The 70311-nt window shown below is 33.4% G+C and overlaps 8 protein-coding genes and 1 long non-coding RNA gene across 15 annotated transcripts; 6 read left to right on the top strand and 3 right to left on the bottom strand.

The window, feature by feature from the left end:
- Positions 1-320: 320 nt before the first annotated feature.
- LOC112422503 (uncharacterized) lies at positions 321-3702 on the bottom strand. 2 transcript variants are annotated; one of them, XR_003012832.2, is made up of 3 exons: positions 2643-3702; positions 949-1054; positions 321-862 (listed from the first exon to the last, which is right to left on the bottom strand). It is a non-coding gene; the product is annotated as an uncharacterized lncRNA (long non-coding RNA). The 2 variants fall into 2 exon arrangements; XR_003012831.2 differs by having other exon boundaries at positions 949-3702.
- Positions 3703-5093: 1391 nt separating this feature from the next.
- On the top strand, positions 5094-7624 carry LOC11427496 (ubiquitin-like-specific protease 1). The gene is made up of 8 exons (XM_024785458.2): positions 5094-5220; positions 5327-5526; positions 5884-6165; positions 6278-6492; positions 6590-6703; positions 6791-6866; positions 6966-7061; positions 7176-7624. The coding sequence occupies exons 1-8, from the start codon at positions 5094-5096 to the stop codon at positions 7314-7316; spliced, it is 1251 nt and encodes a 416-aa protein (XP_024641226.2). The 3' UTR covers positions 7317-7624.
- A 3378-nt stretch (positions 7625-11002) lies between these two features.
- On the top strand, positions 11003-43508 carry LOC11440001 (disease resistance protein RUN1). Of its 2 annotated transcripts, none has more exons than XM_039835211.1 (12): positions 11003-11701; positions 11932-13033; positions 13139-13405; positions 13519-14795; positions 15135-15215; positions 16073-16555; positions 16752-16847; positions 39071-39251; positions 39630-39915; positions 40709-41345; positions 42441-42697; positions 42781-43508. In XM_039835211.1, the coding sequence occupies exons 1-7, from the start codon at positions 11202-11204 to the stop codon at positions 16753-16755; spliced, it is 3714 nt and encodes a 1237-aa protein (XP_039691145.1). In that variant the 5' UTR covers positions 11003-11201; the 3' UTR covers positions 16756-16847; positions 39071-39251; positions 39630-39915; positions 40709-41345; positions 42441-42697; positions 42781-43508. The 2 variants fall into 2 exon arrangements, with proteins under 2 accessions (XP_039691145.1, XP_039691144.1); XM_039835210.1 differs by lacking the exon at positions 39071-39251 and adding an exon at positions 17213-17393 and having other exon boundaries at positions 11136-11701; positions 42781-43089.
- Positions 24573-30264, top strand: LOC11437473 (disease resistance protein RUN1). 3 transcript variants are annotated; one of them, XM_003620534.4, is made up of 5 exons: positions 24573-25249; positions 25680-26781; positions 26886-27149; positions 27259-28486; positions 29069-30264. In XM_003620534.4, exons 1-5 carry the CDS (start codon positions 24750-24752, stop codon positions 29287-29289), a joined length of 3315 nt encoding a protein of 1104 aa, XP_003620582.3. In that variant the 5' UTR covers positions 24573-24749; the 3' UTR covers positions 29290-30264. The 3 variants fall into 3 exon arrangements, with proteins under 3 accessions (XP_003620582.3, XP_024641224.2, XP_024641225.2); XM_024785456.2 differs by having other exon boundaries at positions 29088-29255; XM_024785457.2 differs by having other exon boundaries at positions 29091-29230.
- LOC112422867 (elongation factor Ts) lies at positions 29318-30299 on the top strand. Its single transcript, XM_024786596.1, has 2 exons — positions 29318-29475; positions 30119-30299. Exons 1-2 carry the CDS (start codon positions 29318-29320, stop codon positions 30297-30299), a joined length of 339 nt encoding a protein of 112 aa, XP_024642364.1.
- LOC25497393 (disease resistance protein RUN1) lies at positions 33714-36622 on the top strand. The gene is made up of 4 exons (XM_024785455.2): positions 33714-34350; positions 34781-35882; positions 36009-36269; positions 36386-36622. Exons 1-4 carry the CDS (start codon positions 33851-33853, stop codon positions 36620-36622), a joined length of 2100 nt encoding a protein of 699 aa, XP_024641223.2. The 5' UTR covers positions 33714-33850.
- LOC25497391 (hydroquinone glucosyltransferase) lies at positions 41453-43152 on the bottom strand. Its single transcript, XM_013597678.3, has one exon. It carries the CDS (start codon positions 43019-43021, stop codon positions 41624-41626), a length of 1398 nt encoding a protein of 465 aa, XP_013453132.1. The 5' UTR covers positions 43022-43152; the 3' UTR covers positions 41453-41623.
- Positions 43509-49647: 6139 nt separating the features above from the next.
- On the top strand, positions 49648-59347 carry LOC25481058 (disease resistance protein RUN1). 3 transcript variants are annotated; one of them, XM_039835208.1, is made up of 11 exons: positions 49651-50256; positions 50601-51702; positions 52176-52463; positions 52553-53982; positions 54197-54686; positions 54883-54974; positions 55328-55508; positions 55888-56173; positions 56967-57603; positions 58699-58955; positions 59039-59347. In XM_039835208.1, the coding sequence occupies exons 1-5, from the start codon at positions 49757-49759 to the stop codon at positions 54648-54650; spliced, it is 3774 nt and encodes a 1257-aa protein (XP_039691142.1). In that variant the 5' UTR covers positions 49651-49756; the 3' UTR covers positions 54651-54686; positions 54883-54974; positions 55328-55508; positions 55888-56173; positions 56967-57603; positions 58699-58955; positions 59039-59347. The 3 variants fall into 3 exon arrangements, with proteins under 3 accessions (XP_039691143.1, XP_039691142.1, XP_039691141.1); XM_039835207.1 differs by having other exon boundaries at positions 54883-55508; XM_039835209.1 differs by lacking the exons at positions 54197-54686; positions 54883-54974 and having other exon boundaries at positions 49648-50256.
- Positions 57711-59315, bottom strand: LOC25481056 (hydroquinone glucosyltransferase). Its single transcript, XM_039835212.1, has one exon. It carries the CDS (start codon positions 59277-59279, stop codon positions 57882-57884), a length of 1398 nt encoding a protein of 465 aa, XP_039691146.1. The 5' UTR covers positions 59280-59315; the 3' UTR covers positions 57711-57881.
- Positions 59348-70311: the final 10964 nt, after the last annotated feature.

The following is a 70311-nucleotide window of genomic DNA, read 5'->3' as shown; positions in this document are numbered from 1 at the left end:
AACAGAAAATAAACTAAAAAAAGAGTAACTAATTTTAAAATCAAAACTAATAAAAGATGGGAATTAAATACTGAAATAAAAATAAAATAAAGAGAGAAAAGGGTCCTACTCGGAATAAAAAATGAGGTACTTCAAAGTAACTCTTTGTCGAAATTTCGTCTGAAACGACGAAAATTCCCGACTTTAAAAATACGAATAAAATGGGTAAGGATAGAGAAAAGTGGTCAAAAGTTGGGGTATGACAGGAACCAATAAAGGAACCAATGATGTCCAAATTACGATTACATTCGCATGACACAAAATGAACCAAAGAAACAACATTTCCAAGTTAAGATAGTTTTGGATTAGAGTTAAGGGTAAGTCCAAAGTATTATACATTCAAGTACCAGACAGGCTAGAGTATAGGAGTTCATGAAGAACAAAATGAGTAGCAGTCAAGTAGGAAAATAAAAGTATCTGTAAATTGACAATGATGAAACTCATTACTATATTCGTAAACTCTTTCTTCAAACAAAGAAAAACAAAAAGAAAAATTAAAACCCTTAAAACTCTACCCATCATCTCTTCACTTCATATCATATTTTTTTTCTTTCTAATATTCCCTTTTTCTTCTTGCTTGAAAATTAGTCTTAATTACTTCCTAGCTCTCCAAGTTGTTGTTGAAAACAAAGACCTGTCCTGACAGCAAGTTACTACACAACCATTTTCTTCTCTCCAACACAATCTCAAACTCTCCAACAGAGTTACACTTGATTTTAGCGTTAAGTCCTGATAATTTACTTTGTTAGGATCTAAATTTTGAACGGGTACAAGACTGGATGTTGTCAGCACAGAATCTAAAGACCCTGCTATTTCCTGAAACCTGAGGCAATTGAAGATATGAGATCCATATAACTAATAATTCAGATATTCTTAGAAAGTTATGACCATCTTAAAGATAAGAATCACCTCCAATCAAAATACTCTCTAAGTTTCCAATTTCATTGGTTCATGAACTCGGTATAGATTGCTTTAGATCAAAATTTAGCAACAGCAGATCTGGACGTACAGTAGCCTTGCATGGAATTAAATGATATATATTAGTGAATATATACTCTTAGACATGTGGAGATCGGTGTGTTTGATGGCAAGGTTGACGGCGGTGAGAGATGAGTGTTGCGATGTGATTTAGAGAGAATGTCACTACACCACTACAACAATTATATCGTGAAATAGGAAATATATAACAAAATGCATATGACGTGGCAACAAATAAATCTCAAAGGGTTATTGGATTACAAAATTGCCCTCCAGAAGGGCAAAATTGGAAAACCACCTGCCATATTTTTTATTGTTAGTTAGTAGATAGTAAGAATGATGCGCGACTTGTTACTCACTGCCTGCAAAAATAATGACAATGCAATTGATCCTATAACAAAAATAAAGACATAAAACATGCAGTACCACGCTTTCAACTTGAATCTTGCGAATTTTGTTGACTTACATCATCATTTTTCTTTGAAACAAAAGAATGAAATAATATGAAAAAACCTAAACAAATATTAATCATTTTGCATATTTGGCTTATTAACATATAAAACAAATTCTGAAGTGAAGTAATAGAGACAATTTTTATAGTATCAAAATCAAAATACAGTAAAAAAGAAATTAAATTCTTTAAACCTACAAATTTCACTAAGATTCCATGAAGGTTTGATGAAGTTTGGCATGGTTAAGGCGGTGGGGGTGAGGGTTGAATTTTTAGTGTAGGAGGAGAAATGGAGAAAAAATTGGGCTTGGCCCATTAAAAAAATCTTGGGTGGAATTTTTTTTGGTGAGGTGGCATTCACCTAAGTCTAAAAATTAGTAAATTACTAAATTGCCCATAATGAGGGCAAAAATGTAAAAACATGAATCATTTCTTTTAATAGATAGTAAGTAAAAGTATATAAATTATTTTCTCATTTATACCACTCAATATAAAAACTATCTCATCAATATAAATTATTTTCTCATTTGTACCACTCAATATAAACTATCTCATCATTTATCTCTTTTCATTATTTGTACATAAACCACATTATCTCTTCGTTGTGGCGAACGGAAATATACCACATTATTTCTTCGTTGTGGCGAACGGATATACCACATTATCTCTTCGCCAAATATACCACATTATCTCTTCGTTGTGGCGAACGGTAACTATTTCATTTTGTTACTATCCGTATCTCATAGGCTACATTATCTCTTCGTTGTAGCAAACTGATTTTTTTAGATTTTTTTTTTTTACTATGAGCATGTTACCCATTTCAATTTTTCTACGAGTTTCTTGTTGCATTTCAACTTTTCTTTCAAATCATTTCTATAAGTATATATACATCAATTGTGTGGCTAATTTCCCTCCGACATTTATACTAACATCAACATACTTATTAACATAAAATAGATTTTAGAATAAACAAGCAAGGGTGCCTAATGAAGAAATAATCATCCTAACTATCTTATATTTATTCTACTTCAAATGTACCATTCATATGGCATAACAGACATGTTTGTACAAAAGGCAAGTAATCATAAAATGGTCTAATTATTCATGTTATCTTAATAATGTAGCATAATCATAATCGATCTCCAAAGGTGGGTTCTAAGCTAAAGGAACTCACCTTGGCATTAGTCCCGAAATTGCAAGCAGCTTATCCACAATTTGCAGCTTTTACTAGCTCCAAAACTCCATAATCCATTTTCCAAAATAGCTTATGTCTTGGCTTATAGGTCTTGCTCTTTCCAAAACAACTCAACTCATTTGTGACGTACTCTTACTTCATCAACCAGCATACACGAAAATTTCAATTTCAGTCCTTGCACCAGAAGTACGTCGTTTGGCTATTTAAGCACTTCCAAACAGCTTAATTAGCAGCTTATGGCTTCTATCAAATTAATTTCGACCCAGCCTTCAACAAAGATGTTCCAACATATATACTCAGCCCCATGAACCACTTATACAGCAGGTTAATCAACAACTTAGTTATTTAAGGCAAAATTCCCAAAACAGCTTACTGACAGCTTATGACCTCTAGACAATTCAATTTCAACTCAAATTTTCCAGAATCAAAGAAAATATGTATACACAGCTCCTACACCAGTCTTACAGAAATTCTAACATATTTAACTCAATAATCAAATATTGAAGCTTTTGGAACAACTTATGACTTTTAGGTTCTAGCTTTTCATTTCAAACAGCAACAACAACAATACTAACTAATTCTACTAACAGCCCTTACCTCAATCTTAGACACTTCTCCCTGCTTCCCACTTGAATTTCTACTTCAAAACTTGAAACTTGAACCACTACTATCACCATCCAAACATGTATAAATTCTTGAAGCTTGAACTTGGCTTAAAACATCAATAATTATGAGATTGGTGGTGAGGCTAGATTAGGAAAAGAGATGGAAAAAGATTAAATTCAAGCTTGCATAAGGAAATTGAGGGTATAAGGACCATGATATTGAATTGTTTGAAGCTTAAGGTGGGTTTAATGAAGTTTGAGAGAAAGAGGATGGGAGGGCATGTAAGAGGAAGAGAGAATGAAGGGAGGTATTCAGATTTTTTTGAGGGAGAAGAATGTAGAAACTTGTAGAAAATTTTCATAAAATTTGTCTTTATACCCCATTTGGTAGATATGTCTTTTTTGCCCTTGGTCTTAATTAATTTTATTTTTTTTCCCTCATGGAGGGGTTATTACAGAAACTGGAGCTGGAATGATGAGCTACAAAAATGCTCTCTGAGACTTAAGGTGACATCATCAAAGCACATAAGCTTCTTAGGAAAAAAGGCTTAGCGAGTGCAGAATAGAAAGCAGCCAGAGCTACTGCCGAAGGAAGGATAGGTTCTTACATCCATGACAGCAGGATCGGTGTTTTGGTAGAAGTAAACTGCAAGACAGGTTTTCTCTCCCGAGGTGAAATTTTCAAACAGCTTGTCGATTATATAGCCATGAGAGTGGCTGCGTGCCCCCACGTAGAGACGTTGTCACCGAAGACATTCCTGAGGAATTCGTGAAGAAAGGAACAGAGATAGATGCAAAAAGAATGTCTTGCGTCAAAACCAGAGCAAATTAGATCAAGGATTGTTGAAGGACGGATAAGGAAAAGACTTGAGGATTTAGCATTGCTTGAGCAGGATTGATAAAGTGACAGGAAAAGATATGGTTAAGCTGATAATTGCAACTATTGGAGAAAATATGAAAGTTACAAGGTTTGTTCGGTTCAACCTCAGAGAGAGAGGGTTTGCAAAAGAAAATAGACTAAGAATGAAGCTGGTTCAGTGTAGTTTTGCCCATTATAAAATTTCGATAATCATGCTAAAGTAGATATTTCTTGGTGATTGCGTTAAATTTATGTACTAACTGACTCACTTTTGAAATCTATTAAAGGAATTAGAACTACAAACTATATCAGTATACCAAGTTTTCTTGAATACTTCTACCCTAACCCTCCCTACATATTTATATATATGTTGAATATTATCTTTCAATTAATCTTGGTATAGACAACTTAACCTATGTTGTGACTGGATAACGTGTGAGCGTCAGTCTATGAAAGCACTGACACACAGTGTTATGAACAACTTTTTGTGTTGTTCATTAATGGAGGAGAATTACTCTAAAGGACTAAAAGCTACAACTATGGCTATTCTAACAACTAAATTCTTCATTCATTCATTTCGATAATGATTACAATGATCAACCCATTATTTATAGCATTGGCATTCCAATGACTCATCACAAAAAGGATCTCTCTAGATCCTTCTAGAGCATGGTGACTCATCCACTAAAATACCTAATACAACTAACTCATCATAATCTTTAGTTACTTGGACTACTCTATTATATTGGGCCTATTTTAGGTCATTACACAGACATTTGACACGACACTAACAGTGACATGTATGCAACATGTGTAGGTGTAGGTTGTGGACAAAAATTTGGAGAAAAAAAATGGAAGTGTTTGATGCAAGTCGTAAATTGTTTAATGTTGTGTTACAAGCAATCAACAGTAGTGGTTTCAGACTCATTGGATAAACAATTAAGAGAAGAAACCGGTGCTGGGATGATGGACTGTAAGAAAGCTCATGCTGAAACAGAAGGTGATCTTGAAAAGGTGAAAGCATACCTCAGAAAAAAGGGTCTCTCATTCGCTGATAAGAAATCCAGAAGACTAGCAGCTGAAGGAAGAATTGGTACATACATTCACGATTCGTGCATCGGTAAAATTCAAGGAGTTGGTTAATGATCTTGCAATGCAAGTTGCTGCTATTCTTCAGGTTCAGTTTGTATCTATTGAAGATATTCTCAAAACCATTGTCGCGAAGGAAAAAGAACTTAAGATGCAAAGAGAAGACCTTGCTTTGAAACCCGAGAACATAAGAGAGAAAATTGTTGAGGGAAGAATCTCAAAGAGGTTAGGAGGGCTTTCTCTTATAGAGCAGCCTTTCATTAAGGATGACAGTGTTTCTTTGAAAGACTTGGAGAGGCAAAGTATAGCTGTTAGATTGCTCATTTGACAGAAGTTTTTTTGGACATTATAGCTTATGAATTAGGTAATATCATAGACTAATGTATTTCACTTTTTCCTTGTCATGCTAACTATGGGTTTTGTACGAGGACAAGTTAACAAATCCATTTTACTTAAAAAAAAAACATTAATATTTACGTTTTTTAATCTCTAAATCAGTTCCTCAAACATGAACTGTCACTATAATAATTATTCAATGGATTTTTTCGCCTAATCAATTTGTCATCAACTCCATCCAAATGGAGGTTTCACTACCACAATTTTGGCTTTTAATAGCACAATTTTAATAGCGTTTTTGGATAAATGCTATTAAAAATGCAAATTATAGATCTGTTATAGCACTCTTCAGAAAGCGCTAAAACTAAAAAAAATTGCAAGAGACCCCAACGTAGTGCTGAATCAGTTGCTTCACCAAACAAAGATAAAAACTGTGAAACCTGCTATGGTACCATTCCTTGATACTTATATGAAGGCAATAATGATCAAAGGACAAACAGTCCCAATTTACATGGACAATATTATATATGGCAAAGCCTATACAGACGAAGTAGAAATAGAGAATATAGAAGAGCTTGTGCAACATAATTGGTTAAGTGCCACTGTTGTAGCTGTATATGTCAGGTACCTCTGTTAAATAGTTGTTATTTAGGACTATTACAGGGATTTATTATATTGGTTTTCTGTTACAAACTCTGTCGTTCTGTTATTCCTATTTTTGGGAGTGTGTTGTTTGGTTTTTTATGTTTCTGTTTTATGTTGTTTGTTATGTTTCAAGATTCTTGTACGAAAATTTGATCAAGCCTCGTGGGTTGGAAAATAAGTTCTCATTTTTATCCCGACATATATATCAAGAGGATAAACAAGGGCAACAAATAGCAGACATCCTATTGACACACAAGTTTAAGAATAAGCTGATTTTTGCACCGGTCAATTTAGGGTGAGTTTTCTTTACAAAACATTATTCAAGATGACTAAATTTGAAAATGTGGTTTTTTAATTATAATTGAAATATATGTAAATTATGATGAATGCAGGCTAAATCATTGGGTGTTGCTTGTCATCAATCCCGGAGCTGAGATGATATATTATATGGATTCATTGCCGGCGGGACATCCTAACATTGACGTTGTAAGAAAAAAGTTCATGAAGTGAGTATTGATTCTTTTGGTTTATAATTGACATAAGTATGATTATTGAGTGCTATTACTCATTTGAAGTTGATTTAATTTTGATAGTGCCATGTGTATTTGCCGTTCCCTTAATCCCAAGTTAAAATCAAAGTCAAGTATAATCCCATGGAAAGAAATAAAGGTTTATTTTCTAATCAATGATATTTTTTTTGACAACGTAATCAATGGTATTTTTAATTCATCATGTGGATTAAATTTCAATTATGTAATTTTTTTCCAGTGTCCTATGCAAACTAATGGCATTGACTGTGGTTATTTTGTCATGCGATTTATGAAAGAGATAATATTGGCAAATCAAGACATGATCCCCGAAAATATATGTATATGATTTTTAATATACTGTTAATTTGTATATATATATATATATATATATATATATATATATGCATTCTTTTTCTAACTTAATTTTTTGATACTTTTATCATTGAAGTACTTTGGAGATTACAAATGTAAAATCTATTCTAAAGATAAGTTAGTTGAGGTCGAGGAGGATTGGGCAACCTTTGTGGTCGAGTATCTTAGTGAGTTTCATTTTCTTTTCCAACAATTTTCATTTGCGTTTTTTAATTGAGTTATTTTAAATTGCAATTGGTTGTGCTGGAAATTTTATGTTAATTAATTTTATGACATAGGAGACTATATTGCTCAGAGACTTACACTCTAATTGGTTGTGCTGGACTAGTCACGAGTCCTCTAAAATTTAGGTGTTCTTTTGTTTGTAATTGTGGCTGCTTTTAGGAGCTTTTTTTTTTATTGGCAACTTTGGTTTGACTAGTATATGACATTCAGGATTAAGTTTATGATCAATTTGTATTGAGATTATCATAAATGTAATTTGCTACAGATTATCAATTAGTATTATTGCAGCAGTTTTGGTTACAGATTTACAAAAAAAAAAAAAAGCTAGTTTTATTAGCGTTTTTAATAAAACGCTAAGATTCCCCTGTATGAGTAACATAGCGCTTCTCATAAAGTGCTAAGAAAAAGCTGTTAGAAAAGCTATTTTAATAGCACTAGAATAAGGCTATATTAGCGCTTTTCTAAAAGCGCTATTGACGTATTTCTCTTTAATAGCGTTTAGAAAGCGCTATTATAGGCTCCTGACCTATTATAGCGGGGCTTTCTTAGCGATTGGGAAGCGCTGTTAAGAGCCAAATTGAGTACTATTAAAGGGGGCATTTTGTAGCAGGGTTTGAAGAAGCAACAAAAATATAGATAAATTTTGCTAGTAGCATTTTTTGTAGAATTAATTTGGAAATCATGAGACCATTGTGACATAAGTCACAACTTGCTATATTAAACCAGGACCATTGTGTTTCACTTTTTCATTCTCATGCTAACTATATGTTCGATTTTGTACGATGACAAGTTAACAAGTCCATTTTACTTTCATAAAAACATTAATCTTTTCAGTTTTTTAATCTCTAAATTAGCTCCACAAAAGTTGATGTTATACAACAAGATCATGTGTGTTTTGGTGTAGATTACAAAAACGTCACTATGAATTACGTGTCATGAGACTAATACATATGTTGGCCATATGAACGGTCACCATATAATTCAATTTCAAGGACTTGTTTAGTTTTGTGCTAACTTTTCATACACAACATATGACATCAAGATAATATATTTATATTATTTTCAACCTTTATATTGTTTTTTTTCCTTCTCTCTTATCGATTCTGACATACACACATCGGAAATGTAGCGTGTCCGACTTGTGTACATATATAGATAACATATCTAAAATTGTTGAAAAGTCTATGAACTTTCGAATAAAATAAGATTGAATTGATTATTATTTTTTTAAATGCTACCAAATATCCTTAAACCATTGTTTAAAAAATCAAAAATACTTAAATCTATTTATTAGTTTTCTCAATATTTAACTTATAATTCCTAGACATATTTATTTTTAAATAATTTTCTTAAACAATAATCTTAGAGCATTTATTAGCACATGACCCAACCAAAAGATATAGTCAATTATCTTATCTTATTATATATTAAAGTTAATACAGAAGCATATTTTAGTCCTAATTTTAACCTAAACCTATTGCATAAATTTACTATTTTAAACATGATGCTAAATTCCTTTGTTTAACCTTATTGAATTTTCCCCCTTCTCAATTTCTCGATATATCTTCTTATCTTCTTATATATTAAAGTTAACACAGAAGCATATTTTAGCTCTAATTTTAACCTAAACCTATTGCATAAATTTACTATTTTAACTCTGATGTTAAATTCCTTTGTTTAACCTTATTGAATTTTCCCCCTTCTCAATTTCTCGATACATCTTATTATATATTAAAGTTAACACAGAAGCATATTTTAACCCTAATTTTAACCTAAACCTATTGCATAAATTTACTATTTTAACTCTGATGCTAAATTCCTTTGTTTAACCTTATTGAATTTTCTCCCTTCTCAATTTCTCGATACATCTTCTTATTATATATTAAAGTTAACACAGAAGCATATTTTAGCCCTAATTTAACCTAAACCTATTACATAAATTTACAATTTTAACCCTCATGCTAAATTCCTTTGTTTAACCTTATTGAATTTTCCCCCTTCTCAATTTCTCGATAAATCTTCTTATCTTCTTATATATTAAAGTTAACACAAAAACATATTTTAGCTCTAATTTTAACCTAAACCTATTGCATAAATTTACTATTTTAACCCTCATGCTAAATTCCTTTGTTTAACCTTATTGAATTTTCCCCCTTCTCAATTTCTCGATACATCTTATTATATATTAAAGTTAACACAGAAGCATATTTTAGCCCTAATTTTAACCTAAACCTATTGCATAAATTTACTATTTTAATCCTGATGCTAAATTCCTTTGTTTAACCTTATTGAATTTTCCCCCTTCTCAATTTCTCGATACATCTTCTTATATATTAAAGTTAACTAAACATATTTTGAATCAATTATACAATAACATATTTTGAATCAATTATACAAATTTCTTCTATAGTTGTATTTATAATTTTGACATTAAAATTATAAGTTGGGACTGTATTATCAAATGTTGCTTTTGTCTACCACACTTACAATCTATATGACCCGTGCGGCAGCACGGGTGGACGATCTAGTTATATATTAAAGTTAACAGAAGCATATTTTAGGCCTAATTTTAACCTAAACCTATTGCATAAAATTACTATTTTAACCCTGATGCTAAATTCCTTTGTTTAACCTTATTGAATTTTCCCCCTTCTCAATTTCTCGATACATCTTCTTATTATATATTAAAGTTAACACAGAAGCATATTTTAGTCCTAATTTTAACCTAAACCTATTGCATAAATTTACAATTTTAACCCTCATGCTAAATTCCTTTGTTTAACCTTATTGAATTTTCCCCCTTCTCAATTTCTCGATACATCTTCTTATCTTCTTATATATTAAAGTTAACATAGAAGCATATTTTATCTGTAATTTTAACCTAAACATATTGCATAAATTTACTATTTTAACCCTGATGCTAAATTCCTTTGTTTAATCTTATTGAATTTTCCCCCTTCTCAATTTCTCGATACATCTTATTATATATTAAAGTTAACACAGAAACATATTTTAGCCCTAATTTTAACCTAAACCTCTTGCATAAATTTACTATTTTAATCCTGATGCTAAATTCCTTTGTTTAACCTTATTGAATTTTCCCCCTTCTCAATTTCTCGATACATCTTCTTATATATTAAAGTTAACTAAACATATTTTGAATCAATTATACAATAACATATTTTGAATCAATTATACAAATTTCTTCTATAGTTGTATTTATAATTTTGACATTAAAATTATAAGTTGGGACTATATTATCAAATGTTGCTTTTGTCTACCACACTTACAATCTATATGACCCGTGCGGCAGCACGGGTGGACGATCTAGTGTAGATTAAAATAACACATAGTCCAAAGCTTCATATTTTATCAATCCTTGACATTTCAACGCTAGAAGTTTCCCATAAAATGTAAATAAATAAATCAATCAATAATGAAAAGAAGCGTGTGAAAATTAAAGTTGGCACGAAATCAACGCTTATGATTCAGAAAAATTGATTTTTATTTAGTCCACACTTTGCCTAAAAAGATTGGATTATTGTAAATATATGCTTGGTCAGATATTATAATGTGAGCTCGCACATCTTAAATTTGAAAAAATAGGGTGTCGACGGTGAGAACACTATATTATGCAATCCCTACCAATGATGCACACACTTTTTTTAAAGATTATATTCCATTCCAGTCATTGGACAATGCCGGAATTTCCCATAAAACATAAACCAATAAATTTTGAAAAGAAGGTGCCACGAAACCAACGCTTAATGTTCGTTGTTTATAATATATATGTTTGATAGTTTAAAATATATTCCAATCCGTCAAGTGATAGAGACTCACTTTGTCCAATCCAATCAATCTAAATTTTTTTATTCAGATGGCTAGCAGCAGCAACTCATCCATAGCTATGGTGACATCTAGAAGGAGAAATCATTACGACGTGTTTATCACCTTTAGAGGCGATGACACTCGCAACAATTTCACTGGTTATCTATTAGATGCTCTTAAAACAAACGGTATTTATGCATTTAGGGATGACACCAATCTTCAAAAAGGTGAATCCATAGGACCTGAGCTCCTTCGAGCAATCGAAGGATCCCAGGTTTTCGTTGCAGTATTCTCAAGAAACTATGCTTCCTCAACATGGTGCTTGCAGGAATTAGAAAAGATATGTGAATGTGTTCATGTATCAAGAAAACACATTCTTCCAGTTTTCTATGATGTTGATCCTTCTGAGGTGCGAAAGCAAAGTGGGATTTATGGTGAAGCCTTTACCATACATGAACAAACATTCCAACAAGACTCTCAGATGGTGTCAAGATGGAGGGAAGCCCTAAAACAAGTGGGGAGTATCGCTGGTTGGGATCTATGTGATAAGTAAGTAATTTATAGTTTACTTTTTTTGTAATTGGTAGAAAATATACGGTGAAATGATGGTGCACGAGTCCAAGATAGAAATTCAAAGAGTACTTAGGAAAGATTTATATTTACCTAAAATCTCATAGTCTAACCCCTTTGAACAAATATTTGGAGTTGAAACTAATTTTCTTTTTTTGGTTTTTCTACGTGATAATTTAATATTATTGAACAACTTTTTGAACGTCCAGGCCACAATCTGCAGAGATTAGAATGATTGTTCAGACGATAATGAATATATTGGAGTGCAAATCTTCATGGGTTTCAAAAGATTTAGTTGCGATTAATTCTCCTATAGAAGCCTTACAAAGTCATTTGCATTTGGATTCGGTTGATGGAGTTCGTGCAATAGGAATTTGTGGAATGGGAGGAATAGGGAAAACAACCCTTTCTATGGCTTTATATGATCAAATATCCCATCGATTTAGTGGATCTTGTTTTATTGAAGATGTTGCCAAAAAATTTAGATTACATGATGGTCCCCTCGATGCACAAAAGGAAATCCTACTTCAAACCGTCGGAATAGAAGACCATCATATATGCAATCGTCACCGTGCAACTAATTTGATACAAAGTAGGCTACGTCGTGAAAGGGCCCTTCTTATTCTTGATAATGTAGATCGAGTTGAACAATTGGAAAAAATAGGTGTGCATCGTGAATGTTTAGGCGTAGGTAGTAGAATTATTATCATTTCTAGAGATGAGCATATATTGGAAGAGTATGGAGTGGATGTAGTCTACAAAGTTCCACTCTTGGATTGGAATGAAGCTCACATGTTATTTTGTCGAAAAGCTTTCAAAGAAGAGAAAATTATTATGAGAAATTATGAAAGTTTGGTATATGAGATACTGGATTATGCTAATGGTCTACCGTTAGCAATTAAAGTATTGGGCTCATTTTTGTTTGGTCGTAATGTGACGGAATGGAAGAGTGCATTGACTAGATTAAGAGAAAGTCCAGATAATGATGTCATGGATGTGCTGCAGTTAAGTTTTGATGGTCTAAAGGAGACTGAAAAAGAAATATTTCTTGATATTGCTTGTTTTTTCAACCGCAAATCGGAAAAATATGCTAAAAACATTCTAAATTGTTGTAGATTTCATGCTGATATTGGATTAAGAGTTCTTATTGATAAATCACTTATGAACATTAATGGTCAAAATCTTGAAATGCATTCTTTGTTGGAAGAGCTAGGCAGAAAAATTGTGCAAAATAGTTCAAGCAAAGAGCCAAGAAAATGGAGCAGGTTGTGGTCCACAGAACAACTCTACAATGTTATGTTGGAGAATATGGTAAAGTTGTTGTTTAGTAATAAAAAAACATATTTCCAGTTTTATAAACAGCATGCTTTAGGAACAAGTAATTTATTTTTTCTTTTATTGTTTGCAATGCTTTAGGAAAAGCATGTTAAAGCCTTAGTTTTGAATGATGAAGAGGTTGGATTGAATGTTGAACACTTGTCAAAAATGAGTAATCTTAGATTGCTCATCATCATGTGGGGTGTGAATATCTCCGGAAGCCTATTGAGTCTTTCAAACAAATTAAGATATGTTCAGTGGACTGGATATCCTTTCAAATATTTGCCATCAAATTTTCACCCCAATGAACTTGTAGAATTGATCTTGCATAGTAGCAACATTAAACAACTATGGAGAAAGAAGAAGGTACTATAAATTATCTTATTATAAATGTTCATCTTAGAAATATAAACAAATTTGAAACAATTCTCTTAAAATCAAATTAATGGCTCCATTTTTGTTTGTTTTTCATATTACAGTATCTTCCCAATTTGAGGGGATTGGATCTACGATACTCCAAAAAACTAGTAAAGATAGTAGATTTCGGAGAGTTCCCGAATCTTGAGTGGTTAAATTTGGAAGGATGTATCAGCCTTTTGGAGTTGGATCCATCTATTGGACTTCTAAGAAACCTTGTTTACTTGAATTTAAAAGATTGCAAAAATCTTGTAAGCATACCCAACAACATATTCGGTCTAAGCTCTCTTAAATATCTATATATGTGGAACTGTCACAAAGCGTTTACCAATCAAAGGGATTTGAAGAACCCGGATATAAGTGAAAGTGCATCACATTCTCGATCATATGTGTTGTCATCCTTGCATAGCTTATATTGTTTGCGTGAAGTTAACATTAGCTTTTGCCGTCTAAGCCAAGTGTCATATGCAATTGAATGTTTATATTGGCTAGAAATATTAAACTTAGGGGGAAACAATTTTGTGACACTACCTAGCCTGAGAAAGCTGTCCAAACTTGTATATTTAAATTTGGAGCATTGCAAGTTGTTGGAATCTTTGCCTCAACTTCCTTTTCCTACCAATATTGGGGAGGATCATCGTGAGAACAACAACAAGTTTCATGACCTTTTTACTAGAAAAGTTACACAATTGGTCATTTTCAACTGTCCAAAATTAGGTGAAAGGGAACGTTGCAGTAGCATGGCATTTTCATGGATGATACAATTCATCCAGGCATACCAACACTTTTACCCTGCGTCCTTATTTGAAGGGATTCATATTGTTACTCCAGGAAGTGAAATACCAAGTTGGATTAATAATCAGAGCGTGGGTAGTTCAATACCAATAGACAGATCTCCTATTATGCATGACAATAACAATAATATCATTGGCTTTGTATGTTGTGCAGTGTTTTCCGTGGCACCTAATCAAGAGATCCTTCCGTGGATAGCCGATATAAAATTGGTTATTGATTCTCTTTCTTCCTTTAGTGTTCCAGTAATTCTTAAGAGATATCTTATTACGACCAAATCAAGTCATCTATGGATAATCTACCTCTCTAGAGAGTCCTATGATAAATTTGAAAAAATCAGTTGTTACATTGTTGGGGGTGAAGATTTGGGTATGGAGGTGAACAGTTGTGGATATCGTTGGGTATGTAAACAAGACCTACAAGAGTTCAATTTAACAATGATGAATCACAAAATATCCTTGGCTCCGAAGTGTAAGATTATGGCAATTGAACAACCAGAACAAGAAGGTCATGAAGAGTCTCAACCTGACACGTTTGGATTTGTAAAGTAAGTTTTTTTTTTCAATAATTGAGTTTGAATTTTTTATCTATTTCCTTTTTCTTTGGGTAAATTGTATGAAGCACCGGCATGGATACATGACTCAACACGAATATATTGAAACGTTGACACCAATACTAATTTAAAAAAATTACACAATTCAATGTTTTGGGTGTGAATAACAACAGCCTATGGAGCACATACACTTGGAAGATTAGGCGTGTAATTAATTTTCAACTCCTGCTTGCCTCAATGTTTGGATCGCATGTTTTCTGAATTTGTTATGAATTTGATATTGTACCAAAGAAACATTATATTTTTCTTTAACTTTGGATCTTCTATTAACAGATGTAACAGAAGAAGTGCAGGAGGAACAAACTTCCCCAGGTTTCAATTTATTATACCAAAGAAAGCGATCAAGTTGAAGAGGTTTCAATTTCTTCTTATCTGCTTCATATTTCCACTCTCATTTTTCTCCATAGAACAGAAGTAAATATGTATTTTAGTTTTTACATGTAAAAGAGAACAGTTTTTTTATGGTGGGCTTGTTTGGATTGGCTTATTTGAGCTTACCTAACAACATAAGAACTTGAGAGACTGACTGGATAGCTTAGGGAAACAACTTATGACATTTCCATAAGCTGTTTTCAAATTATGAAAAAAGCTTATAGCTTGCATGTAAACTGTTTTACTTTATTTTATATTTTTCTATTAAAATAGTTTTTACATAGGTTTTGCATGGATAAACAACTTAATTAAGTGCGTATGCCATACGCGCTTAATTAAGTTGTTTATCCAAACAGAATCATCTGTGGCGATTTTTAATTGGATCTCTTTTCCCTCGGTAGAACTGGGAGTTTGGACCAACCAATGCTTTACCTTTGGGGGGTTAAAGACATTTCTTTGGTTTTTCAGCCTGCTGACATATCGTTGAATTCTTACATAAAATTTCTAATTTTTAAATATGTCAAGAAGTGCTAACAAGTCAACCGCAAAAACAATCTCTGTTGTCAACTGCAAGCAGCGGTACTGAAGATAATTCAAAAGAATCTTGTTAATTTTATATTATTCATCACTTTATAAATCTCTGTTGTATGATTTTGTTGGCAGAAGTGACACTTTCTTTGTCTGACTTGCATTTTAGACTGAATTTTATAATTTACGGGGTGGGAGTTTTAAATATGTTAGGTTGTAATTTCATTTCCGTTTCCGGTGTCTGTGTTTCATAGACAACAACATTTTAAGTAACACTATATCACTGAAATCTGCATTCATGTCATCCACAGAAATAAATCTCGAACCTCCATATCAGCCACAGAAACAGAAGTATCCGCGGAGGCACCGGATTCACCTGTTGCAGATGAAGTTTCTACTGAATCTCAACAGAAAAAAATCTCGAACCTCCATATCATTGGTCGATTCATTGGTCGGTTCCTCAGCAACTGTTGCCAACAAGGTAACACGGATACGGACACGGACACCGTAGATTCAGATGCTGAAAGTTTGGTTTCTCAGGAAGATTCAGATGCTGTAATTTCAATTATTGAAGAAGCTATTCAGACAGATATTGCAACATGCAATGTCGAAACTGACTTACCAGTTGGTCGGTTCCTCGACAACTGTTGCCAACAAGGTAGCACGGATACGGACACGGACATCAGATACGACACAGACACTGTAAACTCAGATGCTGAAAGTTTAGTTTCTGAAGAAGACTTGGATGCTGTAAACAATTACCTCAAATGCACCAGCTCCTCAAGAAGGAGAAGGTTCTTCTTTTCTATCTCACACTTTTTCTAATAATTTATCTCATTAGTATTTTACATATGGAAATACTGATTGTATGTATTTTTTTTCTCTTTCGAAATTACAACAAAAATCAATCATATTTTTTTGCAGTAACATACATGTACATGGTTTTTCCGATTAACTTAACGAATAATATTTCCTTTGCATTTCAAATAGGTGACAATGATAGAGCTGTTCCAGAGAACAATGAGATCGGTGCTAGTTTGACAGGACAAAGTGGTGATTTGTCTTCTGAGAGAATCTTGAATAAAGGTTATGCTTAATTCATTTTCAAATCCTGCTTGCTTGATTGAATCAGTGTTGTCAATCGTGTATCGCTGAAAGTAACAATTTCTTACCGCTACACAATAGTTTTATAGCGCCACTATAGATGCTATTTCACAACATTTTGCACTAACTATCGTAATTCTGAATAATAGCAATTTGTTCATAGTCCACTCGCTGTAGCAATATAGCGCTGCTATTTAACAAGAATGATATTACACATAATAGCTAGCTTATTTAGCTTATTACACATAACGGATAGAGGATTTTTTTTTTTCCTATATGGAGATGGAGGATTTTTTTCTTTTTGTTATGAAGGGAGTTTTATTTAACTTTGAATCCTCTATCGACAGATGTAACAGAAGAAAATTATCAAGTTCCCTCTCCTGAAAGTCCTGCACCTGAAGAAGTGCCAGAACAAACACCAGTAGCAGCACAAGTTGAAGAAGTTGCAATTGCATTAAAAAAAAAGAAGTGTATCTAACTCTAATAGACAAACTGGCATTACAACTTTAGATGAAGGCCTGAGCAAAGGTTGCAATTTCATCTTATTTGCTTCATATTTCAAACTAGGAGTTTGGACATATCGTTGAATTCTTACATAAGATTTCTAATTTTTAAATGTCAACAAGTGCTAACAAGTCAACCGCAAAAACAATCTCTGTTGTCAACTGCAAGCAGAGGTACTGAAGATAATTCAAAAGAATTTTGTTAACTTTATATTTTAATTTTTAGACTGAATTTTATGATTTACCGAGTGGGGGTTTTAAATTTGTGTTAGGTTGTAATTTCCGTGCTGCGTCTGGTGTCTGTGTTTCATAGACAACATTTTAAGGAACACTTTATCACGGAAATCTGCATTCATGTCATCCACAAGAAAAAATCTCAAACCTCTACATCTGAAGTGGCTGATGAAAGTGTAACAGAAAATGGAGTTGATCAAATTGTTGCCGAAGCTAAACAACAATCACATATCGATGCAGTTGAGCCTTGCTCTGTTATCACAGAATCAGAAGGTTCTTATTTTTTTATCTCACACTTTTTCTGCTAATTTATCGCATTTGGAACTACTGATTGTATGTCATTTTCTGAATAATAATATTTCCTTTCTGTTTCAAGTAGATGACAATGTTGAAGCTGTTCCAGATAACAATGAGATCGATGCTAGTTTGAGTGGACAAAGTGATGATTTGTCTCCTGAAGGAAGCGCGAATAAAGGTTATGCTTTATTAATTTTCAAGTCTCGCTTGCCTCAATGAGTTTTGGTTAATGAATTGAAATTGATCGTATGTTTTCTGAATTTGTTATATATAAACCACATATTGCATGATCTAGTACCCATTTCATTTTCTACACGATCCGCATCAATCAATTTTATGCAACCAAAGCAATTGAAAGACATCATTATAGTTTTCTTTAACTTTGGATCCTCTATTAATAGATGTAACTGAAGAAGTGCAAGAAGAACAAACACCTGTCGCAGCACAGGTTGAAGAGGTTGCAATTGCATCCGAGACAAACAGCATATCTAATTCTAATGGACAAACAGAAGGCTCGAGTGAAGGTTTCAATTTCAGTCGCCCGATGATCATCTTGATTTTGTCCCTACCTGTGTTGAAATTATTAGGGATGTGGGTACGGAGGTGAAGAGTTGCGTGCATCGTTGAATATGTAAACAAGACCTACAAGAGTTCAGTTTAACAATAATGAATCATGAAGCTTCCTTGGCTCAGAAGTGCAAGATTTTGGAAATTGAAGATGGGACACAACCGCAACGTCAATCAAAATCATTCATAACTACTTCAGAGAGAAGAAACAAGATATGGATCACAAGTTCATGAAGAGTCTCGACAAAATGGACAAGAGATGTTTTGAATTCAAACTGCAAGCAGATGAGCATTGACATGATTTGCATCTCTGTTACGTTGTCAAAGGAATCTTGTTAACAATTTATTCCTTTTTGTTTTTTTTTACCATGTTTTAGTTGTAATGTTCACCTAAGAGTGATCAAATTTCTGCTCTATTTTGTAAATGATACAACTCGGATGAGTTTTATGACTAATGTGTTTTGGATGCGTCTGGTTTCTTATATTTTGGAAAATAGTAGTATGGTTCTTGGTTTTAGGTTCTTTTTTAATCTTGAAAGCAACTTGAAAAGATAGATTCAAATGATAAATTTTCCCTTAGAAAACATCTTTTTGTTGAAACAAGTCGATCAATAGGAAGTACAATGTTGTGTACACGTTTCAAATGATAAATTTTCCTTTTCTTGTGTACGCGTTTGATAGATGGGCAATAAAATGTTGTGTTTTCTTACTGTTGGCTGATATATAGAAGAAAGTTTGGAATGCATTCTTTGCAGAATTTGTTAAAATTCTCTAACTGCTGACAAGAAATCCGGAAGATTAAAAGCTGAAGGAGGAATCAGTACCTACATTCACGATTCACGCATTGGTTTTCTATTTGAAGTTAACTGTGATACTGACTTTTTTGGCAGAAGTGAGAAATTTTCTTGGTGGAATCATCTGTCGACAGATGGAACAGAAGAAAGTGAGTGAGTTCCGTCTCTTGAAAGTCCTTCCACCGAAGAACTGCAAGAAGAACATACACCTGTTGCAGCACAAGTTGAAGAGGTAACTACTCCAAATGAAAGGCGGAGCCTGCTGCTGCAGAAGCCAAAAAGAGGCTGAACCAAAGTAAGTAGTAATTAAATTATGAAATTTTGGTGATTAATTTCTATAAGGAAAAACTACACCAAGGGTCCTTTAACTTAATTTAAAGTTTCAAACAGGTCCATGGTACTTTTTTGAGTGTCAAATTAGTCATTTCTTCATGTTAAGTTAATCCTTCATGTTTAAAAACTTCGACAATGTTGGACCAAACATCATTTTTCATCTATGTATGTTTCCAAAAGTATAGTTGACCATTTTATCTAAGAGTGTGACCTCGCTGTCAACGAAAGTCTAATTGTGGTACTAAGTGATGAAACATTCTTTATAGTATATCATTGATTGATTTTATGTACAAAAATTTGTAACAGAATTAGAGTAATTTGTTGCCAAAAAAGACGTGGGATCTTTTTGAAACTTTAAATGAAGTGAAAGGACTACTTGTGTAGTTTTTCCCATTCTAAAATTTCTATAATCATGCCAAAGTAGACATTGTCTTGAAGATTGCATTAACTTTATGTATTACTTAGCGTAGTTGAAGTAATGGCTTGCATTTTCACATTTTCATATTCTTTTTCATTCATTTCAAATTCATATAACACTCTTTTTACAAATGATGTGAAGAACTAACTCACTTTTAATATATTAAACGAACTAGAACTGCAATCAGTGTCGTAAGTCAATTTTTCTTTTTCCATCTAACGTATCCATGAATTATTCATGGTATAGACAAAATTTAATTGAAGGTGTGCCATGTAAGTGTTAGTCTATGAAAGCATAGACATGGACATTTCACATGACACTGACACTGGCACGTTGAAACTCGTAATAGTTTGAGAAAATGGAATAACTGAATGTAATCACGTGTGTAAGTGTCGGTTTTACAAAAGAAAAACTGTGCGAAAAAAAACTGATGTAATTACTGCAATTCTTAAATTGTTCAATGTTGTTTTGTTGGAAATCAACAGTAGTGGTTTCGGCCTCATTCGTTAAACAATTAAGAAACCGGTGCTGGGACGATGGACTGTAATAATGCCCTTGCCGAAACTGAAGGTTATCATGAAAAGGCGCAAGCATACCTTAGAAAAAGGGTCTCTTATCAGCTGACAAGAAATCCGGCAAGCTACTAAAGGAAGAATTGGTACATACATTCACGATTCACACATCAGTGTTCTAATTGAAGTTAACTGTGAAACCGACTTTGATGGCAGAAGTTAGAAATTCAATGATGAACTTGCAATGCAAGTGGCTGGTATTCCACAGGTTCAAAAATTATATTAGGAACAAAGTGAGTGTCATATAAACAAATATGCGGTGAAGGTGGTGTTTCGATTAATGCAACGCTTATAGAGGTTCCATTACTACGACGCTCACTTTGATCCTAATATGATTTTAGATGGTTTCAATTCCATCAAATTAAACTGTATTATATTCTCCATTGCATTGGCTACAAATCAGATATATATGATGTAGTAAAATAAGGCTCAGTAACTTCAATACATTTGAATGTAATAGTCCAAGTCTCTAAATCCCCATCTAAATTTTTTATTTTGTGTTGCCATTTTCTATAAAACTGGACATGATGCTATTATTTGTTAGTTATCATATGCACTCTACCCAACTTCCTTATAGTTATACTTTTATGATGAGCTATCCATGTCTATGACTTTATCGATATTTTAATTACAAGTATGTAAGTTTTGTTTTATATTTTAGTAATGTATTTAATTCATGTTGTATCTTGAATTTTAAATTTTTCTCAACTTCATGGTTGCGATGTGTTAGAAGTTAGAAATGACTTAAAAATTAAATTCTAAAAAAGTATATAAAAGAAACTGTATTTGAACACTACAATGAGACTCGAACTTGTTGCAGTCTGCAAATCCTCTCGGTCACGCATCGATGGACTCCCAATCAAGATTGGAGTCATGAATGCCTTGACTACAAGTTTGTGACAAACTGTTGACTTCATGGAATTCACTTTCAAGTATTTGTTTAGGTTTGTGTTACTGTACGTTCTTATACACAAAAGCCGACGTCCAAATCGTATATGTATACAACTTTCAACCTTTATATTTTTTTTTTCTCTTATTGACTCCGGCACTACACACATCCGAAATGTATAGTGTGTCCAACTTGTGTACACATATAACAAATAGGATTGAATTGAAAAAGAAAAAAGGAAATGCTAACAAATGTCATTATGATAATATTTAAAAAGAAAAACTCATTCACGAATACTTTGCGAATGATATGGCACGTACATGCTCAACTACTTTACTTCACCCACCTAATTGCATTGTATAATTTAATTAGAATTACTAATTAATAATTAATTCCATTCATTTCTCTATTATCCTAAATCTGAGATTTTTTTCCCGCATCGAAATGGGGCATCATCATTGCATCCTAAATCTGAAAGTGACTAAAGCATCGTATATATGGCCCATGGGGAAGCTGTCAAGAAGCAACCAAGCTTCATTATTGAAAAAGAAGGTGCCATATATAGTAGCACTGGTAAATTACGTTTCAAATAATGTAGTTCTATTTTCATCATTTAAAAACCAATCAATTATGAAAAGAACGTGTCACCAAATCAACGCTTAAAGTTCATTGTTCATAATATTAATATATGCTTTCTTTGAAATATTGATAGATTCACGTTGCGATATCTACTCTAAAAATTTAGCGCTTAAAAAACAAATATTTGTTTAATTAAGATACATAATAATAGAAACAAATCATGTTCCATTCTTCTCTCATATCGCAACAACTTTATATTATTTTTTAATTTAAAATCTCAACCATTAAATATTTTTTTGCCACATGTCTTGCATCCAAACCCTAAATGAAGTTTAGCCTAAATGGAGCATACCCGAACTCACGCCCATCACCCATCATTTATGAACACCAAATCTTCAACAATGACCACTGATTTTTGAATTTCAAATTGAATCAAAAAAATTAGGGTTTTAAGTTTTTTGAATTGGGGAAGAACTTTAATATCAATTCATGGAAGAAATTTTGGGGATTTTGAACTCTAGGTGACAAATTATAAAATCAGGGTTCCAAATTTATATATTTGAGAAGAAAGAGCTTTCATGAGAAAGAGACGTTGGGGAAAAAGATATGTTGGAAATTTTGCAATTTTCTGAAAATCAATCAATTTGATCCTTTACAATTTTCTATAAATCAATCAATTTGGTCGCAAACGTGACATCTGACGTGGTCAGTCTTATAAGAGATTAACAGTACATGTCACCTCCGTTAACATGTCAATACGGAGGAACTGATTTGATTGACATTTTATAAATTCAGCTAAATAGATATTTCGCAAAATTTAGAAACGAATTTGACTGATTTTTTAAAATTCAAGGACGAAGTTGAGTTATTTCTCGTTTAAATACAAACAATTCGATGCATAGAATACATTCAAACACCTTGCATATAGAAGAATAATAACATCTGAATATTCGAAAAGAAATAAGGACCATCAACTGGTATCTTATTAACTTGTTACAATGTGAAGATATCGTACTATTGAAGGACAAAAATGATGTTGAAACTTTAAAATACTTCCCCATCTCAAGTCCATGATACAAGATTGAATAAGATCCATGTCAATAACAAAGGAATAAGAATGTGTATCAGTTAGGAGCGGCCAACCTTAACGTAACGATTATTTCTTTTTTTTTTTTTTTTTTTTTTAAGAGTAAATTATACTCTCCTTTCCTCAAAATGCTTGAATTACACTCATCTCTCCTTTTATGTTAAAACATACACTTCCCTCATCTCTTTTTCAAAACATATTGAAAATATTTCACTCCCCTCCCTTAAGAGAAGCTTAAATTACATTCCCCTCCCCTCTTATGTTAAAATCTACGCTTTACTCCCTCAATATTTTTTTTATTCTAATAATCTAGCAAAAAAAAAAAATTGATAATCTAACACACTTTGTGGATCCATTTTAATATAATTAAATTTTGAATATATATTTTCGCTATTTTTTTATTCACAATTTCGTTAACATATATTTTTAAACCCTATCATAAAATATGAAACAACCCAAAATAAAATTAAAATGTGCGAAAAATTATGAAAGTGGATAAAATATGGTTATTTAAAAGTGAATTTTATACTCTAAATTATAAATAATAATAAAATATTTAAATTTAATTATCATTCACATTTAAATTATAAAGAAATGAATTTATTTTTCTTAAATGATAGTTCAAAATTAGTATATATCATATAAATATTTATTTATCTTAAAATAGATTAAAATGTAGGACATATTTAATTATTAAGGGAGGGGATTGCAATTCAAGCATCTCAAAAGGAGGGGACTATAAATTTTACTTTTCAAGGGAGAAAAATGTATATTTTAACATAAGAGAGGAGGGGAGTATAATTTACTCTAAATTTAACGCACTTATGAAATTATTTAAATCAAAATCAAAACATTTGCTCGAATCACTTATAATCACTTAATTAAATTCTAAACTTAGTCTTCCAAATATTGTGATATTACCGCATTAATATTTTAATCTCAATGAACTCCTCAAAAAAAATAAAGTCTCATATCTTGACCAAAAAAATAAAAATAAAGTCTTATATCATAATCATTCAAGGATTTTCTTTTTTCCATTTTTTGATTTCAAAATTACAAAATCAATTTGTGGTCACACTTCATCTGAATAGAGGACGGAAAAAAGTGACAATGAAAAACGATAAATTTGGTATTAGTTTGGCCATAATTTATTTTAGAAGACATAATATTTCGTTATACATGGACTGATTTGATGAGATAAATAATTCTATATAAAAGGTAATATAATCTTAATCTTTGGAGGATAAATTTATAGATTTATTCTTAAGTTTTTTTTTTTATAATGTGTCTGGTCGAGACAAATTTTCGAAAACAATTTTAAAAGGAGTGGTTATATCTAATTAACTTTAGTTTTTTTTCTTTTTCGGAAAGTGATTTTAAAAGTGACTGAAACACCATATATGCTTCATTATGGAGAAGCTGTCAAGAAGCAACCAAGCTCCATTATTGAAAAGAAGCTCCATTATTGAAAAGAAGCAAATTATTGTAAAGAAAGTGCCACAAAATCAAACGCTTAAAGTTCATTGTTCATAATATTAATATATGCTTTTTTTAAGTGATAGATTCATTCACGTTGCCATATACAATCCTCTAAAAATTTAACTTATTCAGATGGCTAGCACCAGCAACTCATCTTCAGTTCTTGGGACTTCATCAAGAAGAAATTATTATGATGTATTTGTCACCTTCAGAGGTGAAGATACTCGGAACAATTTCACAGATTTTCTTTTTGATGCCCTTCAAACAAAAGGCATTATTGTATTTTCGGATGACACTAATCTTCCAAAAGGTGAATCCATTGGACCCGAGCTCCTTCGAGCAATCGAAGGATCTCAAGTTTTTGTTGCGGTCTTTTCAATAAACTATGCTTCCTCAACATGGTGTTTACAAGAATTAGAAAAGATATGTGAATGCGTTAAGGGATCAGGAAAACATGTTCTTCCAGTTTTCTATGATGTTGATCCCTCTGATGTGAGAAAGCAAAGTGGGATTTATGGTGAAGCCTTTATCAAACATGAACAAAGATTCCAACAAGAATTTCAGAAGGTGTCAAAATGGAGGGACGCTCTAAAACAAGTGGGGAGTATCTCTGGTTGGGATCTACGTGATAAGTAAGTAATTTATAATTTTTTATTTATTTTAGGCTTAATTGCACTTTTGGCCTACAATGGTCGACACGTGGCACCTCACTTAAGAGATGTGGGTGCCACGTCAGCGAAGACTAAGTCAAAAGTGGCCTTGGGGGCCAAAACTGTCAAAGATCCAATACATAGGAGGCTGTTTTGTATTTTAATTAGTTAGGGAGCCAAAATCAAAACTTTTGAAAAGATAGGGGGCCAAAAGTGCAATTAAGCCTTTATTTTTTTGGTAGAAAATATAAAGTGAAGAGATGGTGTGCGAGTCCAAGAGAGAAAATCAAAGAGTGCTTACTTTTTTTGCCTATTGAACAAATATTTGGAGTTCTAACTAATATATATATATTTTTTTTTGGTTTTGGTACGTGATGATATAATATTATTGAAAAATTTTTTGAACTTACAGGCCGCAAGCTGGAGAGATTAAAAAGATTGTTCAAACGATCTTGAATATATTGAAGTACAAATCTTCATGTTTTTCAAAAGATTTAGTTGGGATAGATTCTCGTTTAGACGGATTACAAAATCATTTACTTTTGGACTCGGTTGACAGTGTTCGTGCTATAGGAATTTGTGGAATGGGAGGAATAGGGAAGACAACCCTTGCTATGGCTTTATATGATCAAATATCTCATCGATTTAGTGCATCCTGTTTTATAGATGATGTAAGCAAAATTTATAAATTACATGATGGTCCCCTCGATGCACAAAAGCAAATCCTACTTCAAACTCTCGGCATAGAACACCATCAAATATGCAATCATTACAGCGTAACTAATTTGATACGAAGTAGGCTATGTCGTGAAAGGGTCCTTCTGATTCTTGATAATGTGGATCAAGTTGCACAGTTGGAAAAAATAGGTGTGCATCGTGAATGGTTAGGTGCAGGTAGTAGAATTATAATCATTTCTAGAGATGAGCATATATTGAAATACTATGGAGTGGATGCAGTTTACAAAGTTCCACTTTTGAATTGGACAGATTCTCACAAGTTATTTTGTCAAAAAGCTTTCAAATTTGAGAAAGTTATTATGAGTAATTATGAAAACTTAGCGTATGAGATTCTAGATTATGCTAATGGTCTACCACTAGCAATTATAGTATTGGGCTCATTTTTGTTTGGTCGTAATGTGACTGAATGGAAGAGTGCCCTGGCTAGATTGAGAGAAAGTCCAAATAATGATATCATGGATGTGCTGCAATTAAGTTTTGATGGGCTAGAGCATACTGAAAAAGAAATATTTCTTCATATTGCTTGTTTTTTCAGCTACAGTTCGAAGGAATATGTTAAAAACATTCTAAATTGTTGTGGTTTTCATGCTGACATTGGATTAAGTGTTCTCAATGATAAATCACTTATAAGCCTTGGTGAGTCAACAATTATAATGCATTCTTTGTTGGAAGAGCTGGGCAGAAAAATTGTGCAAGAAAATTCAAGCAAAGAGCGAAGAAAGTGGAGCAGGGTGTGGTCCGAAAAACAACTCAACAATGTTACGATGGAGAAAATGGTAAACTTTCTCTCTAGAAATAAATAAAAAATATTTCCGTTTATATAAAAACTATAAATATTGAAAGTAATTTATTTTTTCTTTTATTTGTTGCAATGCTATAGGAAAAGCATGTTGAAGCCATAGAACTTTGGAGTTATGAAGAAGTGGTCGTTGAACACTTGGCAAAAATGAGTAATCTTAGATTGCTCATAATCAAGTGCGGTCGGAATATCCCAGGTAGTCTATCGAGCCTTTCAAATGCATTAAGATATGTTGAGTGGGATGGATATCCTTTCAAGTGTCTACCAACAAGTTTTCACCCCAATGACCTTATAGAATTGATCTTGATGAATAGCGACATCAAACAACTATGGAAAAACAAGAAGGTACCTATAAATTCTATTATTAATGTTTATCTTAGAAATATAAACAAATTTGAAACAATTCTCTTAGAATCAATGTAATGGTTCTATTTTTGTTATTTTTTCATGTCAGTATCTTCCCAATTTGAGAAGATTGGGTCTAAGTTACTCCAGAAAACTATTAAAGATTGTAGATTTTGGAGAGTTCCCGAATCTTGAGTGGTTAAATTTGGAAGGGTGTAAAAATCTTGTGGAGTTGGATCCATCTATTGGACTTCTAAGAAAGCTTGTTTACTTGAATTTAAAAAATTGCAAAAATCTAGTAAGCATACCCAACAACATATTTGATCTTTGCTCTCTTGAAGATCTAAATATGCGTGGTTGTTCTAAAGTGTTTAACAATCCAATGCATTTGAAGAAGTCTGGTCTATCCTCTACAAAGAAGAAGAACAAGAAGCAGCATGATACACGTGAAAGTGAATCACATTCCTCGTTTCCCACTCCCACAACAAACACATATTTGTTGCCATTCTCGCATAGCTTGCGTAGCATTGACATTAGCTTTTGCCATCTACGCCAAGTTCCTGATGCAATTGAATGTTTACATTGGCTAGAAAGATTAGATTTAGGGGGAAACAATTTTGTGACACTACCTAGCCTGAGGAAGCTTTCCAAACTTGTATATTTAAATTTGGAACATTGCAAGTTGTTGGAATCTTTGCCTCGACTTCCTTCTCCACCTACTAGTGGGCGGGATCAACAAGAGAACAATAATACTTTCATAGGTTTGTATGACTTTGGCATTGTTAGAAAGATTACAGGATTGGTCATTTTCAACTGTCCAAAATTGGCTGACTGTGAGAGGGAACGTTGCAGTAGCTTGACATTTTCATGGATGATACAATTCATTATGGCAAACCCGCAATCTTATTTGAATGAGTTTCATATTATAACTCCAGGAAGTGAAATACCAAGTTGGATCAACAATCAGAGCATGGGTGATTCGATACCAATAGAATTCTCTTCTGCTATGCATGATAATACCATTGGCTTTGTATGCTGTGTAGTATTTTCCGTGGCACCTCAGGTTTCAACTGTGTGGTTCAGAATTATGTGCATTGATTTGGATATTCCAGTAACTATCAAAGGAAGTCTTATTACGACCAAATCAAGTCACCTATGGATGATCTTCCTCCCTCGAGGGTCCTATGATAAATTTGAAAACATCTGTTGTTACGATGTGTTGGGTGAAGGCTTGGGTATGGAGGTGAAGAGTTGCGGGTATCGTTGGATATGTAAACAAGACCTACAAGAGTTCAATATAACAATGCTGAATCACGAAAATTCCTTGGCTCCAAAATGTAAGATTTTGGCAATTGATATTGAAACTGAATGCTCAATTGCAGTTAATTCAATAAGTTAATTGTATTAATTTTGAAAAAAAAAAAAGCACTTAAGTTTTCATGGGCTTGCCAATTATCTGTATGAATTAAATGTGATATTTTTCCATAACGGACTTTGAAAGTGTTGTTTTTACTTTCCATAACTGAGTTTTCATCACCTATTAGCATCAAAATTCAAACCATTAAATTTTTTTTTCTCTGTGGCAATTCTTAGAGCTAATTGTGTTTATTTAACCCTTTGGCTTTTTTCTTGATTATTGTTTTATTTATTTTTTAGTTCAATTTGTTATTTTGATTTGCATTTTAGCCTATAATTTATAATTTGTGAGGTGGGTGTTTAATATGGATTTGGTTGTAATTTCATCTTGTTGTGAGATTTGTGAATATGTTATCATGTTTTGTTACATAATGATGATTGAAATGTAAGTATTTTGAACATAACATTGATGAGATAGTGGTGATAATTGAACTTGTCCTACAGTTTTAATTGTGAAATCCAGATATTGAAATTTATCAACATGATTTATTTATTTTTGATAGATTCTTACATCCACGACAGCAGGATCGGTACTTTGGTAGAAGTAAACTGCGAGACAAATTTTGTCTCCCAAAGTGAAATTTTCAACGAGTTTGTCAATGATATAGAGTATGTTGTTACCAAAGACGTTCCTGAGGAATTCGTGAAGAAAGAAACGGAGATAGAAATGCAAAAGGAAGATCTTGCGTCAAAATCGGAGCAAATTAGATCAAGGATTGTTTAAGCAGAGAATTGCAACTATTGGAGAAAATATGAAAGTTACAAGGTTTGTGCAGTTCAACCTCGGAGAAGGTTTGGAAAAGAAAAGCCAGGATTTTGCTGCAGAAGTCGCCACACAAATTGTAGCAAAACCGGTCATTAGTCCGGTGAAAGAGGAACCTGCTGCTGTCGAAGCCAAGGAGACTGGAATGTGCATTTATTAAGATTTAGATACGTTCTAAAAGGAAAAACTATACTTGGGGTCCTTTAACTTAATTTAATGTTTCAAACAGATCCTTGATCTTTTTTCGTGTCAATTTAGTCATTTCTTCATGTCAAGTTGGTTCTTTTGTTTAAAAATGCTAACGAAGTATGATCAACCTTCATTTTTAATGTATGTTTCTAAAAGTTTAATTGGCCATTTAAAAAGGTACATTACATCTTCCGTTCTTCAAGATTACATCTAAACTACATCATATTGTCTGTTACAATTTCTAATCTTTAACTAACATGATTGTGACCATGCTGTCAACGAAAGTCCAATTGTGGTACTGAGTCGTGACCTTGCTTTCATAGACTGAGAATGAAGTTGGTTCAACATTGTAAATATTTTTAAAAGATAGACTAATCGGACACGAAAAAAAGACAGGATCTATTTGAAACTTTAAATGAAGTGAAATTCGGATTGAACAAAGTATTAATTGGATTTGTTGTGTGCTAAAAAGGGTCTCTCATCCGCTGATAAGAAGTCTGCAAGACTAGCAGCTGAAGAAAGAATCGGTACATATATACATTCACAATGCATGCATCGGTGTTCTAATTGAAGTGAACTGTGAAACCGACTTTGTTGGCAGAAGTGAGAAATTCAAGAAGTTGGTTGATGATCTTGCAATGCAAGTTGCTGCTTGTCCACAGGTTCAGTTTGTATCTATTGAAGATATTCCCGAAACTATTGTGACGAAGGAAAAAGATCTTGAGATGCAAAGAGAAGACCTTGCTTTGAAACCCGAGAACATTAGAGAGAAAATTGTCTGAGGGAAAAATCTCAAAGAGGTTAGGAGAGCTTGCTCTTCTAGAGTAGCCTTTTATTAAGGATGACAGTGTTGCAGAGAACATTAAAGTGCGGCGTTTTATTCAGTTCACTCTCTGTGAATAGTTTTGGCGTTCTCTTTTATGCTTTTCCATACATCGTGGACCACAGCAGCACAGCTCATTTGACGGAAGCATAAGGCGAACTATATGTTGGTTTTGTACGATGTCAAGTTAACAAGTCCATTTTAATTTGATAAAAACATTCATCTTTAAGTTTTTTAATCTCTAAATTAGTTTCTAAAAAATTAAGTGTCACTGTAATAATCATTCAGAGGATCCATTGTTTGAAGAATGAATTTGGAAATCATGGGAACAATATGATGACATAAATATTTAAAGGACCAATGTGACATAAATCATAACTTGATCTCTGGAGGATAAAACTAAAGATTTATTCATAAACTTTTGTGGAGAGATTTTATTTTTAGAAAACTATCATTCACAATTCTAAAGGAATCACCCAACTCTAAGAAGAGCCTGTATTTGAAAAAGAGGAAAAACAGATCGAGAATTTTAGTTGCAACTAACTTACGTCCCTTGTCGAAATCTTATGCAACGAATCAACAGATCGAGAAGCAACCTGATGAAGAAAATATAAACGAAGGTATATCAGAGTTTTCGTCAGTCATATCATATGTTTATCTTTATAATAACCAGCATCCATGCTATTCCTACGTTCATAGCAACAGAAAGAAACTCCAAATCTGCACTCTTTTTCTTTGTTCCAAATGAAGGATTCATTATAACTGTATCAACAATTGGACCTGTCAAAGATACCAAGATGATCAAATCATATGTATTTGTTACAAAAACGATTTTCAGCAACTTGTAAAATAAAGATTTAGATTTTAGTATAAGCTATATTTCTTCACAAGATTATGTTCAAACATGAACGAATGCAACAAGATCAGATTCATTTCGAGTTCAATAAATTCATGAGTGAATGCAATGTAATCCCAAATGTCTTGTGTATCAGTTTGATTGGCAATATATTTTAACATTTTGATCAATAAATTTTGATCAGATTATTGTCATATTTCGATTTTCAAACATGAATGAATATGATGGCATTTTTTTTTCTTTCAACTTTTAACTTCATATCATGTTTCGTTGATGTTTGTTTGTGAGTGTTGTGTGTTTTGATTGCGTTTTTTAGATTAATGATTTTAGAGTTTTTTTGTTAGAAACTTAATAATTTCATGTCTTTTTGTTAGGATCACATTGATATATGTTGTGAAAATTCAAGGACTTATTTGATGGTATTTTCAATAATTTAGGGATCGATATGATGGATAGACATACGGACCAATTCAATTGAAATTTTTTGAGAGAAGGGTTGAATTCATTCATTGACAACCTCTTTTCATTACAACATTACAACAGACTTGGCACAATACAATAACATTTTAAACAGCTCATTCAAACAAATTACTCCTATCAATATCTTAATCAACCTAAGCTCACTTCCTACACAATCAACTTTATCCATCAACCTTGACCCCAAACCTATACTCTGCCACTATCCTTTGCCTTCTTCATCAACCTTGCATTTCTTCCATTGTTTTTTAAAATAACCTAGTTCTTCAGCTTCATCAATACTATTTAAACAAACCATTCACACATCACATAACCATTGTTAAACAAACCTTTGACATAGAGCAAGCATAAAAAGACCTTCCTAGGTTATTGACAATGTTGACTTTTCTTACAACACAAATTCTAGGACACCAACATTGAAGCTCTCTCACATCATCATTGCACATAGAGCTTGAAGAAAGATTAAGACCGACTGTTGTAGCTGGTTTTTGCCCATACGCCCACCACCCATCATTTCTGAACACCAAATCTTCAACAATGACCATTGATTTTTGAATTTCGAATTGAATCAAAAAAATTAGGGTTTTAAGTTTTAATTGGGGAAGAACTTTGACATCAATATAATTCATGGAAGAAATTTTGGGGATTTTGAACTCTAGGTGACAAATTATAACATTAGGGTTCCAAATTTGTATATTTGGGGAAGAAAAAGCCGTTCATGAGAAAGAGGCGTTGGGGGAAAAAGATACTTTAGGAATTTTCCAATTTTGTGTAAATCAATCAATTTGGTCCCTGCTTGCGTGGCATCTGACGTGGTAAGCCTTGTAAGAGGTTAACACTACACGTCACCTCCGTTAACAGGCCAATTTAACGGAAGGACTGATTTGATTGACATTTTATAAATTCGGGAACTAAATAGATATTTCGCAAAATTTGAGAACGAATTTGATTAATTTTTAAAAATACAAGAACGGTATTACTCGTTAAACACAAACCATATTTGGATGCATAGAATACATTCAAACACCTTACATATAGAAGAATAATAACATCTGAATATTCGAAAAGAAATAAGGACCATCAACTGGTATCTTATTAACTTGTTACAATGTGAAGATATCGTACTATTGAAAGACAAAGATGATATTAGATTGAATAAGATCCATATCCAGCTGCAGTTTTTGTTGAATAACAAAGGAATAAGAATGTGTATCAGTTAGGAGCGGCCAACCTTAACGTAATGATTGCTTCTTGTAGACTATATAAAATTAAGAGTAAATTACACTCCTTCCCCTTTTATTTTAAAATATACACTTCTCTCTCCTCTTTTTCAAGGAGGAAAGTGTATATTTTAACATAAGAGGAGATGAGAGTGTAATTTAAACATCTCTTAGAGGAGGGGAGTGTATTTTAATCTAAATTTAACGCACTTATGAAATTATTTAAATCAAAATCAAAACATTTGCTCGAATCACTTATAATCACTTAATTAAATTCTAAACTTAGTCTTCCAAATATTGTAATATTACCGCATTAATATTTTAATCTCAATGAACTCCTCAAAAAAAATAAAGTCTCATATCTTGACCAAAAAAATAAAAATAAAGTCTTATATCATAATCATTCAAGGATTTTCTTTTTCCATTTTTTCATTTCAAAATTACAAAATCAATTTGTGGTCACACTTCATCTGAATAGAGGGCGGAAAAAAGTGACAATGAAAAACGATAAATTTGGTATTAGTTTGGCCATAATTTATTTTAGAAGACATAATATTTCGTTATACATGGACTGATGAGATAAATAATTCTATATAAAAATCTTAATCTTTGGAGGATAAATTTATAGATTTATTCTTAAGTTTTATTTTTTATAATGTGTCTGGTAGACAAAAATTCGAAAACATAAAAGGAGTGGTTATATCTAATTAACTTTAGTTTTTTTTCGTTTTTCGGAAAGTGATTTTAAAAGTGACTGAAACACCATATATGGCCCATGGAGAAGCTGTCAAGAAGCAACCAAGCTCCATTATTGCAAAGAAGCAAATTATTGTGAAGAAAGTGCCACAAAATCAAACGCTTAAAGTTCATTGTTCATAATATTAATATATGCTTTTTTTAAGTGATAGATTCATTCACGTTGCCATATCCAATCCTCTAAAAATTTAACTTATTCAGATGGCTAGCAGCAGCAACTCATCTTCAGCTCTTGTGACTTCATCAAGAAGAAATTATTATGATGTATTTGTCACCTTCAGAGGTGAAGATACTCGGAACAATTTCACGGATTTTCTTTTTGATGCCCTTCAAACAAAAGGCATTATTGTATTTTCGGATGACACTAATCTTCCAAAAGGTGAATCCATTGGACCCGAGCTCCTTCGAGCAATCGAAGGATCTCAGGTTTTTGTTGCGGTCTTTTCAATAAACTATGCTTCCTCAACATGGTGTTTACAAGAATTAGAAAAGATATGTGAATGCGTTAAGGGATCAGGAAAACATGTTCTTCCAGTTTTCTATGATGTTGATCCCTCTGAGGTGAGAAAGCAAAGTGGGATTTATGGTGAAGCCTTTATGAAACATGAACAAAGATTCCAACAAGAACATCAGAAGGTGTCAAAATGGAGGGACGCTCTAAAACAAGTGGGGAGTATCTCTGGTTGGGATCTACGTGATAAGTAAGTAATTTATAATTTTTTTTATTTATTTTAAGCTTAATTGCACTTTTGGCCCACAATGGTCGACACGTGACACTTCACTTAAGAGATGTGGGTGCCACGTCAGCAAAGACTAAGTCAAAAGTGGCATTGGGGGCCAAAACTGCCAAAGATCCAATACGTAGGGGGCTGTTTTGTATTTTAATTAGTTAGAGGACCAAAATCGCAACTTTTAGAAAGATAGGGGGCCAAAAGTGCAATTAAACCTTTATTTTTTTGGTAGAAAATATAAAGTGAAGAGATGGTGTGCGAGTCCAAGAAAGAAAATCAAAGAGTGCTTATATTTTTTGCCTATTGAACAAATATTTGGAGTTCTAACTAATATATATATTTTTTTTTGGTTTTGGTACGTGATGATATAATATTATTGAATAATTTTTTGAACTTACAGGCCGCAAGCTGGAGAGATTAAAAAGATTGTTCAAAAGATAATGAGTACATTGGAATGCAAATCTTCATGTGTTTCAAAAGACTTAGTTGCGATAGATTCTCGTTTAGAAGCATTACAAAATCATTTCCTTTTGGACATGGTTGATGGTGTTCGTGCTATAGGAATTTGGGGGATGGGAGGAATAGGGAAGACAACCCTTGCTATGAATTTATATGGCCAAATCTGTCATCGATTTGATGCATCCTGTTTCATTGATGATGTAAGCAAAATTTTTAGATTACATGATGGTCCAATCGATGCACAAAAGCAAATCCTACATCAAACTCTTGGCATAGAACACCATCAAATATGCAATCATTATAGTGCAACTGATTTGATAAGAAATAGGCTAAGTCGTGAAAAGACCCTTCTAATTCTTGATAATGTGGATCAAGTTGAACAATTGGAAAGAATAGGTGTGCATCGTGAATGGTTAGGTGCAGGTAGTAGAATCGTTATCATTTCAAGAGATGAGCATATATTGAAAGAGTATGGAGTGGATGTAGTTTACAAAGTCCCACTTCTGAATTGGGCCGAAGCTCACAAGTTATTTTGTAGAAAAGCTTTCAAAGCTGAGAAAATTATTATGAGTAATTATAAAAATTTGGCAAATGAGATATTGAGATATGCTAATGGTCTACCACTAGCAATTAAAGTATTGGGTTCATATTTGTTTGGTCGTAATGTGACTGAATGGAAGAGTACATTGGCTAGTTTGAGAGAAAGTCCAGATAATGATGTCATGGATGTGTTGCAATTAAGTTTTGATGGGCTAAAGGAAATGGAAAAAGAAATATTTCTCGATATTGCTTGTTTTTCAACCTTTCGGAATGAGAAATATGTTAAAAACATTTTAAATTGTTGTGGATTTCATGCTGATATTGGATTAAGTGTTCTCATTGCTAAATCACTTATAAGCATTAGTAATTCAAGAATTATAATGCATTCTTTGTTGCAAGAGCTAGGCCGAAAAATTGTGCAAAATAGTTCATGCAAAGAGCCAAGAAAATGGAGTAGGTTGTGGTCCGCAAAACAATTCTACAATGTTAAGATGGAGAATATGGTAAAGTAGCTATATAGAAATAAATAAAAAACATATTTCCATTTTTATAAAAACTATTCCATTTTTATAAAAACTATAAATATTGAAATTAATTTATTTTTTCTTTTATTTTTTGCTTTGCTTTAGGAAAAGCAAGTTAAAGCCATAGTTTTGGATGATGAAGAGGTGGACGTTGAACAATTGTCAAAAATGAGTAATCTTAGATTGCTCATCATCAGGTACGGAATGTATATCTCAGGAAGCCCAAGTTGTCTTTCAAACAAATTGAGATATGTTGAGTGGGATGAATATCCTTCAAAGTATTTGCCATCAAGTTTTCACCCCAATGAACTTGTAGAATTGATCTTGGTGAAAAGCAACATTACACAACTATGGAAAAACAAGAAGGTACTATAAATTCTCTTATTATTAATATTCATCATCTTAGAAATATAACCAAATTCGAAACAATTCTCTTATAATCAAAGTAATGGCTCTATTTTTATTGTTTATTCATGTCACAGTATCTGCCCAATTTGAGAACATTGGATCTAAGTCACTCCATCGAGCTAGAAAAGATAATAGATTTTGGAGAGTTCCCAAATCTTGAGTGGTTAAATTTGGAAGGATGTACAAATCTTGTTGAGTTGGATCCATCTATTGGACTTCTAAGAAATCTTGTTTACTTGAATTTAGAAAATTGCTATAACCTTGTAAGCATACCGAACACCATATTCGGTCTTGCTCTCTTAAATATCTAAATATGTTGCTGTTCCAAATTAATGAACCAATACCTCAGAAAAAAAATAAGCATTATATAAGAAAGTACATCACATTCCGATCAACGTCCTCTGTCTTCGAATGGACCATGTTGCCTCACCATTCATCATTTTCGGCTCCCACAACACACACATCTCTGTTGCCTTCCTTGCGTAGTTTACATTGTTTGCGTAATGTTGACATTAGCTTTTGCATCTACGCCAAGTGCCTGGCACAATTGAATGCTTACATTGGCTAGAAAGATTAAATTTAGGGGGAAATGATTTTGTGACACTACCTAGCCTGAGGAAGCTTTCCAAACTTGTATATTTAAATTTGGAGCATTGCAGGTTGTTGGAATCTTTGCCTCAACTTCCTTTCCACACTATTGGGCGGATATCATGAGAACAAGAATATATTGAATAAGGATTGGTCATTTTCAACTGTCCAAAATTGGGTGAGAGGGAACGTTGCAGTAGCATGACATTTTCATGGACGACACAATTCATTCAAGCATACCAACAATCCTACCCTACTTATTTGGATGAGTTTCAAATTGTTAGTCCAGGAAATGAAATACCAAGTTGGATCAACAATCAGAGCATGGGTGTTCAATACAATAGACGAATCTCCTGTTATCATGACAATAAAATAATATCATTGGCTTTTATTTGTGCAGTATTTTGCATGGCACCTCAAGATCAAACAATGATAGAATGTCCATGTCGTTTATATGAAATGGTGATGAGAGGAACTGTAGAAAGTTCCGGTAATATCGATAGAGATCTTATTCCGACAAATCAAGTCACCTATGGCTAGTCTACTTTCCCCGAGAGTACTATCATGTTTGGGTATCCGATTTATGTATTGGAGTCAATTGTGGGTATGGATGTGAAGTGTTGCGGGTATCGTTGGGTATGTAAACAAAACTACAAGAGTTCAACTTAACAATGATGAATCATGAAAAATCCTTGGCTTCGAAATGTAAGATTTTGGCAATTGAAGATGAGACACAACCACAACCACAATCAGAACAAGAATCATTCACCTCACAAGTCATAACTACTTCACAGAGAAGAAAGTCAACAAGTGATAACAAGTCAAACGCAAAAACAATCTCTGTTTTCAACCGCAAGCAGAGGTACTGAAGATAATTCTGTTGTATGATTTTGTTGGCAGAAGTCACACTTTCTTTGTCTGACTTGCATTTTAGACTGAATTTTATAATTTACGGGGTGGGAGTTTTAAATATGTTAGGTTGTAATTTCTTTGCCGTTTTCGGTGTCTGTGTTTCATAGACAACAACATTTTAAGTAACTATATCATTGAAATCTGCATTCATGTCATCCACAGAAATAAATCTCGAACCTCCATATCAGCCACAGAAACTGAAGTATCCGCGGAGGCACCGATTCACCTGTGCAATGAAGTTTCTGATTCAAAGAAAATTCGAACTCCATATCATTGGTCAATTCATTGGTCGGTTCCTCAGCAACTGTTGCCAACAAGGTAGCACAGATACGGACACGGACACTGTAAATTCAGATGCTGAAAGTTTGGTTCTCAGAAGATTCAGATGCTGTAATTTCAATTATTGAAGAAGCTATTCAGACAGATATTGCAACATGCAATGTCGAAACTGACTTACCAGTTGGTCGGTTCCTCGAGAACTGTTGCCAACAAGGTAGCACGGATACACGGACATGGACACACTGTAAATTCAGATGCTGAAAGTTTAGTTTCTGAAGAAGACTTGGATGCTGTAAACAATTATTGAAGACCTCAAATGCACCAGATCCTCAAGAAGGAGAAGGTTCTTCTTTTCTATCTCACATTTTTCTAATAATTTATCTCATTAGTATTTTACATATGGAAATACTGATTGTATGTATTTTTTTTCTCTTTCGAAATTACAACAAAAATCAATCATATTTTTTTTGCAGTAACATATATGCACATGGTTTATCCGAAAAACTTACCGAATAATATTTCCTTTGCATTTCAAATAGGTGACAATGATGGGTTCCAGAGAACAATGAGATCGTGCTAGTTTGACAGGACAAAGTGGTGATTTGTCTTCTGAGAGAATCTTGAATATAGGTTATGCTTAATGCATTTTCAAATCCTGCTTGCTTGATTGAATCAGTGTTGTCAATCGTGTATCGCCGAAAGTAACAATTTCTTACCGCTACACAATAGTTTTATAGCACCACTATAGATGCTATTTCACAACATTTTGCACTAACTATCGTAATTCTGACAATAGCAATTTGTTCATATTCCACTCGCTGTAGCAATATTCCATTGACTGATATTACACATAATAGCTAGCTTATTTAGCTTATTACACATAACGGATAGAGGATTTTTTTTTCCTATATGGAGATGGAGGATTTTTTTTCTTTTGTTATGAAAGGAGTTTTATTTAACTTTGAATCCTTTATTGACAGATGTAAAAGAAGAAAACGATCAAGTTCCCTCTCCTGAAAGTCCTGCACCTGAAGAAGTGCCAGAACAAACACCAGTAGCATCACAAGTTGAAGAAGTTGCAATTGCATTAAAAAAAAAGAAGTGTATCTAACTCTAACAGACAAACTGGCATTACAACTTTAGATGAAGTCCTGAGCAAAGGTTGCAATTTCATCTTATTTGCTTCATATTCAATTCTCAAAGATGTATAAACAAGGATGTATTTGAACTTATATATTGATATAAGCACTTGCCAAACTGTTTGGAAGAGTTTATGGAAACGGCTCATGACATGTCCATAAAAGCTGTTTTCAGCCATTTTACATATACTGTCTAGAAAAGCTTATGAAAATAGCTTATAGCATATAGGAAAACAGTATGACTTCAGTTTATCTTTTGTTATAAAAATAGCTTATACATAAGCACTTATATGTAAAGCGCTTATCTTATAAGCTTGAATTAGCCTTCTTACATATCTTTGAATTCTTACATAAGATTTATAGTTGTTAAATGTCTGTTCCGCCGCCCTTTGGATTGCAGCAACTATATCACCAGCACTTGTGAAGCAACTTCGGGACGAAACAGGAGCTGGAATGATTTGGACTGCAAAAATGCTCTATCAGAGAGTGAAGGTGACATTATCAAATCACAGGAACTCCTTAGGAAAATAGGCTTAGCGAGTGCAGACAAGAAAGCATCCAGAGCAACTGCCGAAGGAAGGATCGTTCTTGATCTTGTTGGTTCTTTTGTTTAAAACGTCACCAATGTAGGATCATACTTCATTTTTAATGTATGTTCCCAAAAGTCTAGCCGACCATTTTAAAAGGTACATTTCATCTTCAATTCATCAAGGTTACATCTAAGCTATATCATAGCAACTGTTACAATATCTAATCCATCAAAATTAACACGATAGTTTTGTGTTTCTATCTAAAACTATAACCTTGTTGTAAACGAAATTCCAACTGTCATATTGATATGTGAAACACACCTTATAGTATATTGCTTGATTATGTACTAAAAACTGTAACAGAAGTCGGCTAGGAATGAAAGTTGGTTCAGTGTTGTAAATATTTTTAAAGATAAAAGACTAATCTGACACCAAGAAAACATAACAGGATATGTTTCAAATTTAAATTAAGTAAAAGACCGCTGTTGTAGTTTTGCTCATTATAACATTTTCATAATTATGCGGTTGCATTAAATTTGTCTCAGCGGTGTGCTAAAATGTTTGAGCAATGTGTTGCATTTCTCATTTTCCTATTCTTTTTCATTCACTTCAAATTTATTAAAGGCACCAGAACTTCAAGCTTTATCAGGGTGCTAAGTTTTCTTGAATATTTTCACCCGAACCTTCCCTCCATACTTATATATATGATAAACATTATCTGAATTATTAAATTGTGAATGTGTATGACATGTGAGCATTAGTCTGTCAAAGTACCGACACAAACACAAACATTTTCCACGACACTGACATGTCGGCATTGGTAATAATTTTAGAAAATGCATCAACTGAATGTAACCACATGTGCAGATGTTAGTTGTACCCAAGCAAAATTGAGAATAAAATGGACGTCTTTGATGCAAATATTAAATTGTTCAATGTTGGGTTGCAGGAAATCAACGGTACTGGTCTCAGCCTTTTTGGTTAAGCAACTGCGAGAAGAAACCGGTGCAGGGATGATGGACTGTAAGAAAGCTCGTGCCGAAACAGAAGGTGATCTTGAAAAGCCGCAAGCATATCTCATCAAAAAGGGTCTCTCATCCGCTGATAAGAAATCCGGGAGACTAGCAGAAGAAGGAAGAATCGGTACATATCACTCGCGATTCACACATTGGTGTTCTAATTGAAGTGAACGGTGAAACCGACTTTGTTGGCAGAAGTGAGAAATTTAAGGAGTTGGTTGACGATCTTGCAATGCAAGTAGCTTTTTGGTCCACAGGTTCAGTTTGTTACGAAGGAAATCTTTCTCTTCTAGAGAAGCCTTTCATTAAGGATGACAGTGTTTCAGTGAAAAACTTGGTGAGGCGAAGTATAGCTGGCATTTGCGAGACCATTAAAGTGTGGCGTTTTCCAGACCATCGACCTATCTCAGAATTCTTACAAAATATTTCTAATTGTTGAATGTCTGTTCTGCCCCCCCCCCCCCCTTTGGATTGCAGCAACTATATTACCAGCATTTGTAAGGCAACTTCGCGACGAAACAGGAGCTGGAATGATGGAGTGCAAAAATCCTCTATCGGAGAGTGAAGGTTAGGAGAGCTTGCTCAGTGAAAGACCTGGTGAGGCAAAGTATAGCTGCCTCACTATGGTTAGACACCAAATCTCTCATTTGCTTAATACTTAGTGCAAGCAAAAATATAAATAGTCAAAAATATTGAAAATGTTTGACATCAAATTCATTATAAATAAGAAGTTATTACATAGCTTTAACACCAGAAATAATATATTTAAAAGATAAAAGAAACAATAAGAAAAATGTAAGATGAGTACAATATTAATAATTTATTGAAACCACTCAACATGTATATCATTGCCACTTCAATGCTAGAGTAGAGAGTGCTTTCCTAGAAGAACCATGCTCACTTAGTACTGTAGCAGCACTAACACTCAATTCTTTGATTTTCTTTCGAATTTCAAAGCTTTCATCTCCTTCCATGATTCTCTTTAAAGCTTTGGAGACTTCCTCTCGTTTTATTATCCCAGTTTCACCATCAACCTTTGGCCTTACTGCCACTTTTAGCACATCAGTGAGTAATTTTGCATTCATTCTTTGCTCTGCAAACAATGGCCATGCAATCAACGGTACGCCGTTAACCACACTCTCCAAAGTTGAACTCCAACCACAATGACTTAAAAAACCACCAATTGATCCATGACCAAGAATCTCAACTTGTGGTGCCCATGATGTAACAACTAATCCCTTCTCTTTTGTTCTTTCGACAAAACCGTTTGGTAAATACTCTAATGGTTCATTGTTTTGTCCATTAAAATAAGCAGAACTAGAATGTTTACTTGGAGCTCTCACAACCCACAAGAACTTGTGACCACTCAATTCTAGACCAAAAGCTAACTCATTGAGTTGATCTTGAGAGAGTGTTCCACCACTTCCAAAGGAGACAAAAATAACAGAACTTGGTGGCTGATTTTCCAACCACCTTAAACACACTGACATGTTTGCTTCATTATTTGACTCATTTCTAATGATAGGTCCAACCGGAAAAACACTAGGTTTCTCTCTGTCTTGAAGTACCCTTACGGCTTCCAGTTCCAAATTACTGAAAGTATTGATTATAACACCATCAAACAATGACGATTTTTGACACACATCAAGGATTGATTTGTAGGTATCACTTGATCTTTCACAGTTAAACGGGTCTGGAAGCTCTTTGACATGGAAAGGAATAGAAAAACCAGGAACATTTACCATTTCATAACTTGATCCTAAGAACTGAGTAGATGCAGCATCATCGAGGTTTGGAAGAGTGAGAAAGAAAGAGAATAAAACAGCTCCTGAAGAAAAGAAAAGGTAAGACAAAAGGTTGAAATGTTTAGCTACATCGTGTGCATCGGTTGAAAACATGCTGCAAACTAAAGCAACAAGGTTAGTTTTTGAAAGAAGTGATTTTACTTCTTCATGAAGAAATGGAATAGAGTGTTTCACTATGAGTTTCATTTGTGTTGAAGGTTCAAGATTATGTGGAAGGTCTTCAATGTTGACTTGGGGAAGAACAGTGAAGTTCATGTTTGGTGGAAGTGTGTTCAAGATTGATTGCATGGAAGGAGTTAGTGGACCAAGTGTGGGAATGAGGAATGTGATATGGTACTCATTGTGATGTTGGAGTAATAGTTTTGCAAACTCAACTTGTGGAATCAAATGGCTCAATCCAGGTGAAGGAACCATAGCAATGCATGTTTTGTTCTCCATGATATGTAATTCAATTTGAGATGGCAAATGAAAAACAAGATATCTTTGTAAGATGGATATCTCTTGAAGATGGTTTTATAACAATTTTTTTTTTTTGCCTAGAACTCTTCAATTTGTTGACGAAAATGCTCCGGTGGTAATCTGGAGTACAGTCGGAAGATAAATAATGTCCGAGTAGAAATTGCTTTATGTAGATTTTCAAAGTTGGGTCCAACCAAAAGACATTAACCATTAGAGTGTACCAATTATACAAGAATGTTTAAAAGTATAGCAACGCAATGCCTTTCAAGAATATTTTAAGGAACATAATTGAGCTTTTTGTGACAAGTGATGTAAGCTCTTGCGTATGTGATTGTTTCTATAAGGAAAAAAATAAAAAAACTATCTACTTTGAATGCTCAATGGTAACTTAGGAACATGTAATAATGGATGGACTTTTCCTCATGACTAATCATCCACTATTAATACCAAATCCTTCTTTTTTTTACAGGATTCATCGAACATGTTCGAATGCACTTTCAACATGAAATATTTGGATCTCCTGTTGAATGATAATATACAAAAATTGATGATTTTGAGAAAAAAATTCATCTATATTTTTTCGGAAAATTATTATTATTAGACAAATAAACTCACACAACTGTGAGGTCCCAGGTTCGAACTCAGGTCAAACGTCCAGCCTTACAATTTTGGCATTTGCCAGCTGAGCTAGGACTTATAGACTTCACCAAGATTATTTAATTATAATTATAAGAGGGTATCTAATTCCGTTCATAAAAAAATATGGCATCTAATATTCTCGTTCGTATCTTTCATAGGTATGCTGTTTCTTGCTCTCTCAACTGAAATATGGCATCTTGTTGAAAATCCCATTTCAACCCGAAACCTTAAGGTATTGAGTTTATGAATCCTCTCACATGGTTCTCGAGATCGTACAATCTTGCGATTCATCCTGCCTCCACCGATCTGGAACAGTTTGAAGATCGGAGATCATGGCAGATCGGCGGTGCGCCGTGGAAAAGTGGAAAGTGGTGGAATCGCCAATAATTTCGATCAGAATTCGACTCGTTTTCGCCCTAGAATGCTAGAATCTATCATTAATTTCGTTTTTTGGGACTTGTTGATGTTTAATTGAATCATTAGGTTAGGAAATTAGGTATTTCTCTGAAATTGGGGATATTTCTATCTTCTCTGAAATTGTAATTCTTCAATGATTAAATTCCCTCTCATCCTCTCATCTTTTACTTCTTCTTTAAAAACAAGTTGATCACTATGTAATTTTTCAATGAATCATTCTGTTTTGTTTTATGAAAGTTTTTGGATGATGTTTAAGACAATGAGAATGATGATTATTGAAAGTTCTTTTATTTTTTATTAAAGGTTATTTTTCTTAGTTGCTTTTACAATTTTTTCTATTATGTGAGATCTTTCGATCCTTATTACGATCCTGCTATCTACGCTTTTTCTATACCCCAACGATCTTTAGTGGGATTCCGATTTTGACAACCATGTCCTCTCACTTATAATATATCCCGATTTTTTTATACTAAGTAATTTATGTATGTCAGCAATCAAGGCTTTCCATATATAATATATCCTTTTGTAATCTACTTGTAAGTTGTTACATTTGCAATTTTAAGGCTTCTCTCAGTAATATATTATGATTAGAATTCAAAAATATTTTATATACAGGAAAGTGATAATTATGGTGTTGCTTGGAAGAAAAATTTCTATAGAGTGATTAGCAACGATGTAACGCTTACTTTAAGATCAATGTATATAAGAGGTGAGTTTTGGATTATTTCACTGAATTCAAACTGATGTGGAATAAGTGTGATAAATACAAGCCAATTCCCTATTGTGTTTTGTTGGAAATTGACTTCAAATTGTGATCGGGGGAAAATCACAATCATGACACGATTTATCAAGCGTGTTACGATTTCTGAGGCAGTGAGCATGATTTTCGTGGTGTTCAATTATGACATGATTTTGAGCAATCGTGGGTCATGATCGTGGATCGTATGCATCAACCGTGTCACGATTTGGCAAAACGTGACACGATTTTGACAGTTGAAGAATGCATTATAAGTGTTTCTTTGCAGATTTTGAAGTGTTCAAGAGAGCTTCAAGAGAGGAGAACTTGGGAAATTAAAGGAGGTAACTTTAGGGTTGAGGGTCTTTGATTAGGGTTCTCTTGGGGTGGGAAACATTGTAAACACCTTGGGTGAGTGAAAATCATTGAGTGTCTTGTTCTTTGGTGAGATTGGGAAAATTGTTAGAAATTAGGTTTGTTCTGTGAGCTTGTTTAAGCTAATTTCTTGTAACTCATTTGTATCTCTTTGTAAGAATTCATTGATAGTGGATTGGAGAGATTAATCTCTCCTCCAGAGTAGGTCAAGTTGGACCGAACTGGGTCAACAATCTTTGGTGTGTTTGTTTCTCTTCTCTCTTTATCTTTTGCTTGTGGTTTTATGTTTTTCACTTTAATTCCTAGATTAGATCTAGGTGCTGTTATCGTTGTTATTACTTGTGTTTAACTTTAATATTGATTACTACTTTCCTTTGCTCCACACATCATAGATTGTATTGGTGTGAGTTTTGTGTTCGAATTCACAACATGTTCGTTAGTGTTAGTGTAGCGTGTCGTGTGCCTTCTCAATGGTGACACGACGATGGGAAAACTTTCGATGTGATTACCAAAGCACAGAGAAAAGAAAATACATATGTTAAATGCTATCTTAAATCAAATTACGAGGGATAAAGTATGGTTAGTCTCTTGAACCATAAAATATAACATAAGCTCAAATGGACATAAAGTATCGTTAGTCAAATATTTAATTGGACACCAACATCAATGTAATACTAAATTTCTGACTACAAGTAAGCATAAACAAAGCTCCCCTGCCCCAGGAAATGCAGATTAGGCGCAAAGGTTTCAGATATAAGTTCCAACATCCATTTCTATAATGTCAAGAGATAAGATACGGATTATATTCTAGGTTCTAAAGGATCCAAGATTGTCACATGAAAAATGTGAAACTCCTAGATTGTCATCGAAAGGTTCCACACTGCACACGCATCTTAGAACCTAACAACATAGCATAAGGATCCCTAACCTAAGTTCAATTCAGGGTCTAGGTGTATCACTTTCTAGTGCAAAAGCATTAAGCGCCAACCATATGAAAATAAAATATAAATCAAATCCTAACTGAATAAATAACTTAAATTAATAAAATTCAACAAATAAATAGAGGTTGATCATAGAACCCTAATCAAAAGGTGTTTAGTTACTCATGGTAACAAAATGCATAATCAATAACAAATAAAACATACTATAGAACAAAAGTGAAGAAGGTGTGAGAATCCTCTTTGATAATCTAGATGCTCTAGAATGAGCTATATTTTTAGGCATATTTCCTTCCAGCTGGATTTGGGTTTTAATTCTAGGTTTTCCTTGAACCCGCAAGATAAACCAGCACAAAGACGATTTTTCCAGCATTAGCATGCGCGGCAGGGCACATGGATTCAGCCTCTATGTAATAAATCTTGATGCATATCGATCGTCTTTTTCAACAAAAATGTTAATAATATTAATAACAATGGATTTGTCTAATTGGTAAAAGTATTAGACACATCTTAAGTAATTGGATCTAATATTTGCTTGCAGATGAAATTTGAAATTTTTATTTGTTGTTCTTTGTACGTTGATAAATCACATAGAAATTGACCTGTAGTTATAACTCTTTCAAGGTCATTGATAATTCAGTGAAATAATTCATAACCGATTCCCTTGTTTATATTGATGTATGAATTTCTTGCTACACCTACCATAGTCAAAGTAAATCATATGTTCCTTTGACAATTTTCTTACACATGTTCTTGAAACTAATATATTGCATTTAGCAGACTTTTTTTTTTTAAGAAAAGCATATAGAAAAGACTTTAAATTGCAGATGGTAGAATCTTATCGAGATTTCTAGGTTTTCGGTAAACATCAATATATACAATATTTGGCAGAAGATAAAATTATAAAAAATACGTAAACCCTCTAGAGATATTTATCCTCCTCGAAGGAAAAGTTTATTCACTAAGAAATTTCCATTATTATTGCCTTTAATCACTCCTTAATTGGCAAGAATATTTCCCCCGATTTGTCTAGGGCGCCATTGAAGGTAGTGTTTTTCTTGTCATCGTTCTCAGTCTCAGAATCAAATTGTCAAATGGGGTAAATCAAAAACTAAATTATAGGGGAAAAACTAGAAATGACCTATATTACATGGGGTAAAGACCTATTAACTCAATAAAATATGATGTTGGGATTTCAATAGTCGTAGATATTAGAGTTGTAAACAATGATTTGGTTATTTCATGAAAGGGTCGTTCTGATTCTGAATACCCTTCTTTGGCATTGCTTCAAATCATACCATCATGCGCACCACCAAGATCCTAATCCCTCTCCCGCAGGGGGCGTTGCCTTTCATAGGCTACCCCAAAAAAATATCATTCTTGAATTGATCGGTATGTATTTATATCCAGCTTCCCAAGTAATAAACATTGAACTACCTCAAACAAAGTTCACTTGCAAAAATTAGCATAAATAATAAAGTAAAAAAACTACTAAAAGATTGATAGATTTATTTGTATTGGTTTGATATTTCGGTCTAAATAACAACAATAGAGAAACCTTTTTCAACAATAAAAATTATCAAGACAATAGTCATGGATAATGAGTTTCATGCAAATAACCTATTTATATACATCTGAAAAGATATTATTAATCTATTATTAAACAGACATTTATTGATGAAATTGGGTTCTTGAAATGCATTTTGCCCAACATTTTTTCTGTTAAGTTCCTAATATTTGTTAATTTTAGTCCTTAATTTTTTGTTAGAGATTAAATTCAAGACTAAAAACACTTTTTTTTTGTAAAATTTTAAAAAACTAGGACAAAAATTGAATAATTTCTTTTAAGGACTAAACCTAAAAAATTATAATTTATGTGACTAAGTATATTTTATCCATAAATTTGATATGTTTGTTTAAAAAAATTCTTCTTTATAGTTGGCTCTGCATAAATTTTTTGCGAGCTTCGCCGCTTCTCTCACGAGTGAACCCAAACTATGTCACTCACCCTCCATGGTCTGGTTCAAACTACAACCTCCTTTTTACAAACTCATAGAAACGTGCTACCAGAGACCACTGAAGCACGGAATCCATTTACGACACTGGAGAGTAGAGACAAGTGAAGACAAGGCCGACCAAATATATTTAAATACAAATAACAAATTTTTCCGTGAGACCCTTTAAAAGTTAAAAAAATAAAAATTTACCACAAGGAGAGCTACACTCACAATGGTGTAATAAAATAAAAGTGGGTCTAAGTTAGTAAATTGGTGTAAGTTAACAAATATGTTTTAATGAAAATTAATATAAAGTAACCATCAAGCTATTAGTTTTAAATAATAAACATAAAAGATATTTTTGTCCAAATGAAAAGGTGCACTTTTGCTAACTTAAACTTTCATTTTTTTTATTTGTCTAAGTTAGCAAATCTCATATATATATATATATATATATATATATATATATATATATATATATATATATAATAAAAAATGTGAATAGAAGAAGACATCAATGTCAATCTTTCCGCTAGTTAATGATAATGTAGTAACTTTATTGTGGTTTACAAAATCGTCACTTTGAATTACATGTCATAAATCCTTGAGACCAAAATATTCAGTAAGATGGCAATGTTGTTAGCTCAAATGATTGTAGGAAACTTGTGTCTACAGATATAATTCAATTTCAAGGACTTGTTAAGTTTCGTGCTAACTTCTCATACACAACAATGACATCAACGTCATATATCTATATTAATTGTTTGTTTCTTCTTCTCTCATATCGATTCGGACATACGCACATAAAAAATATAAACCGTGTCCGACTTGTGTACATATAGATAACACATCTAGAATTGCTGAAAGATCTAATGAACTTTCCAATAAAATAGAATTGAATTGAATATTGTTTTTTTAAAATGCTAACAGATATCCTTACAACATTGTTTAAAAAATCAAAAGTACTTTTATCTATTTATTAGTTTGCTAAATGTTTGACTTCTAATTCGTGGACATTTTTATTTTAGAGCACTTGTTGGCACATGACCTAACCAAAAGATATAATCAATTAGATAGTCTAAAATAACCCGTAGTCAAAGCTTCATATATTTTACAAATCCTTGACATTTCAACACGGCAAGTTTCCTATAAAATGTAAATAAATCAAGGTCATGTTAAACGGTGCTCCCGGATATTTTAAGGAGAAAAAAAAATTAAATTAAAAGAAATACTTTTTATACTGTTAGTGAGTTGACGCACAAGTTACGATGTGATATTACTATATTTGATTCCTTAACGAGTGTTCCGAAGGCATTGGTTAACATTATTCATAAATCAATCAATAATGAAAAGAAGCGTGTGAAAAGTTGGCAAGAAATCAACGCTAGTAGATCAGAAAAATTGATTTTTATTACGTTCACACTTTTATTAATTAAGATTTAATTATAATAATCGTAAATGATAGAAAACATTGTTTTGAAAGGAAGTTGCCACGAAACCCAGCTCTTAAAGTTCGCTATTCATAATATATGTTTGCTATAAGTATATTCTTCCGTTCAAGTGATAGATTCACTTTGTCCAATCCAATCATCTAAAAAATTATCATATTCAGATGGCTAGCAGCAGCAACTCGTCTACGGCTCTGGTGCCTTTGCCAAGGAGAAATTGTTATGACGTGTTTGTCACCTTCAGAGGTGAAGATACTCGCAACAATTTCACTAATTTTCTTTTTGCTGCCCTTGAAAGAAAAGGTATTTATGCTTTCAGGGATGACACAAATCTTCCAAAGGGTGAATCCATAGGACCTGAGCTCCTTCGAACAATCGAAGGATCTCAGGTTTTCGTTGCTGTCTTATCAAGAAACTATGCTTCTTCAACATGGTGCCTGCAAGAATTAGAGAAGATTTGTGAATGCATCAAGGGATCTGGAAAATATGTTCTTCCTATTTTCTATGGTGTCGATCCTTCTGAGGTAAAAAAGCAAAGTGGGATTTATTGGGACGATTTTGCCAAACATGAACAAAGATTCAAACAAGACCCTCATAAGGTGTCAAGATGGAGGGAAGCTCTAAACCAAGTGGGGAGTATCGCTGGTTGGGATCTACGTGATAAGTAAGTAATTTATGGTGAATAATTTTCAAATTATAGTTTTCTAATATTTTTGGTAGAAAATATAGGGTGGGGGGATAGTGCCAAAGTTTAAGACAAAAATTCAAAGAAGTACTTGAGAAATAAAATTACATCTACTTCCATGCAAAAACAGTAGCAAGACTCAAACCCAAAACCTCATATTTAAAGGCATGTTATTTTTTTAAACGCTAGAACAAACAGCTGGTGTTCAAACAACAGTTTTTTAAAGTAGTAAAACATGTGTTATTTTGTTTAGCGTTTCTTTTTTTGTTTTGTTTTTGTATGTGATGATTCAGTGTCATTGATCAACTTTTTTAACCTTTCAGGCAGCAATCCGTAGAGGTTGAAAAGATTGTTCAAACGATCTTGAATATATTGAAGTGCAAATCTTCATTCGTTTCAAAAGATTTAGTTGGGATAAATTCTCGTACAGAAGCATTAAAACATCAGTTACTTTTGAATTCGGTTGATGGTGTTCGTGTTATAGGAATTTGGGGGATGGGAGGAATAGGGAAGACAACCCTTGCTATGAATTTATATGGCCAAATCTGTCATCGATTTGATGCATCCTGTTTCATTGATGATGTAAGCAAAATTTTTAGATTACATGATGGTCCAATTGATGCACAAAAGCAAATCCTACATCAAACTCTTGGCATAGAACACCATCAAATATGCAATCATTATAGTGCAACTGATTTGATAAGACATAGGCTAAGTCGTGAAAAGACCCTTCTAATTCTTGATAATGTGGATCAAGTTGAACAATTGGAAAGAATAGGTGTGCATCGTGAATGGTTAGGTGCAGGTAGTAGAATCGTTATCATTTCAAGAGATGAACATATATTGAAAGAATATAAAGTGGATGTAGTTTACAAAGTTCCACTGTTGGATTGGACCGAGTCTCACAAGTTATTTTGTCAAAAAGCTTTCAAACTTGAGAAAATTATCATGAAAAATTATCAAAATTTGGCATATGAGATACTGAATTACGCTAATGGTCTACCACTAGCAATTACAGTATTGGGCTCATTTTTGTCTGGTCGTAATGTGACTGAATGGAAGAGTGCATTGGCTAGACTGAGACAAAGTCCAAATAAAGATGTCATGGATGTGCTTCAATTAAGTTATGATGGGCTAGAGGAAACGGAAAAAGAAATATTTCTTGATATTGCTTGTTTTTTCAACTCTCGGAATGAGAAAATTATTAAAAACATTCTAAATTGTTGTGGATTTCACGCTGATATTGGATTTATAGTTCTCATTGATAAATCACTAATAACCATTCATGGTTCAATTGTTGAAATGCATTCTTTGTTGGAAGAGTTAGGCAGAAAAATTGTGCAAGAAAATTCAAGCAAAGAGCAAAGAAAGTGGAGCAGGATGTGGTCCAAACAACAACTCTACAATGTTACGATGGAGAATATGGTAATTTAGTTGTATAGAAATAAGAATAAAAAAAACATATTTCCATTATAATAAAAACTAAGCTTAAATATTGCACTCGTCCCTGCAAATATGGCACGTTTAAGTTTTGGTCCTTGTAAAATAAAAATTCAGAAATCAGTCCCCGCAAAATTTTTTCCCTGGAGGGACTATTTTCAAAAACAAAAAATGTTGCAGGGACCTTTTTAAAAAACAAAATATTTTGCAGGGACCAAAAACTACAAAATGGGTTCAATCAGCGTGCGCCACGTAGGCATTTTGGTGACTTGTCATGACTTAAATGGGCCCAGGGGTATTTTTAAAAGACAGATTTTTTTGCGGGGATTGATTTCTGAATTTTTATTTTAGAAGGACCAAAACTTAAACGGGCCATATTTGCAGGGACGAGTGCAATATTTAAGCATAAAAACTAAATATTGAACATATATAATTTTTATTTTTTTGCAACGTTATAGGAAAAACATGTTGAAGCCGTAGTTTTTTTTGGTGGGATTGATAAGAATGTTGAATTCTTGTCAACAATGAGTAATCTTAGATTGCTAATCATCAGGCACGATGAATACTATATGATAAACAACTACGAACTTGTGATGTTGAAGCCATATAGTCTATCAAACAAATTACGATATGTTCAATGGACTGGATATCCTTTCAAGTATCTGCCATCAAGTTTTCACCCTGCTGAACTTGTAGAATTGATTTTGGTGAGAAGCTGCATTAAACAACTATGGAAAAACAAGAAGGTACTATAAATTCTCTTATAAACAAATTCAAAAAAATTCTCTTACAATCGAAGTAATGACCCTATTTTTGTTGGTTTTTCATGTCACAGCATCTTCCCAATTTGAGAAGATTGGATCTAAGTGACTCCAAGAAGCTAGAAAAGATAGAAGATTTTGGACAGTTTCCTAATCTTGAGTGGTTAAATTTGGAAAGATGTATAAAACTTGTGGAGTTGGATCCATCTATTGGACTTCTAAGAAAGCTTGTTTACTTGAATTTAGAGCGTTGCTATAATCTAGTAAGCATACCCAACAACATATTCGGTCTTAGCTCTCTTAAATATCTAAATATGTCTGGATGTTCCAAATTAATGAAGCCTGGTATATCCTCAGAAAAGAAGAATAAGCATGATATAAGGGAAAGTACATCACATTGCCGATCAACGTCCTCTGTCTTCAAATTGTTCATTTTTCCTAACAATGCATCATTTTCGGCTCCCGTAACACACACATATAAGTTGCCTTGCTTTCGTATTTTATATTGTTTGCGTAACATTGACATTAGCTTTTGCCATCTAAGCCATGTTCCTGATGCAATTGAATGTTTACATCGGCTAGAAAGATTAAATTTAGGGGGAAATAATTTTGTGACACTACCTAGCATGAGGAAGCTTTCCAGACTTGTATATTTAAATTTGGAGCATTGCAAGTTGTTGGAATCGTTGCCTCAACTTCCTTTTCCAAGCACTATTGGGCCGGATTATCATGAGAACAACGAATATTATTGGACTAAAGGATTGGTCATTTTCAACTGTCCAAAATTGGGTGAGAGGGAATGTTGTAGTAGCATAACATTTTCATGGATGAAACAATTCATTCAGGCAAACCAACAATCCTACGGTCCGTATTTGTATGAGCTTCAAATTGTTACTCCAGGAAGTGAAATACCAAGCTGGATCAACAATCAGAGCATGGGTGGTTCAATACTAATAGACGAATCTCCTGTTATACATGACAATAAGAATAATATCATTGGCTTTGTATTTTGTGCAGTATTTTGCATGGCACCTCAAGATCAAACAATGATAGAATGTCTTCCATTGTCTGTTTATATGAAAATGGGTGATGAGAGGAACTGTAGAAAGTTTCCGGTAATAATCGATAGAGATCTTATTCCGACCAAATCAAGTCACCTATGGCTAGTCTACTTTCCCCGAGAGTACTATGATGTTTTTGGAACTATCCGCATTTATTGTACCAGGTATGGACGTCAAGTTGTGGGTATGGATGTGAAGTGTTGCGGGTATCGTTGGGTATGTAAACAAAACTTACAAGAGTTCAACTTAACAATGATGAATCATGAAAAATCCTTGGCTTCGAAATGTAAGATTTTGGCAATTGAAGATGAGACACAACCACAACCACAATCAGAACAAGAATCATTCACCTCACAAGTCATAACTACTTCACAGAGAAGAAAGTCAACAAGTGATAACAAGTCAAACGCAAAAACAATCTCTGTTTTCAACCGCAAGCAGAGGTACTGAAGATAATTCTGTTGTATGATTTTGTTGGCAGAAGTCACACTTTCTTTGTCTGACTTGCATTTTAGACTGAATTTTATAATTTACGGGGTGGGAGTTTTAAATATGTTAGGTTGTAATTTCTTTTCCGTTTCCGGTGTCTGTGTTTCATAGACAACAACATTTTAAGGAACACTATATCACTGAAATCTGCATTCATGTCATCCACAGAAATAAATCTCGAACCTCCATATCAGCCACAGAAACTGAAGTATCCGCGGAGGCACCGAATTCACCTGTTGCAAATGAAGTTTCTACTGAATCTCAACAGAAAAAAATCTCGAACCTCCATATCATTGGTCAATTCATTGGTCGGTTCCTCAGCAACTGTTGCCAACAAGGTAGCACAGATACGGACACGGACACTGTAAATTCAGATGCTGAAAGTTTGGTTTCTCAGGAAGATTCAGATGCTGTAATTTCAATTATTGAAGAAGCTATTCAGACAGATATTGCAACATGCAATGTCGAAACTGACTTACCAGTTGGTCGGTTCCTCGAGAACTGTTGCCAACAAGGTAGCACGGATACGGACACGGACATCAGATACGACACAGACACTGTAAACTCAGATGCTGAAAGTTTAGTTTTTGAAGAAGACTTGGATGCTGTAAACAATTATTGAAGACCTCAAATGCACCAGCTCCTCAAGAAGGAGAAGGTTCTTCTTTTCTATCTCACACTTTTTCTAATAATTTATCTCATTAGTATTTTACATATGGAAATACTGATTGTATGTATTTTTTTTCTCTTTCGAAATTACAACAAAAATCAATCATATTTTTTTGCAGTAACATATATGCACATGGTTTATCCGAAAAACTTACCGAATAATATTTCCTTTGCATTTCAAATAGGTGACAATGATGGGTTCCAGAGAACAATGAGATCGGTGCTAGTTTGACAGGACAAAGTGGTGATTTGTCTTCTGAGAGAATCTTGAATATAGGTTATGCTTAATGCATTTTCAAATCCTGCTTGCTTGATTGAATCAGTGTTGTCAATCGTGTATCGCCGAAAGTAACAATTTCTTACCGCTACACAATAGTTTTATAGCACCACTATAGATGCTATTTCACAACATTTTGCACTAACTATCGTAATTCTGAGCAATAGCAATTTGTTCATATTCCACTCGCTGTAGCAATATTCCACTTGACTGATATTACACATAATAGCTAGCTTATTTAGCTTATTACACATAACGGATAGAGGATTTTTTTTTCCTATATGGAGATGGAGGATTTTTTTTCTTTTTGTTATGAAGGGAGTTTCATTTAACCTTGAATCCTCTATTGACAGATGTAACAGAAGAAAACGATCAAGTTCCCACTCCTGAAAGTCCTGCACCTGAAGAAGTGCCAGAACAAACACCAGTAGCATCACAAGTTGAAGAAGTTGCAATTGCATTAAAAAAAAAGAAGTGTATCTAACTCTAATAGACAAACTGGCATTACAACTTTAGATGAAGGCCTGAGCAAAGGTTACAATTTCATCTTATTTTCTTCGTATTTCAATTCTCAAAGATATATAAACAAGGATGTATTTGAACTTATATATTGATATAAGCACTTGTGAGACTGTTTGGAAGAGTTTATGGAAACGGCTCATGACATGTCCATAAAAGCTGTTTTCAGCCATTTTACATATACTGTCTAGAAAAGCTTATGAAAATAGCTTATAGCATATAGGAAAACAGTATGACTTCAGTTTATCTTTTGTTATAAAAATAGCTTACACATAAGCACTTATATGTAAAGCGCTTATCTTATAAGCTTGAATTAGCCTTCTTACATATCTTTGAATTCTTACATAAGATTTATAGTTGTTAAATGTCTGTTCCGCCGCCCTTTGGATTGCAGCAACTATATCACCAGCACTTGTGAAGCAACTTCGGGACGAAACAGGAGCTGGAATGATTTGGACTGCAAAAATGCTCTATCAGAGAGTGAAGGTGACATTATCAAATCACAGGAACTCCTTAGGAAAATAGGCTTAGCGAGTGCAGACAAGAAAGCATCCAGAGCAACTGCCGAAGGAAGGATCGTTCTTGATCTTGTTGGTTCTTTTGTTTAAAACGTCACCAATGTAGGATCATACTTCATTTTTAATGTATGTTCCCAAAAGTCTAGCCGACCATTTTAAAAGGTACATTTCATCTTCAATTCATCAAGGTTACATCTAAGCTATATCATAGCAACTGTTACAATATCTAATCCATCAAAATTAACACGATAGTTTTGTGTTTCTATCTAAAACTATAACCTTGTTGTAAACGAAATTCCAACTGTCATATTGATATGTGAAACACACCTTATAGTATATTGCTTGATTATGTACTAAAAACTGTAACAGAAGTCGGCTAGGAATGAAAGTTGGTTCAGTGTTGTAAATATTTTTAAAGATAAAAGACTAATCTGACACCAAGAAAACATAACAGGATATGTTTCAAATTTAAATTAAGTAAAAGACCGCTGTTGTAGTTTTGCTCATTATAACATTTTCATAATTATGCGGTTGCATTAAATTTGTCTCAGCGGTGTGCTAAAATGTTTGAGCAATGTGTTGCATTTCTCATTTTCCTATTCTTTTTCATTCACTTCAAATTTATTAAAGGCACCAGAACTTCAAGCTTTATCAGGGTGCTAAGTTTTCTTGAATATTTTCACCCGAACCTTCCCTCCATACTTATATATATGATAAACATTATCTGAATTATTAAATTGTGAATGTGTATGACATGTGAGCATTAGTCTGTCAAAGTACCGACACAAACACAAACATTTTCCACGACACTGACATGTCGGCATTGGTAATAATTTTAGAAAATGCATCAACTGAATGTAACCACATGTGCAGATGTTAGTTGTACCCAAGCAAAATTGAGAATAAAATGGACGTCTTTGATGCAAATATTAAATTGTTCAATGTTGGGTTGCAGGAAATCAACGGTACTGGTCTCAGCCTTTTTGGTTAAGCAACTGCGAGAAGAAACCGGTGCAGGGATGATGGACTGTAAGAAAGCTCGTGCCGAAACAGAAGGTGATCTTGAAAAGCCGCAAGCATATCTCATCAAAAAGGGTCTCTCATCCGCTGATAAGAAATCCGGGAGACTAGCAGAAGAAGGAAGAATCGGTACATATCACTCGCGATTCACACATTGGTGTTCTAATTGAAGTGAACGGTGAAACCGACTTTGTTGGCAGAAGTGAGAAATTTAAGGAGTTGGTTGACGATCTTGCAATGCAAGTAGCTTTTTGGTCCACAGGTTCAGTTTGTTACGAAGGAAATCTTTCTCTTCTAGAGAAGCCTTTCATTAAGGATGACAGTGTTTCAGTGAAAAACTTGGTGAGGCGAAGTATAGCTGGCATTTGCGAGACCATTAAAGTGTGGCGTTTTCCAGACCATCGACCTATCTCAGAATTCTTACAAAATATTTCTAATTGTTGAATGTCTGTTCTGCCCCCCCCCCCCCCTTTGGATTGCAGCAACTATATTACCAGCATTTGTAAGGCAACTTCGCGACGAAACAGGAGCTGGAATGATGGAGTGCAAAAATCCTCTATCGGAGAGTGAAGGTTAGGAGAGCTTGCTCAGTGAAAGACCTGGTGAGGCAAAGTATAGCTGCCTCACTATGGTTAGACACCAAATCTCTCATTTGCTTAATACTTAGTGCAAGCAAAAATATAAATAGTCAAAAATATTGAAAATGTTTGACATCAAATTCATTATAAATAAGAAGTTATTACATAGCTTTAACACCAGAAATAATATATTTAAAAGATAAAAGAAACAATAAGAAAAATGTAAGATGAGTACAATATTAATAATTTATTGAAACCACTCAACATGTATATCATTGCCACTTCAATGCTAGAGTAGAGAGTGCTTTCCTAGAAGAACCATGCTCACTTAGTACTGTAGCAGCACTAACACTCAATTCTTTGATTTTCTTTCGAATTTCAAAGCTTTCATCTCCTTCCATGATTCTCTTTAAAGCTTTGGAGACTTCCTCTCGTTTTATTATCCCAGTTTCACCATCAACCTTTGGCCTTACTGCCACTTTTAGCACATCAGTGAGTAATTTTGCATTCATTCTTTGCTCTGCAAACAATGGCCATGCAATCAACGGTACGCCGTTAACCACACTCTCCAAAGTTGAACTCCAACCACAATGACTTAAAAAACCACCAATTGATCCATGACCAAGAATCTCAACTTGTGGTGCCCATGATGTAACAACTAATCCCTTCTCTTTTGTTCTTTCGACAAAACCGTTTGGTAAATACTCTAATGGTTCATTGTTTTGTCCATTAAAATAAGCAGAACTAGAATGTTTACTTGGAGCTCTCACAACCCACAAGAACTTGTGACCACTCAATTCTAGACCAAAAGCTAACTCATTGAGTTGATCTTGAGAGAGTGTTCCACCACTTCCAAAGGAGACAAAAATAACAGAACTTGGTGGCTGATTTTCCAACCACCTTAAACACACTGACATGTTTGCTTCATTATTTGACTCATTTCTAATGATAGGTCCAACCGGAAAAACACTAGGTTTCTCTCTGTCTTGAAGTACCCTTACGGCTTCCAGTTCCAAATTACTGAAAGTATTGATTATAACACCATCAAACAATGACGATTTTTGACACACATCAAGGATTGATTTGTAGGTATCACTTGATCTTTCACAGTTAAACGGGTCTGGAAGCTCTTTGACATGGAAAGGAATAGAAAAACCAGGAACATTTACCATTTCATAACTTGATCCTAAGAACTGAGTAGATGCAGCATCATCGAGGTTTGGAAGAGTGAGAAAGAAAGAGAATAAAACAGCTCCTGAAGAAAAGAAAAGGTAAGACAAAAGGTTGAAATGTTTAGCTACATCGTGTGCATCGGTTGAAAACATGCTGCAAACTAAAGCAACAAGGTTAGTTTTTGAAAGAAGTGATTTTACTTCTTCATGAAGAAATGGAATAGAGTGTTTCACTATGAGTTTCATTTGTGTTGAAGGTTCAAGATTATGTGGAAGGTCTTCAATGTTGACTTGGGGAAGAACAGTGAAGTTCATGTTTGGTGGAAGTGTGTTCAAGATTGATTGCATGGAAGGAGTTAGTGGACCAAGTGTGGGAATGAGGAATGTGATATGGTACTCATTGTGATGTTGGAGTAATAGTTTTGCAAACTCAACTTGTGGAATCAAATGGCTCAATCCAGGTGAAGGAACCATAGCAATGCATGTTTTGTTCTCCATGATATGTAATTCAATTTGAGATGGCAAATGAAAAACAAGATATCTTTGTAAGATGGATATCTCTTGAAGATGGTTTTATAACAATATATTTTTTTTGCCTATAACTCTTCAATTTGTTGACGAAAATGCTCCGGTGGTAATCTGGAGTACAGTCAGAAGATAAATAATGTCCGAGTAGAAATTGCTTTACGTAGATTTTCAAAGTTGGGTCCAACCAAAAGACATTAACCATTAGAGTGTACCAATTATACAAGAATGTTTAAAAGTATAGCAACGCAATGCCTTTCAAGAATATTTTAAGGAACATAATTGAGCTTTTTGTGACAAGTGATGTAAGCTCTTGCGTATGTGATTGTTTCTATAAGGAAAAAAAAAAACTATCTACTTTGAATGCTCAATGGTAACTTAGGAACATGTAATAATGGATGGACTTTTCCTCATGACTAATCATCCACTATTAATACCAAATCCTTCTTTTTTTTTTTACAGGATTCATCGAACATGTTCGAATGCACTTTCAATATGAAATATTTGGATCTCCTGTTGAATGATAATATACAAAAATTGATGATTTTGAGAAAAAAATTCATCTATTTTTTTCGGAAAATTATTAGACAAATAACCTCTGTGAAGTCCTGGGTTCGAACTCGGGTCACAACGTCCAACCTTGCAATTTCGGCATTTGTCAGCCGAGCTAGGACTTCTAGATTTCACCAAGATTATTTAATTATAATTATAAGAGGGTATCTAATTCCGTTCATAAAAAAATATGGCATCTAATCTTCTCGTTCGTATCTTTCATAGGTATGTTGGTTCTTGCTCTCTCAACTGAAATATGGCATCTTGTTGAAAATCCCATTTCAACCCGAAACCTTAAGGTATTGAGTTTATGAATCCTCTCACATGGTTCTCGAGATCGTACAATCTTGCGATTCATCCTGCCTCCACCGATCTGGAACAGTTTGAAGATCAGAGATCATGGCAGATCGGCGGTGCGCCGTGGAATCGTCATTAATTTCGATCAGAATTTGACCCGTTATCGCCCTAGAATGCTAGAATCTATCATTAATTTCGTTTTTTGGGACTTGCTGATGTTTAATTGAATCATTAGGTTAGGAAATCAGGTATTTCTCTGAAATTGGGGATATTTCTATCTTCTCTGAAATTGTAATTTTTCAATGATTAAATTCCCTCTCATCTTTTACTTCTTCTATAAAAACCAATTCACTGTATAATTCTTGAATGAATCATTCTGTTTTGTTTTATGAAAGTTTTTGGATGATGTTTAAGACAGTGAGAATGATGATTATTGAAAGTTCTTTTATTTTTTATTAAAGGTTATTTTTCTTAGTTGCTTTTACAATTTTTTCTATTATGTGAGATCTTTCGATCCTTATTACGATCCTATCTACGCTTTTTCTATACATATGTTAAATGCTATCTTAAATCAAATTACGAGTGATAAAGACAATTTTCTCAATTATGTAATTATTGATGTATGAATTTCTTACTACACCTACACTAGTCAAAGTAAATCATATGTTCCTTTGACAATTTTCTCAAACATGTTCTTTACTACTCCCTCCGTCCCAAATTGTATGACGTATTAGCAATTTCACACATAATAAGAAATGTAATTAATATTGTGTGAGAAAGAGATATTACGAGTTGTTTTACAAAATTATCCTCAATAAATAATATGGGAAAGATAAATAAATGAATTGAAAGAAGAGAGAGCAATAAATAGTTAAGGATATAATATGAAATGTAACATTAATTTTTCATTGGTATTGTAAAGCGACATATAATTTAGGACAAATATTTTTTTTTAAAATGACATACAATTTGGGAGGGAGGGAGTAATATATTGCATTTAGCAGACTTTTTTTTTTTTAGGAAAGCATATAGAAAAGACTTTAAATTGCAGATGTTAACATCAATATATACAATATTTGGCAGAAAATAAAATTATCACTCCTTGATTGGCAAGAATATATATTTCCCCCGATTTGTCAAATGTCTTAAAATGTTAATATTCAGTAGCGTGTTAATTATTTTTGACAAAAAGTAGTGTGTTATATATATATAGAGTGGTGATACATGTACACCTCCATGTGGCAATACACCTTTTATACCCACACAAAATCCGGACATGTGGCAAAGAAAAGGGAGAGGAGATGAAAAGATAAAGTATGATTGTGAGATGAATTTACCAATATGTCCCTAATGCATGGGGTGTACAATAGGGTGTGTGATTAAATGGTGTTCATGTAACATTTTCCATATATATATTGTCGCGCCATTTTTCGGAGGTCAATTTGATTAGCGTTTGACTCACTTTTTATCTCACGACTGAACAAATTTTTTTAAAGGGGAAAAAGTTTCAAACAACCCATTTTGAAGAGATATAGAGTTCGGGGGTTGGTTATATTTAGGGAAGGTGTTAGCACCCTAAATATTCGTAGTACTCTACGAGAACCTCTTGATTTTACTTAACTTTGTGTGCTATAACTTGCTTGCTTTTAAAGAGATGAAAATAAAATTGAATGATGAGTTGAAAGGAAAAGGAGAATTGATTTTAGTTGAAAAGAAAAAAGAAAATTGTTTTTAGTGGAAAAGAAAAAGAAATTTGTTTTTTTAGTTGAAAAGAAAAAGAAAATTGTTTTTTTAGTTGATTTGGAAGGACAAGGTCCTCTGCCTACGTACCCGTGAGAGATCAAAACCTCGTAGTTCGGGGTAGAAATTGACGTTTGATTTGTTTTTGTGTTTTTTATATGTTTTGAAAAAGGTTTTACAATGAAAAGCCAAGTGGCAAATGAGATTGTGTCTGTGTTTTTTATATTGAAGGAAAATGACTCAAAGTTGAATTAAAATTGATTGAAAGTTTGATTAAGAAAAATAAAATAAAAAGACGGTCATTTGATTGAAGGTCGAGGTTTGTTTTGAAAATATTGTTGTGATTTTTGAATATTTGAATGTTTTTGTTGTTTTTGAATAATAAACGAAAATTAAACTAATTGAGCAATGGAAATAAAAGCATAGGACCAGAGCACTCTGGAGAATGATTAAATTAATCAAAAATATAATATTAACAATTAATATAGGACCAGAACACTCTGGATTAATTTAATTAACAAGGACCAGATTATTCTGGAGAATAATTAAATTAAACAAAAATATAATATTAACAGTTAATATAGGACCAGAGCACTCTGAATTATTTTAATTAACAATGACCAGATTGTTCTGGAGAATAATTAAATTAAACAATAATATTAATAGTTAGTTTAGGTCCAGAGCACTCTGGATTAACAGATAGAGAGAGAATTAAAATGCATGAAAAAAAAAAGAGATGCTGGGAGGTGTGCGAGCAGTAAAGTGGGGGTGCAAGAATGAAATGAAGAATTGAGATTGGGCCTCAGAAAAAAAACGTATGGGCTTGTATTGGACCGGTTCAGAAGTTGAACCGGTTCAATCCCTTTTATAAATACACAGCTCCGGTTTTTTTATTCATTTTTATTTCTCTCTCTCTCTCTTCTCTTATTTTAGAGAGAGAAGTTCTCCCTTCTCTCTAGGGGTGGACAAAAACAGTTGAACCGTCCGTAACCGGCCGATCCGAAAGAGAAAACTGGCTGCTGGACCGGTGCATGCGGGTAAACGGGTTACACGGTTTGCTTTGAATGGTTCCACACAGTTAGAAGTGGACGGATACGGTTTGGAAAATTTAATCCAATGAAATCCGAGCCTGACCGCATCCCAAGAGTTTTTTCTTGATTTATGAGCACCGTTTGATTTATATTGGCTAGAATCAATATGAAATGAATGCCTAATAGCTAATATTGTAATCTTTTTTTATTTTGAGAAGTGTGTAGACTAGAGTAGAGAGTACAACTACAACCTCACTTCCCTTCTCTCTGTCTCTCTCATGACAGAATACCTACTCTCTCTTCTCTTTCATTTACTCATTCATAATGTTCAAATTACCTTCTCTCTTCTTCATTAGTTCCTATCTCAATTCTTTCATCAACGTCATGTTTTCAATAGCCTAAGTTCTCAATCATTCTCACAAAAACTTCTTTGCCATCGAAAAATATTAGTCTCCATACTCATCAAGTTGTTAGAGGGACAAACTACCATAAATGTTTAGATCTGTCACTTCTTCCAAAATTATTGTGTGGTTGTTTCAACAATATATATTGAAGATGCCTTTTTTTTTTTCCTTCATATTTGTTGCACTTGATGTTTATGAGATTTTCTGGATTTTTCTTCTCCAAGATTAGAACCGCTTTGCCCGTCCATTGGAAACCGACATCCGACATACCCGTCATCCGGTGGAGGGATGATGGTCGGAGCAATTTCCGACGCGACGGCCGGCGAGTTATCGCGGCGGCGCCACCGCGCCAAAGTTAAAAACTCCTCCTTTTTTTTATTTTTTTTGCTAAAAATTTCCCTTCTCCTTCTCCTTTCCCTTTTTTTAAATCGTTTTTTTGAAGAGAAGTTGAGACAAGCCCTAGATCTACAGTTAAGAAACACGACTACCTTTTGTGAATTTTTTTAGTCCGGTTTGGTTTGAGTGGCTGTGATGTGGGTTTGTGGATTTGGTCGATGATATTGTTTTATTGTGATTGGATTTTTTTTTTTGAGAAATTGGATACTGTGATGTTGTTATTTTCTGGTTTTCTTTGCGGGTTGTGCGATTTGAGTTTTGAATGTTGAAGAATTGCAGGTGTTGGATTGTAAGAAAAATGGAATGAAAATTGTTCTCCTCCTTTCTGGCTGTGCTTGTGTGTTGTATTTATAGAGCTGATTTGAGCAAAATTTTGTTGCTTGGAGAGGAAATTGACAGGCTGTTGTGGCTTGGAGAGGAAATTGTTTTGTGGCCTGGAGAGGAAGCTGTTTTGTGCTGTGTGGATTGGAAAAAAAATCTGATATTTTTGGACATGAAAAATAAACAATAATAAAAAAGAAAAAAATAGAAAGACTAAGAATAAAACCTAAATGAGTTAATTAAATTAAAAATGAATTTAAATAAAAGATGGAAACTAAAAATAAATAAAAAATGAAAATTGAGAGAAGAGGGCCCGACTCGGAATCAACTATGAGGTATTTTAAAATACTTCCCTGCCGAATTTTTGTTCGAAAGGTTGAGATCGGTCGGAGTTAAATGACACGTGTCAATGCTGTCTTAGGTCAAAAATTGGGGTATGATATATATATGAGAAAATGAAAATCTATACCAGTCCAAAAGAAAATGAACAAGAGAGGAGCAATATTATCACCTAAATTTTTTTTCCATTGCCTATATCTATGTCGCCTGCATGAATTATCACTACTAAAAAAACAAAAATTAGTGAGAGATATTTAGTGAGGGAAAACATGAAATTCCTCTCTAATTCCATCACTAAATTTTGCGACCAAGGAATTTGTGAGGAATTTCATTTTTTCCGTCACTAATTTCCCTCGTTAATTTTGTCTTTTCTAGTAGTGTATATATATATGTATGAGACAATATTTTTCGTTTACAATGGTCCTATAGTTTGTATTCAAGCCTCCTGTCTGATGATCTAGTCAAGGCATGTACCCTATTATAATTTCAGGTTGTATAGGGTTGTGTATTGCATTATTTGCAATTGCATGTTATGTGCAAATTGAATGGAAAGAAAACCTATTGTGTTGGCTGAGTAATCTTCTTTTGGAACTACCTTGTCATGTTTCAAAGGACACGTTAGTCTATTGTGATAAGGTAAGTGCAGTGTATCTCTCAAGTAATCCCTTTCAACATCAACAGCACATTAAGATGGATATTCATTTTGTGTTTGAGAAAGTTACTCGTTGCCAAGTTGCATGTTCCTTCTCGATATGAAATAGCTGACACATCTTCACTAAGAGCCTTCCACGACAGCTCTTTGACGACATTCAACATTGTCTCAACATCCGACAACCTCTAGCTTCGACTGCTGGGATGTATTATATAAATATATTTTATATTTAGTATGATTCTTTATTGAAATATGTAAATATCTTTTATATTTGGTAATAGCGTCTTGACAGTCAAGTCAACAATGATTAGTAGTCAAGACTCTTAAACGTTCATTCATTGAAATTAGTAAAAACAAAAAACCATAATTAGATGCTATGATTTTTTTTTTAAAAGAGAATTAAAAACATTTCTTTTTACAGTGGAGAATTAGATGCTGTTATTATTATCGCGGAAGAATAACACTTGATCGATCACCTCGAGTTGTAGGGAATATATTCTACAACTTGTCCCGCTATAAATTTCCCATACCTTGGCAAGCAAAGAAGCAAAGAAGACAAAAGTACCAGAGCTCAATTTATTCGATAGTACTATCTTTCTTTCTGAATTTTCCATTTGGAGCGGCTGTGTACAATGTTAGTTAGAGTTCAAACATAGAAGGTGAGATGTCTACAATGTTTATGCATACTTTTTTATTTCTTAGTTTTACCGATGTAGGCGTTTTTTAGTTGTACCCAACGATCTGTAAATGGGAAATAGTTTTCCTAGTAATGGGAATATCAAATTTGGAAGTAATCTTATCATGAATTTCAATAGAAGAGAGGAAAAGTCTAGTGGACATAGGGAGTGTTGGCAAGTGAAATACATCATTGAAAGCTCTTTTGTTAATCTCCTCTTAAATAGAGAATTTGATAGAGATGGTAGGGTTCAAGGTTTAAGACTCCAATTTTTTGATAGAAGGTACAGAAGTGAACTTATCATTTTCTTTATAGATAAAGCTGAAAATGATCTACTCAACAAAATTGACTTCGAATCTATAAGACAAGTTTCTGATACAAATACAATGATTCAAACTGAGAAACATGATAGTCGTGGATTCGTTACAAAGACGTCTATTTTCTTTCATGGAGGAGGTAGGGGTCTTATTGTCGTTGAAGAGAATAGCACGCATATAGATATGAATCCTTACAAAGTTACTGTGAAACACTATTATGCTGTTCCCAGGGAAGATTATCGTAGTCGAAATAAAATAGATATTGGACTTTCAATGGTTGTAGATATTTCAGTATCAAATAACGTTTTAGTTTTATCAGTGGTGGGTCCTGTTCATCACCCTTCTTCAACATTGCTTCGTATGATTAAAGAAGTTGCTAGAACAGGGATTTGGAAGGGTTTTGAGACTACTCATGAGCATGATTCTGACACTGGGAGTGTAAATAACAGAGTAGCTGTTGTAAATAACAATCAAAATGTATTTTGGGGAGATAATAATGCTAGTGTGAATACTCATTACCACTTTCATGAATATAAAATTATCGATGGGAATACTAATCACTATCGTGAATATAAAATTATCAATGGGAATACATCGAATAAAGTACTTTAGGTACTTTTTCCTCTTTACATGAACTTAATTCAAATGAAGAGAAGACTCCAAATTTTAGTTGATAATAGTTAGAGGAGATTAATTACAGCTAATGACATCTGTATTGTTCTTGATTTAAAAAAGCTGTTACTTGTATTGCAAGCTATTATACTATGTTAGACCTAGTTTAGCTTATTATACAACTAACATCTTATATATACTACGTAATCTTCATTCAATAAGTCAAGGAGAATCAATATATCAATCTTTCTTGTTTATTACAAGCTTTCTCTCTTAAATTGAATTCATAATATGTCCCCAAATTGGGATGGGAATAGGTCAGGCTGGCTTACAGGGGCCTACGGCCTAGCCTACGACAGACCTGACCAGGCCAAGCCAGACTTTTTTCTTAAATAGAGAAGGCTTGAGCATTTTTAAAAGCTTATTTAGCTTAATGGATCAGGCCACAGACCATTCAAAAAGCCTCTTAGGCCTATTAGGTCGACCTATTTAAGTAAATATGAATAATATTATTTATTATTATATTATACTTTATACTTTGAATTAAAATAAATACGTGTTAACTTTTTTAGTAATTTAAGCTTATTAGTATAAATTAATTTTTTGCATATTTAAATGTATTAGTATAAACTAGAACTGAAATATGATACAATATATAATCAAATTTCTTAAAAACTCATGTTAATTATCAAAAGAGAGTTTAATTTAATTGATATCTTAGTTTGTTAGTCTATTTACACTTAGATAACATTGCAAATTGAAATATGTTTATATGAAATAGGCTTTTAAACAGGATAACATGTCGTATCAGACTTTCAGAAATCCAAACTCAGGTCTAAAAAGTAAGTCTATGACAGGCCACATGCCAGACTTAGACCTTCAAAAAAATTGGCAGGTCAAGCTCAGGCCTTACGAAGCCTTGCTTGGCCTAGCCTATTCTCATCCCTATCCCCAATGGAAGCAATTGCTAACTATAGGCTTCATGTGGAAGTTGCTTTAATGCTTTGCATTTCAAAAAATAAATTAAAATAAAGATTAATTACACAAATTTATACGTCCCTATCTAGATTGTGCACAAGTTAATCATGGCATCTACTGATCTACCACATACTTCTGATTAGAGAATCAATAAGATAAAATGAAATAATATATTGCAAGTTTTTTATTTTGTTTTTACTCTTGTGTCATATTACTTTCACTATCTGTCCACAACTTCCACAATAGACCTAATGTATGGTCCAAATTGTTAATAAAGAAATTATTAACATGACAAATCTACAACCATTTGATTAATATCTTTTATTTCAGATTGTATCCAATAAAAACCTAGAAGAAAAAAAATTTAATTCGGGCCTTCTCAATACAAAATAAAAATAAAAATTGCGACTGTTGCAAGTCCCTTTTAAAAGGAATGAAAGCTTTTCCTTTGCGACCCTTAGGAGGAACCATCACAATACTCTCTGATGGTTGTTACGACCTTTCCCAGAACTGTCGCAATGTCAAACTGCGACCCCAATTTCAGCACCCGTAGGGAACCGTCGCAATCCGTCGTTTTAACATTCGCAAACAGCCTTTTTTCTTGTAGTGTTAGTGTTATGTCTTCGTCTAGTGGCATTTCTTTCTTGAGTGTAATTAATTTCTACAATTCTTGAACGTTCCATATAATTCTTCGTAAAAAATTAAACTACACACATTTTTAAATTAACACTACACTAAAAACATCTTATTTCACATTTTCTCTTGTAGAAATCAACAATAATCAAACTATGAGACCCTCTCATCTTCTTTCTCTCTACGACCACTCTAAAAGCTCAAATACTCTCTAAATCTCCATCATGTGCATCACCAGGATCCCAATCCATCTCCCTCTCACCAGCGAACCCGACAATCTCACTCTCCCTTCATGATTCGGTTCAAACCACCTCTCTTTCTTTAACCTCATAACACTATCATCTTCCTTCAACATTGTTATGGACAACCTTTGGGCTGTTCATAAATGGAAGAGAAATTGTACTAAAAGAGAGAATAAGCTATAACTAAGACTAATCTAAAAACTAAATTCTTCATTCATTCATTCCATAATCATTACAATGACCAGTCACACTTATTTATAGCATGGAGTATCAATGACTCATCATAAAAGATCTTTCTAGATCCTTCTAGCTAGAGAGCATGACTCATCACCTAATATAACAGCTTGGACTTAAAGCTAATCTAATGGGACTATCTTGGATCATTACAAACATCCACTAGTCTAAGATGCGAGACATGAATAAAAACAAGATACATGAGATGACAGAAGACACATGTTCCATTTACGACATTAGAGACGAATGAAGATAGGCCCGACCAAACATGTTTAAATGCCTAGAACAAGTTTTTTTACTGAGACCCTTTAAAATTAAGAATTTTTTTTGCATAAGTAAAGCTACACTCACAATACATTCAATAGTTTATAACATTATTGTGTGTTGCATAAATTCTCAATATAATAGTATATTACATATAGAAGATTTATAATTGCATATTATTACAAAAGCATAGACTAAATATGGACATCCTAGGTTGTTGGCAAACATGAACATTACAAAAGCATAGACTAAATATGGACATCCTAGGTTGTTGGCAAACATCAACATATAAATATGAAACTATTAAGATAAACTAAATTACCATTTTGATTTCCTATAGTCATACCTTGATTGGAAATACTATTTCCTCTGATTTGCCTAAACCATTCCATTTCTTCACCATTATTCTCAGTTTCAAACTTTTGCATATGAGTTTGAGCAGCACAATGAGACCATGCCGTCCACTTCCAAATCCATGTTCTAGATACTTGTTCAAACATTTGAAGGAATACCAAAGAAGGGTGTTCATAAGGATCCTTCATTGAAACATCCAAATCATTGTTTAACACTCTAATATCTACCGTTATTGAAAGTCCAGCCTCACTTTTTTGTCGACTAAAACAGAATTGTTTACTATAAGCATAATAGTGTGCCACTCTGATTGCACAAGGCTTTTCAACTCCCGGCTTTCTCTTCTGTTGCACCACAAGAAGATTTCCCTCATTTTCAACACCACGGTATGCAACATCCGTTTTCGTAATCCCTCCCCAAAGGTTGCTAGTTTCATTATTGAAATTTGTTTCATAAAGTTGATTGATGGGTAACACATGATAGTAATTAAGAAGATTGTTTTCAGCTTTATTTATAACGAATGTAAATATGGATCTAGCGGGTTCGTAGAAAATGAAATCTAAGTCCTTAACGAGACCATCTTCGCGATATGTTATCCATAACCTGAGTATACCAACTGATTTACCATCTATGTAGTGTGACACTGTATATGTCTTCCCCTCTACTGAAACTGCGTGTTCAAGTTTGATGCTTACATTCGTTCCCACGCTCTTCTCTAACGAAACTATATTTTATTCTTCCTGTCAAAACAAAAAAAAAAATTATGTTCTTCAGTTAATTTGCACTAGAGCCATTATGTCCAACACTTGAAATATTGTTTCGCAATAAAAATAAAATAAATAAATCTCCCCAAATTGAAATTTATCTACCTTGACTCTCTGGTTTGGAAGGTTAGATTTATAAGGGAAAATTTTAACTATAGACTATAGAGTATAAAATATTTGCACTGTCTCCTAAGAAATATAT

This window comes from Medicago truncatula, chromosome 6, assembly GCF_003473485.1.
Source record: "Medicago truncatula cultivar Jemalong A17 chromosome 6, MtrunA17r5.0-ANR, whole genome shotgun sequence".
In the NCBI taxonomy this organism is placed as follows: Eukaryota; Viridiplantae; Streptophyta; class Magnoliopsida; order Fabales; family Fabaceae; genus Medicago; species Medicago truncatula.
Note: the sequence above shows the minus strand (reverse complement) of the source record. Positions and strands in the feature narration are given on the sequence as shown.

Bases quoted from the DNA above. Each gene is read 5' to 3' on its own strand.
- LOC11437473 (XM_003620534.4), top strand. From the start codon at position 24,750: ATGGCTAGCACCAGCAACTCATCTTCAGTTCTTGGGACTTCATCAAGA. The intron at 25,250-25,679 runs GTAAGTAATTTA...TTGAACTTACAG, and splicing joins GGTTGGGATCTACGTGATAA to GCCGCAAGCTGGAGAGATTA. The intron at 26,782-26,885 runs GTAAACTTTCTC...GCAATGCTATAG, and splicing joins ATGTTACGATGGAGAAAATG to GAAAAGCATGTTGAAGCCAT.
- LOC11440001 (XM_039835211.1), top strand. From the start codon at position 11,202: ATGGCTAGCAGCAGCAACTCATCCATAGCTATGGTGACATCTAGAAGG. The intron at 11,702-11,931 runs GTAAGTAATTTA...TTGAACGTCCAG, and splicing joins GGTTGGGATCTATGTGATAA to GCCACAATCTGCAGAGATTA. The intron at 14,796-15,134 runs GTAAGTTTTTTT...TTCTATTAACAG, and splicing joins GACACGTTTGGATTTGTAAA to ATGTAACAGAAGAAGTGCAG.
- LOC25497393 (XM_024785455.2), top strand. From the start codon at position 33,851: ATGGCTAGCAGCAGCAACTCATCTTCAGCTCTTGTGACTTCATCAAGA. The intron at 34,351-34,780 runs GTAAGTAATTTA...TTGAACTTACAG, and splicing joins GGTTGGGATCTACGTGATAA to GCCGCAAGCTGGAGAGATTA. The intron at 36,270-36,385 runs GTACTATAAATT...TTCATGTCACAG, and splicing joins AACTATGGAAAAACAAGAAG to TATCTGCCCAATTTGAGAAC.
- LOC25481058 (XM_039835208.1), top strand. From the start codon at position 49,757: ATGGCTAGCAGCAGCAACTCGTCTACGGCTCTGGTGCCTTTGCCAAGG. The intron at 51,703-52,175 runs GTAATTTAGTTG...GCAACGTTATAG, and splicing joins ATGTTACGATGGAGAATATG to GAAAAACATGTTGAAGCCGT. The intron at 53,983-54,196 runs GTACTGAAGATA...TGTCATCCACAG, and splicing joins GTTTTCAACCGCAAGCAGAG to AAATAAATCTCGAACCTCCA.
- LOC11427496 (XM_024785458.2), top strand. From the start codon at position 5,094: ATGGACTGTAAGAAAGCTCATGCTGAAACAGAAGGTGATCTTGAAAAG. The intron at 6,166-6,277 runs GTATATGTCAGG...TATTTTTGGGAG, and splicing joins TAAGTGCCACTGTTGTAGCT to TGTGTTGTTTGGTTTTTTAT. The intron at 6,867-6,965 runs GTTTATTTTCTA...ATTTTTTTCCAG, and splicing joins TCCCATGGAAAGAAATAAAG to TGTCCTATGCAAACTAATGG.
- LOC25497391 (XM_013597678.3), bottom strand. From the start codon at position 43,021: ATGGAGAACAAAACATGCATTGCTATGGTTCCTTCACCTGGATTGAGC.
- LOC25481056 (XM_039835212.1), bottom strand. From the start codon at position 59,279: ATGGAGAACAAAACATGCATTGCTATGGTTCCTTCACCTGGATTGAGC.
- LOC112422867 (XM_024786596.1), top strand. From the start codon at position 29,318: ATGAAAGTTACAAGGTTTGTGCAGTTCAACCTCGGAGAAGGTTTGGAA. The intron at 29,476-30,118 runs GTGCATTTATTA...CTTTGTTGGCAG, and splicing joins GAAGCCAAGGAGACTGGAAT to AAGTGAGAAATTCAAGAAGT.